The sequence below is a fragment of the Meriones unguiculatus genome, chromosome 17, assembly GCF_030254825.1.
Source record: "Meriones unguiculatus strain TT.TT164.6M chromosome 17, Bangor_MerUng_6.1, whole genome shotgun sequence".
NCBI classification, from domain to species: Eukaryota; Metazoa; Chordata; class Mammalia; order Rodentia; family Muridae; genus Meriones; species Meriones unguiculatus.
In genome coordinates this window covers 6,525,833-6,597,420 of record NC_083364.1, presented here as the reverse complement: position 1 = coordinate 6,597,420, position 71,588 = coordinate 6,525,833, and the positions used below count along the sequence as shown (strand labels likewise).

Genomic DNA, 71,588 nt, shown 5'->3' with positions numbered 1-71,588 from the left:
GCAAGAATGTCTTCCACAGCAAATGGAGAGGACCTGGCACAGGCCAAACTTCCAACATATTCGTGTGACTTTTGAGACATGACTTCAGCTTCTCAGAATAAGAAAGGCCCCAAACTACTAAGCTGTAATCTAAGTTTGCGCCAAGCTATGGAAGCGTCAGAGCAACCTGTTCCTAATGGACTATTTTGTTTACATCTGCTCTTCGAAGGCATACCACTGCTATAACACCATCAGCAAGATGCTGGTTCTTTTGTTCTACTCTCACATTACAACATATCACTCACAAGAAAGAAAAGGATCCAGAGCATTGAAAAGGGCTCCCCATTCTGAACAGAACACCTCTGTCACGAGTTAACCCTGCAGGATTATCACCACAGAAAGCTGGCAAAGTATCCTGGGAGTCAGAGAGCAGCAGGGACACATCTTAATTTGTTTTACAAGCTGCCACCCCCAAGAGTGTAAATAGGGCCTGATAAGAACTATAAGCTTTCCAAATCTCTGATTTATTTGTCCCCTCAGCCCAGCCACCTAAGGCTCTCCGAAAAGCTCAGATTTCTACCCTGGGAATCCCACGTCATGTTTAATTCAGTTGACACAGGCAGACCCTCCTCTTCTAACGGAGGCTTAGAGGCTCCATTTCAAAAGAATCCTTCATATGTTTCATATTTAAATTTATGTAATGAAAACTAGCCAACTTCTGGGACAAATAGCATACCAGCTCTGAAATAGGTTTGTTGGATTTTGTTTTTCGCTCTTCATTGCTTTACCCATTGCACGAGACATGATTTGTTGGACCATGCAGTGTAGAAGCTGAAGAAGCCCTTCAAACTAATTCTCTTGACAGAGGGGATAATTACAAAATGAACCAATTACAGCTGGTTTAGAGGATGACAGTTGAGGCAAGCAGAAACGGGATTTCATTCACCGGGCAGCCAGATCTCCTCAAATAAGCAGATAGATAGCAAGGCTTTCAAACAGACCAGATTGTATCATTCCCAAGCATCCAGGCCTACTACTTGAGGGCAGATGACAAAGGAAGCAGTTACTTTTAAAGAAAAAGAAGTAACGGAGAGACACGGCAGGTTTGTTTGCTGTACCTCAGCGGCTGCCTGCCCCGTAACTCTGGATCTGCTAGGGAAACCACAGGTTCCCAATCCACGGCTCTGCGCTGGTCCCCATGGCCCCAAATATGGCGCTTCAACCCTCTGGCCCTTGTTTTTGTTGCGTTTAAAAAATAAAATTATAGGCGGGATTTGTATAAAATAACAACTAATTTAAAATATATCAATGAAATTAACTTTTTATTTTCTCTGTTGTTGCCTTACGCATCGAGATAAAGCAGCTGGATTTTTGGCCCAGGTTATCCATCAAAAAGAAACGAAAGAAAATACACCTTAAATGGGTTTTGTTGCCAAATTCAGAGGATATCTCAGACGATCTGATTTAAAGTCTAAGCCCCATGGAATTTCACTCTGGGGGCCTCATGGCAAACTTCCAATAGTCTGCGCTGCCAGAGGATAGAGGAAAAGTAGACTGGGGTTTCAAAGCCGAGAGGGCAGGCAGGCCACGCCAGGGATCGATCAGCGAAGGCTACTCTCCACGTGGCTAACGCCCATAACTAGCTCAGCGGCGAAAGGAGTAAGAGCTTATAAGTCTGAACCGAGTAAGAACTTATTAATTTGAGGAATGCTAATTATTTTTGTGGACCAGTGCCAGAGTAGTTAAAACACAGATTTCAGTCGTAGAGGAGGGAGGGGTAAGGGCGAGTGCTTTAGTGGGTGTTTACAAAGCCTTTCTGTGAGGTCTCCATAGCACAGCAGGGCGCCTAACCCCCAGCCCGCACCCCTGAAGCCCCCCACCCCCACCCCCAGCCTTCCTGTGGACCTGCTTTAAACAGTTAGCTGCAGTGTGAGGTATTTTTAACCATCCTTCTTTCCTGACTTCTTTTCCATGTCCTAAAGACAGCATGAACCTGGTGGGTAAAATGCTGGTGGCCTTGAGACTCCTCTATAGTGTTGCCAGACTCTTGCATCTGATTCGTTCTACTCCACTTTGGGTCCTATCTCTCTTCCAAGGACCCTCCCCCGACAGCCTGATCAATGGCCAGCTCTCAGTCCTCATTCTGGCCCTGGTTTGGCATTTATGCTGTTTGACCTGCTCTCCCTCCTGAGTTCTTCTCACAGCCACCTTCTGCCTGGCTATCTCTCACCAGCTGAAGCACAGGAACTTGAGCCTTAACATCTAGACCCACAGATTTCCCTCAGTATGCTTGTTCTTTGCATTCCATGAACGGATTTCATGAGCTCGCTACTCTCACTCACACCATCACCTGAAACCCAGCCTCCTGTCTTTTTTTTTTTATCCTAAACAAATTCAGTTTCACATTTAAATAGTCTTCACTTTTCATTTCAACATGCCTTTATCATAGTTACAGCATAAAGGTTCTATATGCACATATGCCAATTGATATCTCTGCCCTTTTTCTCCATGATACTACACAGACACTGCATTATTACCTCATCACGGCAAATCTTAATGCAGTTTTCCTAAAATCAGTTATTTGAGGACAGCTTTAATGGTGAGGTCTCGATGAACCTTCAAGGCAACAGGGCACACCATAACTGTTCAGAAACTTACAGTTTCAACATTAGAGATGGCTGCCGTGTTGCCCTCAGTTGTTCTAAACAGCACTGGGCAACATTTCCTTGGGCTTCCACGATGTCCTTGGCCACTCAGAAGGCAGAGGCACTGTCAGGAAAACCTTTCACTCAACCTGGCCAGCGCTATCAGCACCGTGAACACAGTATCCCGTCTCTCAAAAGAATCTCCTCCACCCAGAGTCACTCAAAGTCTTCCTTCACCCCAGAACCATACCAGAGAGGCTCAAAAGTTCAAAACTTAGGGCTGTGTCTCAGCTGGTAAAGTGTTCGCGTGCTTGCCTCGCAAACACTAAGCTCTCATCTCCAATTTTCTGTGAAGAAAATGTTGTGATCCAACCCTGCAATCTCACAATGTAGGAAGTGGCAATAGGAGAATCATATGTTTCAGGTCATTGACAGCTACACAAGAATCTGAAACCAGTCTGGGATGCAGGAGACTGGTCTCAATAAAATAAAATAAAATTTAAAAAACTAAACTAAAATAAAAATATTCAAAGCTTGTTCCCTCATTTACCTAGCTTGTGACTTTGGGCCAGTTTCTTTAGCTAAGGCCTCAGTGTCCTTGCCTGTAAATGTTGATAATAACGGTAATCACTATTATCAGGAGAGTCACAGACTGGTATAGGACACATGAGGTTCTCAACCACGCGACTGGTATGTGGAAAACACAGGAGAAGCCTTGGCCTTTATGAGCATTTAGAGTCAAATTTGGACTCTAGCACGTATTCTCAGTGTCATGCCGTTTACACGCCCAGGCCCAGCTCTTGTTTTATGCTTTACTTACTAACATACTTTGGGTTTCCTGCCTGTTTAATGTCTATATCTTTCATCACCTCAAGGAAGTAAACAGTGTAAATTAACAGATCACAGCTCAGTGCTCTGTGCCCCAAAACTCACGTCACCAATCAGAGAAGGTTATGGGCGTTGTAGACTCACCTTTGCGGTGTTGCATAGCCCAGAAAACCTCAGCCCAGCTGAGGTCGGGTGCTGTCTATCTAATACCTCAAAACAAGGCATACATTGAAATAATATATTTTGCTTAAGAGGCCATTTTGAGACAAATTTACCAGAATGAACAATTTTTAATTCCTAACCCACTATTTTAATCTTATGGCTTTAGTTGACATTTATTTTGTTCTGCTTTGAAGAAGATGCTGCAATAGGGTTAGGTTTTCTTATTGAATAACATTTTCATCAAGAAAAATTCTGCTCTTCCCCCGCCCCCCCCCCCACATGCATACATGGTCTTTTTCTCATTGTTTACTTAGACTGGTATCAGAAAACCATATAAGAATGAATGAAAACAAATAGAAACAGGAAGTGACCAAACTACTCCAGGAAGATCAAAAGACTAAGTACATCTTAGGAAAGATACATCTCACACTGTGAAACACAGGGAAGCCACTTGCAACTGTAAGCTTGAGGACCTATAACTATTATTAAAATGTTATAAAATGGCCACTAACAGATAAGCTTCTTGATCAGTTTGAGAAAATATCCAAGGAGATTTTCTAAGTTTTCAGAGAGAAGAAAGGTCCTTTTTCTTTCTTTTTAAATGTTCTTTTGAGATATTTCTAAAGCCTATCCCTTACGGTAGCCATGTACAGCCCCAAGCATCAAACAATATAATTCAAAAGCCAAGTAAAATTGACTTAGTATTGCCATAAAATAGAATTAATAACTTAAAGCCAATATTTCAAGTTTCACCTTGAAGACTCTATGTGTTTTTCTCCCAAGGCAATGCATAGTTTAAAAATCCTAAAATAATCCCCACTCACATAGTCAAGATACAGCTTTACCTTTCTAACTAGTAAATGGGGGTGGAAAGGTTTAAGCCATTGAAGGTTGAATGTACTCTATAAAAAATAATTCAGGAAACTCAGCCAGTCCCCCTATTCAGGTGAGCTGATAAGGCTGCTGTTGATTTAAATTTCTTCCCCCAAGCAGCAATGTTCCTATTTCTTTTTTCATTCATTCATTTTTTTTCAGGAGTTCTTGGTTTCCTTCCTTTTGTTCATTCTGGTATCTCCCCTCTCTGAATTTTACACATACACACACACACAAACACAGAGAGAGAAAAAGAGAGAGAGAGACTCAGATCTTAAACGCACCCAGCTTTTCAGCTTCTACTCATTTTTCTGAAGATAACTGGGCATCTTCAGATGGAGATGTTCAATATTTACCTCTGCTGAGGATACACACCCTAACACAGGAGTGGGAGACTTGCAAAGCAGAGAGAAGTTAGGCAGCTGACCAATCTACTTGTAAGAATGTTACAATCTGGCCAAGAAAACATTTAAGAAAAATCACAGTATTTGTTTAAAGGTTGGTTATCCCTGAGTATTTTAAATTGTGTTTTTTATTATCTGCCTCTTACCCTGTGTGCTAAGCAACCCTGTAAGTGCATTGAAAACAGTAAGTACACTGAGACCCTTCCTGTGGCACTTTGGATGCTCAGTGATCAGGGAGCAGTCTTATTTAAGAAGGATGAGGAGGTGTGGCCTTGTTGGGGGAAGTGTGTCATTTAGGATGGGCTTTTGAGGTTTCAAAAGCCTACACCAGGCCCAGTTTTCTCTCTTTATTCCTGCTGCCTGTGGATCAGGACATAGAACTCTTAGCCCCTCCCCCAGCACCATGTCTGCGTGAGCACTGCCATGCTTTCCACCATGGCAACAAAGGACTAGACCTCCGAAACTGTAAGCCTAAGCCAGCTCCAATTAAGTGTTTTCCTTTATAAGAGTTGCTATGGTCATGGTGTCTCTTTACAGCAACAGTGAATGAGACACACCCATGGTAAAGGCTGCAAACAGCTGCCAAGATGTCGAAGATGATATGGGATTTGAACGCAAGTTTTTATCTGCTTTGACTGCATTTGCCCCTTCCTCTCCATGCTTGATGCAGCCTCTAATTGCTTGGTGCCAAACTGTCATTATTTGCCAAATAAGAGGAGCATGACCCATTCTTTCACAATTTTTATAGTAAAGATACTGTCCAGTTCTCCTTTGTGACTTTTATGACAGAATTTGGGTTTGTTTCTTCTATTTTGTATTTGTTTCACTAAATAGGAATGATGCACAGATCCCTCCCACACCCCAATCCTAGTCTCTAGAACGTGGAGCATACCCTTTGTTTCTTTTACAGAAATAAAAAAGGGATCTATACCAACTTCAAACTAATAATTTCTTTTGCAAAAGCAAAACACATTTTAGAAAATAAAACACTGACATGGAGCAAGAATTTTTGACATGGTCCAGCTCCGCCACTCCTAGGAAAATGCTTGAAGGACTCCTAAGTCAGCATAGCAATTGCACAGTGTGTTTATTGTCCTGGCAGCCATGACTGCTGAGATATGGCGTCAGCGTAGATGAGGTTAAGAATCTGTGCGTTTTATTACAATACCCACACATGACATCATAGCTGCTACTCAGGTTCATATTCACCTTCTCAGTTTTCTTCCTTCTCTTTGGTTCATTTCAAAGCCCACACCCACACACAGGCCTTGGGCAGGCAAGGCCTGCTGGGCACTTAGGCTCATATAGTGTAGATCATGCTTTACAGCTGATAATTAACTGGGAACCAGTCTCTGCCTTGTCTCAAAAATAGCAAGGAACAGACAGCAAGGGTCTCATACACACCAGCTCTCAAGCCACTGTGGATAACCATGCTCTCCCATGTTTCTTCCTGACCCAAGACTGTCCACTCTGCAGCGAGTCCAGTAATCACTGGGCATAGTGTGGTCGAGCAGGACCCGCAGAGTCACCCTGCACACACCACACACAGCTACACACAAGCCACAGGAAGCTGAAAGATTCAGAATAGAAAAATTATTTCACATCCCACCAAACAGCTCTTCATTTTCTGTTGCCAATTGCTGTTGCCTTTTCCCCCACCTCCCACCCCCCACATACCCTGGGAAATGTTCTCTCTCCCGTGAAAATTCAACAGTGAATCATGGAGACCCCACAAGGAGAGAACTGAGCTTCGTGGTGGAGGACACCTGTGAAGAAGGCCACCAGGGCTGTTCTCCTGCAGAGTGGGTCTGCTGGGCACACAGCCATACCCTCCACTAGGCTAGCCATGACCCAGGTTACTGTAAAGCTAATGATTTGCTTTAATCCAACCCAAATAAGAGTAAGCAATGTTTTAAACTTTTAATGAAAAATGTATTCCTACCTTTGACCTGGGCTATTTTTCTTCAAATATTTAAAATTCAAACACACGGTGAGCCTATGGTTTTACTTCAAACCAGAAAAACACCCTCACTGTATTTGATCATCAACCCCCTCGGTTTAATTTTTCAGGCTGGCTTATCATGCATCATACACTGGACTTCTACCAGATGTGATGGTGAAATGCTAGAATTCAGTATTTATTTGTTAACTAGAAAATACATGAAGTCCCAGCTTTGTGGGTCAATGACTTCTGTATCCATTTTTAAGAAACAATGCTGGAGAAGAGTTAAGGGAGAGGTTTTAGCATGGCTTAACGAAACACATTGCCCACAGCTGTGGAGAAGCAGCCATTACTAAAAGTAACTCTTTATACTCCAACTCAGTGACATCATCGCTGCAGTTTAAACAGAACCCAAATGTGGAAAGCAGTTGCTTCCAGATTAAAATCACCCTCCGCCTGATTTTCAAGGTGAGGCAGGAAAGTGTGCGTCTTTGATGCCACTGTCTAAGATACTGTTATAAGGCTTTGCCTCTGTGCTCTCATGAAATGGTCACTCAGACCTACATTGATTTGCTCAGTTTTTTCATTTCAGAACATGCATTTGCACACCTAAGTCCACAGTTCTTGATCAAGTAGGATTTGCTTGGGCTGAGCCATGTCTCAAGGTATTAGTAGGAAGAAACTTTTCCCAGGGTCCAAAGTACCAGTCTCAATTCCTTCGTTTTTCTGAGGCAAGAGTTCTTGCTCTGTGAGGACATTTTCACTGGGTACGGCAGTGAAATATAGTTCCTCCTATAGTTCCAGCGGCCAGAAGGCTAAGACAGGAACTGAGACCTTAGGGTCACTGGGTAGTGAGACTCTGTATCGAAGGAGGAAAAAGGTTTTCTGCTTGAAAATGTGAGATTAAGAGGCGCCTGGTCCTTCTCTCCCCAGTAGCTGTCCTCGATGAGCCTCTGCAGACCGGTGACTCGCCCTGGAAAGCAGGCTGCTGGAGTTGGAAGTAAGGGCGGAATGCCTGCTGTTTTCTCTCTGATATCGATTTGTCTCGCGATAAGCTGAAAGTTACCTCAGTACATTCTCTGTAGGGCAAAATTAACTTTCTGGGTTTTTTTCCTCAGGATAAACCCCAAGATGCTTTTCAACTAATCAGAACGAGATTGCATTTGCCTTTCTTCTTCAAACCCAAAGGTAGAGGTCTGTTTGGATGTGAGGACACGGTTAAGGGAAAGATGGGGTCTGGGCAAGAGCACTCAAAGATTGGCCCACCTTGATTCTCACCAATGCTCCTGTGCTCACCCAGACATCCGCTAAAGACTGGCAGGGCTCTGCGCGTCAGCTGTTCTGCTCAGGCACTGTGTAAAGTTCCGCCAGTTAAAGGAGCAGGCTTCATTCTGGATATGAAGTTACAGAAGAAGACAGGACCAAATGCCACTCCCTTTATTAGATTTCAGTAGAGGACACAGAAACAAACGAACAAAATATAGATCCACACATTTCTTTGTGTGCCGTGGCTTCAGTTAATTCTAATGAAGCAAGGAAAAGTAAGTAGAGAAAGAGCTAGAGGTTGCCTTGGCTCGAGTGGAGGGAGTGGGGGTGAGAGTTTCTGGGAGGTGAACTTTGATCAGGAACCCTAATGAGGAAAGAATGAGGCTAGCGCAAGACTGTGTAGAAATAACAGCCATAGAAACTTTTCCTGGGTAGAAATGACCTTGGTGTATCCTAGAAAAGAAATGAAAGGAAACCAAAGGAGGTTTTGCCACAGGATGGTTGGAGAGGAAGAAAGGTGCCAGGGGAACCTGATAGATCATCACCAAGACTGTGGAATTTGTTCCGAGAGTGAGAAAACCACGGAAGGACCGGATGGGGGCTGCCCCGTAAAAGTTACAGGGATTTCAAGAGGCTTCTCCATTATCTCAGGTGAAAGAGACTGGCTGGGTTTGGGTGGTGAAGGGCAGAGGTGCTGAAACTGGCTGCAATCAGCACACATTTTGAAAGCAGAGCTGAGGGGACTCCCCCACCCCCTGTGAGAGGGGCACAGCAAGCTGTGAAGGAATGGGAAGCATGTGGGTAAGAGTTACAGTATCCCCTTGATCTCCTTTAATCTGCTCTAGCAAGGACTTCAAGAACTATGTTGAAGAGGTATGGAGAGAGTGGACAGCTTTGCCTTATCCATGATTTCAGTGGGAGTGGTTTAAGTTTCTATCCATTTAGTTTGATACTGGCTATAGGCTTGCTGTATATCGCCTTTACTATGTTTAGGTATGTGCCTTGTATCCCTGATCTCTCCAAGACTTTAAACATGAATGGATGTTGGATTTTGTCAAATGCTTTTTTGGCATCTAAGGAGATGATCGTGTGTTTTTTCTTCTTCATTTTGTTTATATGGTGATCACATTGATGGATTTTCCACCCCTGAATGCCTGGGATGAAGATACTCCAACCAAGTACCATGCATGGAGATAACCTAGGACCCCTGCACAGATGTAGTCCATGATAGTTCAGTGCCCAAGTGGGTCCCCTAGTAATGGGAGCAGGGACTGTCTCTGACATGAACTGATTGGCCTGCTCTTTGATCACCTCCCCCTGAGTAGGGAACAGCCTTGCCAGGCCATAGAGGAAGACAATGCAGCCACTCCTGATGAGACCTGATAGACTAGGATCAGAAGGAAGGAGAGGAAGACCTCCCCTATCAGTGGACTTGGAGAAGGGGGAGGAAGGGTGGGAGGGAAATACAGGGGGGGATACAAAGTGAATAAACTGTAATTAGTAAAAATAAAAATAAATAATTTTTTTAAAAAAAGAGAGTTACAGTAAAGGAGGGCTAGAATTTCCACAAGCCTTGAGGCTGGGTGTTCAGGTGTTCACAGGCCTGACTTCCAGGGCACAGGCAACACATCACATCTCTCGAAGAAGCCTGTAACTGTGTCATCTTTACAAACCCTTCAAAGGCTCAAGGAGGCGGGAGCAGAAAGAATGTAAATCCAGAGGATGGGAAACGTGCTGACTTCAGAACATGGGTCATAACAGATGGGGTAACCTGTACTAAACCTGAACAAGATTACACAAGTCAACACTTCACAATGGATGGCGAAAGGACTCATGATCTCCCCCCTTCCCTGGGTTATTGGCTGTTAAATGGTTGCTGTGGGAAGGCGACTGTGATTTTATTCAGTAGTGCAGCCACCAGCAAGTCACTCACGCTCCATTAAATAACCTCCCACACCACTCACTGGAGCAGGTCAACTTAAAGCATGTCCCTCTTTCTCTCCCCTCCTGCACACTCAATACACAAGCAAGGAAGCCTGAATGTAGGGGAGACCTGTTAGAAAGAAGGGTTTCACTAGAAGAGAGAGGATGAAAAAATAATGAGATGTGAAATAAATGACTAAAATTAAATACATAGATGTATAAAATTGTTTACGAATAAAAATCCATAAATAGAAGTGGAACAAGAGCCGCACAAAAAACACAAGTCAGCACACATACAAACACAAACACACATGCCACAAACAGACACACACAGACATACACACCACGTACACACACACATACACAAACACATATACACCACACACACACACACACACACACACACACACACACACACACACACACACACCAGAAAGTGTTGTAGAAACACAGACTGGAATTTCCTGGTGTACATATGTACTTTTAAAATGAGCACCTCTGTTTTCCGTCCACACAGTAGACACATGGATGGAGTGGCTTTGCTGAGATACCTAACACTTTGGGGTTCACTGATTGTACAAATTAGTTTGTACCACAGCCATTTTCTTAGAGTTGTTTACCATGTCAGTATATGACAGAGGATTCTCCTTGTTCATGTAAACATTTTGGAAAGTAATCCTCCACAGTGACTACAGTTAAGATAGAATGGCTGACTGGTGATATAAAGTGAATAAATACATTAATTAATTAAACAAGATTGAATGGCTACCTGTTTTTTTTCTTTCTTTCTTTTCTTCTTAGCATTTATCTACGTTCTTTGATGGATCTGGGTGTGAAGAGAGAAGAGTTTCTCACATTTGAGAGTCACTCATAGAAAGAAACCATAAAAGGAGATGCCATGCCTCAAATTTTCCAAGTGCCTTTACCCTATCTTCAGAATTTTTCAGGGCAGATGGGAGGAGTCAAATGGTGTTTTTGTTTGAGCCACTCCTCCAGCTGATGCTGAGAGCACCCTGATGCCCACTGGAAGAGCTACCATCTGTGAAGACCTTCAGCCTCATCCTGTGCTTTCTGTGCCCTATGGGCTGTAAAGGTTGGAACGCTATTTGGTGCAAGCTATGATGAAAATGAAAGCAGCTTCAAACAGGCACTGCCCCAAACCTTTTATTCCTTTGAACAATGGAGTTTTCAGGAGTTGAAGACTCTTAATCTTGGCTTTAGACAAACAAAAATGTGTCTTACAACTGTAGTGACAAAATAAGGACTGCTTTAGGATATTTGGAGCAAATTTAACCTTTGCACTTTTCTTAAATGCTCTGGAAAAACATTTAAAAAGTGCCCTTGTAGCCACCATCGGGGTGTTCAGGTTGTGGACAACTTGAATGGTTGTTACCATTCTCCTCTTAGATGGAAAAAATATGATTACTAACAAGATGGAGACTTTCTGTGCCCAGTCTAACTCCCAAATAATGGCATGGAGACTTACTAGATTTATCGTTAGCTTGGGCAGCAAAGCAGGGTAATGCTCCAGTTATTCTAACCTGGCAATACTGGCCTGGCCTATGTCCTGCCGTGTGGCCTGTTACCTTTTACTCTTAGTTAGTCGTTGCTTGTCTGGCCGGCAACTACCTCATTTGAGACTCTTCCTTCTCTCTGCCGGAAGTTCTTCCTCCCCATCTTGCCTCAGCTGTTCTCCATTCAGCTCTTTATTTAACTTAACCAGAAGATGATGGAGAACAATTTACAAAATACTAACACAGGTGATGATTCATAAGAATCGCAGTACCAAGGCCTCCCTGTAATCAGATCTCTGCTGGTATGGAGGTCAGCATTTGAGGAACGCAAAGGCCACCTTTACACAGTGCTCTCTAATACTGTCCCAACAGAGAGCCCCACCCTCACCTGAGCTGCCGAGTACTCTCACTGGCATTATAGTGAGCGCTCCAAACCTGCCGGGTACACCCACAACTTTGCAGCAGTCCCTTCCTAAGCATCGTTCTCCGTGCCTAACCAGACTTCAGGGAGACATTCAGCTCCTGCCAATGCCCTTGAAATCTCTGGGGACTGGTCCATTGGTATTTGATGTAATTAATTATTCACATCTCCTTTAATTTCCCACAGTATACTTTCGTCACTACAAATAAGTGTCTCTTTTAAATTCAAATTGTGGAGAGATCCCCTGACTTTCAAAAACATGCCCATGAAGCCTTGAGGAGTGTTGTAGTGGTAGAACATATTTTTAGCAGAGTGGAATACTGAATTTAATCCTAAGGCTAAAACTATCCAAACTACATAATTTATATGCTTCACTTTTAATAACGTATTTTTTAAACATCTGGGAAATTCAATACACTTTCGTATGAAGCCCTTTGGCACATAGATTTGATTAATAGATAAGGGCACATAATATTAGACAATAAAAATAAATTTACAACTTTGAACCCTGTGTGGGTGGGTGTGTCTCTAGCACTTTCTCTGATAGCATTAGAACATGAATATCTGTTTGTATTAGAATTCTAGAAGGCTCAGTGTCATAGTGGCTATATTATGTATTGTAGAAATCATTAGAGTAAAACAAAAAAATGTTAACCGTTCAATTTGAATCAGTTAGCTGATTCCCTTTCTAATGGTGCTGGTTACTGGCTGCTGGTTTGGGTGTTTTATGGTACTGGGATGGAGCCTACAGCCTCGTGCATTAGCATGTGCTGTAGCAAACCAGCTCTACTTCCAGCCCTGGGCTTGAACAACGATAAACTCCTAGTATCACTTAATTATCAATTAGTTAGCGAGAGCCTCCTAATTAAGAGAAGCCTCATAGGTGTTTCCGGGGCAATAGTTTGAAGGACAACCTCAGACAAAATCTGGTTGGGAAACTGAGCGGATTGGAGACTCTTGTTTGTTTTAAAATCTCTCTTTATGCTGCACAGGAATCAGAAAATACAAAGATTAGCACTGTTCCCTGAACCACAGGAGAAGAAATGCTGTTACCACATGCAAAGACTCTCGACAGCTGGAGTGTAACTCTGGCATTATCGTATGGTCTCTCTGGGCTTCTTGGGTCATCACGTGGGTATCATTTATTTTCCTAAGTGTAGCCCACAACAAAATTGTAAAGAAGGAAAGCATCCTTCTCTTCTAGCATTGTTCCCTAACTCTAATAATGCACTGCCTAGCTTCCTAGCCAAGTTTCATTTGTTGAACAGGGATGGTTAAAATTCCCTGACATGTCAGCCGCACTTCTAGAGCTGTGGTGGGCTTATACAGCAGAAGAAACCTTTTGAAAGATAGCGCTGTCCTCAAGTAGGCCTCAAGCCTCATTCTGATACTGAGCCAAGGGCACCAACCTTCCACCTTCACAGGCCAGCCTCTGAAGTGATAAGCCACGCATCTGCACCAGCCATCTTCCCCGACGTTAATGAACGTCAGGAAGAGGGGAGGGGAGGAGGAGCCGCAGTCGCGTTGCCCCACTCCGCTCCACTGCTTCCAGGCTGCCCACTTGAAGGCTCTTCTCTACAGCACCACGGGAGACTTCGGAAACCCACCTCTCCCAACTCTACAGGGAGGGGTGTGGTCTGAGTGTCTCAGGCCATGGTATTCTGAGGCATACCCAGTGAGGAGGCTGTAGGAAAGAAATGGTTTCGTACACACTAGACACTAAGGGAATATGAAGAAGCCAGGTGCGTTGGTAAATATCTGTATGCCCAGCACTGTGACGCTGAGACAGGAGGATCAAAACTCTGAGGCCTGCCTGGGAGAAATAGAAAGACGCTGGCTGAAGGGTCAATAGGGAGACAGTTCAGTGACTGAGCATGTGGATGGCAGGTGCCGCACCGGAGGCCCAGTCCCCAGCACTGCAGCGACAATAATGGTGATGATGAATCGCAGGAGCCTGCAAATGCTACCTTCGAACACGTGAGGACTCTTCCACGCTTGCTCATCTGTACACTGAAAAGAGATAGTCCATCTCCTGATAAGCGGACCAGAAAACAAGTTCTGTTTTGCGAGGTCCTGTTAAAAATAATTGCAATTATTTAAATTACACAGAAAAGATTTTAAAGTATTGCTGGCAAAGCACTTCAGTTTTCCTCTGGGAGTTGGGGTTGGGGCGGGCACAGAAAAGCTCCGAAGACAGAAAACAGCAGGTGAGATGCATTCCTGGAACGGAAAGCATGAATGTCCAGCCCCCACCCCCAAAGCCACTCAAGTCTGAATGAACTGCTGGAAAGGAGAACAGGAGTGCTGGGTGATGGGGTGAGGGAGCAGGCTTGCTCCAGCTTCTTCGTGCTCCGGGCCAGTATCTCAATGGGACACTATGGAAGTTTGTAAGACTTTTAGCTAAAAGGGTTTATGATTTATTACATTATGTATTTTATTTATGTATTTCTCTCTCCCTCTCTGTGTAGGCTAGTATGGAAGTCAGAGGACATCTTGTGGGAGTAGGTTTGTTCCTTCTACTTCATGGATTCCTGGGAATGAACTCAGGTTGTCAGGCCTGTCAGCAGAGGCTTTTACCTGCTGAGCCATCTCAATGGCCTTGCACTAAATTTTATAGGTTTTTGCAGTAGAGTATTTCAACTGCCTTTTTTAGAACAAGATTAACAGTTTAAATCCAAATCAATGCCATCAGAATTTTCTTGATTTTTATTTTAAAATGCTTTCGGTGACAGTGTGTGTCCTCCTGTTTAGGAAGGGAAACTGAGTATGTCATGCAGGGCACTTGATTCTGAGAATGTACAACATAAAGATACCTTAATAGTTAGAATGCCTGGATAAATGTAAAATGTCGAAGAGGATGAAACGGTAAACAAAAGCAGTAAATAAACCACTTCTGTATGCTCTTGTGGTTTGGGAATGCAAATTAATTCTTAGAGTAGTACAGACCAACTGCTCCACCAAGAAGCAGAAGAAAAACGCTTTACAGGGACGTGCCCAGCCCAGGTGCCCGAGAGGCGCTCAGGGGTCCTTTTCAGTAACTATGATTAATGATTCTTTTTTACCTCCTGACATACATCACAGAAAGTTCAGTTCACGCAAAACTTCTTGAAATAGCATAATAGAATCCCTAATAAAATTCATACAGTATGCTACCATAACAATAGCCTTAAGACCTTATGTGAGGTCACAAAATCCCTTTTTAAAAAATTCCCAATTTCAGTATCATTTAACAGCTGAAGAGTCGGTCAGTTCTAGTGACATCATTAGCAAATACTTCCAGCAGCAAACTCTTTACATTCACCTGTCTGCCCTCTCTGAAGAATGACAGACAGCTCGTGATGTAAAGAGGATGGCTGCAGAATGGGGAGCTGCCTCAGTGGTTAGAGAACTGGCTGCTCTTGCAGAGGAACCAGGTTCAGCTCCCAGCATCCCCAGGACAGCGCACAACTGTCTGTAGCGCCAGTTCCAGGGTATCTGATGCCTCCTCTGACCTGTGTGGGCACTACATTCTCATGGTGCACACACGCAGACATAGGCTTCCTTCTTTCCCGTTCTCCCCCTCTTTCTCTCTCTCCCCCTGTATATAATTCATTATCTTATATAATGTATTATTTATAGTGAATATATTACCATGTACGTATTAAAATATATTCTACATTTCAAGGATTCTATATATAATATATATTGTACACATATAACTATATATAATATATATTTATATATATTTATTGGATTGGACTTTATGTGGGACTTGTTAGTTATGAAGTAGCACTGTGTAAGTCAGTACTGTTTTTTTGAGCTGTTTTCTAGAAGAGGAAAGCAGAGTGTGGCGTTATCAGGGCACAGAGAACTACACCCCTTCACCTTCCGACCTCTCCGCTTCCGCTGCAGCCACTCCGGAGACTGGTTTAGGGAGGGCTTTGGAGATGCCCCAGTGAACTCTGAGGACTGATGTTTGCTGGGGGTTAGTGGTAGAGTGAAGGGTCTCTGAATAGAGGAGAAGCTATGCAGCGGGCACACTACCTTTGCCCATCTCCCTAGCCCCAGCTCAGACAGCCAGGAGCACCAGGCAGCACCTGGCTCATTTCCTGGGCACCCACTTTTACCCACAGTATGAGCTTCCTTCAGAGCACATGATCTTCCTAGGCGTTGATTTGAGAAATAAATAAAGTGTAACGCAACATGTATTTAATCTGTCATGAAGTCAACACGCAGATAACAGTGTTTGCTTTTAATTCAGATAACACACACAGTCTTCCAAGTGGAGAAAAACGGATCTCTTTCTTTCTAGACACAGGTATTTGTAAAGCAAGACTCTGCTTTCTGTTTGCAACTGCATTTGTGTGTGCCTGCGTGTGAGGACAAAGAGTGACCAAAGTCTGCTCTCATGCCACAAGGAGGGGGAGGCCCAGCTAGGTCACGGGGCATTTCCTTTTGGCAACACTAGCTGGGACTTTTGCACTTTTCTTTCTCCATTGCCTTATCTTTTCCCCCTTTTCACAGTTCACAGGTACACAAACCGTGTCATTCATTATGATGATAAGGCAAGGACTGAGCAAATCAGCTTCATGCTTGTCCTTGGATGTTAAAACCGACAACCTAGCACCTCTATTACTCCTTATCTCCGAGTCATTGGCCTTGCCAGAACTCAAGATAAGAAAGTCTCTCACTTGCCAGGGGTGTGCATGAGAGAGGGGGATGGAGAGAGAGAGAGCAAGTGAGCTAGTGTGTAGTGGGCTTGCCAACCAAATCACACATTTGCCAGAAGCAAAAGGGAAAAATAAAAACAAAACAAAACAAAAAACCTCAACCTAAAAGAACCATGGATCTTGGGACACCTTAACCACAAAATGGGCGGTGGAAGGCATTTGGAAAACTGTCAGGACTTACAATTCACCAGAGAAAAGTTATAAATGAGAAACTGGTGTGATTGAGGCATTCTTTGCAAGGAAGGCGATTTTCATTTTCAGCTGCTCGGGGACACTGTGGCTCTCAGGAGAAAGAAGTAACCCAACACATCACCTCATTTTCATTGAAATGTTAAGTGACTCCCAGTCAAAATGAATACGACTACCTCATAATAAATCGATCCTTGATGAGACACAACAACTCAAGCAGCCATCAGTGCTGTGTGTATACATAAAAGAATATTAGCCTGACAGGAACAGCAAGCAGTTTGCTAAGCCTGTTTCAGGAGTAAATCTTGGGAAGTTGACATAATTCTTAGTTCATTTTTGGGCCCCTTGAACATAATCCCAAACACTTGATCATTTATGAAGAACAAAGGGTATGTTTCTTACAGTGATTGAGGCTGGAACATGCAAGGTCAAGGTACTTACACCTGGGCGGACTTTCTACTGAATTAGCCCAAAGCAGAGAGAAAAGAGCAAAGGCATGGGAGAGACAGAGAGGGGAAAGGGGCGGGGTGCAAACTCAACTTCACAACAAACCTCTGTAGAGTAGCAAACACACTCCCACTGTGATGGCAGCACTGACCAGGCCCTCTAGAAAAGCAGAGCCAAGACTCTGTGACATAAGCACTCTTTGGGGTTCCCTCTCAACCTTGGCATGTCGGTGATAAATGTTCCAAGCGTACACACTGGCAAACATATCATGGTGCTTTTCTTTCTCTTTTGAGGACTTCTCTTTTCAGTTTGATTTCCTACAGAACACAAAGGAATCCACACAGAGCTGTGGGGAACTATCGTGCAAGTTTGGTGTCTTTAAAAACTCAGTTATGTTACCTAATCAAGTTTTTGTTTTACTTCCAAGTGTAGGATGCAGGGCTGCTTCAGATTGGCCACAGCAGCAGACTATTTGCCTCATGCGGGCTCTGAGAGGGCATGATCTTTGCCAGCTGCAGTTTAATTCTGTAGACTCTGGAGAGGGAATAAGAGCCAGGAAAGAGACAAGAGGCTCTGAGAAAGAAGGGTGCTGCTGTTTCTCCCCTGCTGCTCCTGTTGATGCAGTTTGATGGGAAGAAGTTGGAGATATCCTGAAATGAAAATTGAACTTGCCCCAAGGAACCCAATGACCTTAGCCAGCAGGAAGTAGCCAAAGAGAACTATGCCCTCTCTTCTCACTAACCTTCTTTTTCTCCTACCTGATGTTGGAGTGTTAGAAGGGATTGTGGTGAGGGAGGCAGAGCAATAAGAAACCCAAATAAAATAGATTAAAATAAAGATGTTAACAGGGAACCTTACATCTTATTTTGGTCCTTGTCACCCTAGATAGATATTTATCCAATAGAACTTCTCTCTGGCCTTTGCTTAACTGAAGGTACTGGAGAGTTTGTAGAAATGACTTGCTTTGCATTTCTACGTAGGATAGCCACACTTTCTACTGACTGTATGGCTAAAGGACATACTGAGATGGACAATACTCCAAATCCTTTCCATGCCAAGTCCTCTACTGTCTGTGGTCATGTGACTTTCAGTTCAAGAGTAAGCCACACCTATAAAGCAGCCTTCTCAGGTGTTCGTGCCGCTGCCGGGTTCTCACTGACAAGCACAACAGGACCTATTATAGGCCTGTGAAGCAATCCGTGTGAGACTTTTCCTAGAGAGCCAGAATGGCCCACCCAATCACAGGTAGAGCGTGTCCATCTTGAAGGCTCTGGCTATGTGACTGAATTCAGGACGTTCTGGCTGCAGCAGGTTCCTGATAAAAGGATGAGCACTGCTTTTCCCTCATCCTCCCCCACCGCCCCCTTGCGTTCTTGGGCCACAGAATGGTGCAACAGGAAGGGTCTTCACTAGCTGTGCACGCCTAGTCTTGCCAGCCTTACTTGCTGTCAGTTTCCCGCACCAAGCGTTCTGTTACAGGAGCATGAAATGGACTAAGAGCCCCCTTCCCTCTTTTACAATTGTACTTTTCTAATCTAATTTGATAACATTGCTTTAGTTGTTACCTTTTAAGGATCTTACACATGCTGTCATAAAAATAAGTGTTTCTTCCTGATAGTTAACCAGATAAATATCTGCTTTAATGTTTAATTTAATTGTGTAATTACAAATATAAACCAGCCTGGACCTACTGAGGATTAGGCAGTAACTCTCTGGAACACATACATTCAAAGTAGCACAAGAGGGAGGGGCTGGTGGTCTCCGGAGGAGTCAGAGGCCACACTCGTAGGTATTACAGAAAGGACAGAGTGTGACAGTGACTTATCCGAAAAGCTGATGGAGAGAAGCCTGATTAAAGAAGGCTTTTATTGTATTCACAGCTAGCTGATTACGAAACTCACCCCAGTGAATGCAATAGAGTACGCGGAGATGGGGTGGGGTGAGGTAAACAGGGCTTAGGGGAGCCTGCTCAGGAGAGAACTGGGGTGCCAGATAGGAAGGAGGTGCCTGATCTCAGCGGGAGCAGATGTGTGCTGAGTATGCGTGCTGTCTGAGGAGATGGAGAAAAGCCCATAGCCTGACTGCTGAATCACAGCTCAAAACTGAAGCCCCACAGTCATAACTATTTCTTGTCTGTGCTGCAGGCAGATGGAAAGGGAAGGGGCTATCTTAACCAGCATCTCCAAGGTCCAGTGCTTACACAGGTGACCTGCTACTGTGGAAATCAATGGGCATGGGTGAAAGTCTCACTCCCACGAGCCCTCTCATTCTGCATCATTCCGCTTCAACAGCTCCAGCTACACGCATGTGTGGGCACATAGCATGCCGCAAGCAGCCTATGGAAATGGAGCCCTAAAATTAGTTTATGCCACCCTACAAAATATTGCGTAAGTCTTCAGGGCCTATTTTCCGGGGGGGGGGGGGGCAGCAGAGCATCTCCGAGGTCTCAGTTATTTCCAACACCTTGCTGCCCATACCTGCAGAGTACGCCCAGATCGACTTCACTGGGAGGCTTGGAGTTAGAACATACCCCACAGACAGCCAAGCATGTCTACGTCTGATAGCCTCTTAGATCGAGGCACGTGCGATTTTGTTTGTTCATTTTTAAGGTCTTAGTATATATTTCTGACTGTTTTTATTACTCTTCACTGTTGCTTGGAATCTGTTTGCCAACTTGCGTTTAATAAAACATCACTTCCCACTAACTCCATCCATTCTAAACCAAGCTACCATATTTCAAAAGCCTGTCATCTGTCCATCCCTTCCCCATCCATCCATCCATCCACCCATCCATCCATCCTTCCATCCCCCATCCATCCATCCATCCCTCCCCCATCCATCCATCCATCCCTCCATCCATCTCCCATACATTCCTCCCCCATCCATCCATCCCTCCATCCATCTCCCATACATTCCTCCCCCATCCATCCATCCACCCATCCATCCACCCATCCCTCCCCCATTTATCCCTCCATCCATCCACCCATCCCTCCATCCATCCATCCATCCATCCACCCACCCATCCATCCCTCCCTCCCACCATCCATCCCTCCCTCCCTCCCTCCATCCATCCATCCACCCTTCCATCCATCCATCCGAGACAGGGGTCTCACTGTGTTGTCCTGGCTGCCTCTATCTTCCAGTGCTGGGCTGCCAGGGAAACATATACGTCATATACACATACATATAATTTATGGACATGAAAGACCCCACTGGAACCAATATTAAAACTGCTTTCATCAAGGCACTGTTTCATCCGCGAAGAGTGAAATAATCGACACAGTTCTCTTGCTTGGAATCAAAAGGCCTCCGAAAACCAAAAGTACTTCAACTGTAATCCCTGAAGTTTTCGCCGAGCAGCTCCAGCTTTGAGCAGCGGCCGGCTCAGTCCTTGGCTGGCTCGCTCTCGCCTTGATCTATAGTTCCCAGGACATAGCGGAGACTTCTGGCTGCAGACGCTGGAAAATGTAACTCGGAATTTCCTACAATCTCAGCTCCACTTTCTCCCAGGCGCCGGCCCCCGGGTTGGAGCCTTGTTATTGTCACGTGGCCGAGGGTGCCAGGCGGGCCAATGGGCGCGCGCCCGCCTCCGCGCCCCGCCTCGCCGCTCGGCCGCGCCTGGACTTCGCGCCCCGCCGGCCGCCGCAGGCGGAAAAGTTTCTCCGCGGGCGATCGAGCTCTTGGACGCCGCTCGGGCTGCCCGCCGCCGCCACTGGCCGTCCTCCGCTGCCGGCTCTCCCGCTGCGCGCGGGCATGCGAGGCCTTCGGCGCCGGGACTGAGAGGCGAGGAGCGCGCGGCCGCGATCGGCGTGTCCAGCCTCGCCTGGGAGTCGGTGCTCGTCCAGGCTCGTCGCGGGGCGCGAGGCTGCGGAGCTCCAGGCCGAGCCGGAGGCGGCGGGGCGCGCGGCGATGGGTGCTCCCGGGCTCCCAGCGGCGGCGGCGGCGCTGGGGCTGCTGCTGTGCGCGGGGCTGGGGCGCGCGGGCCCAGCGGGGCGCGGAGGCCACCGGGCGCCCGCGCTGCTCTCGGGCGATGCTGTTCGGCGCCCGTGCCCAGCCGCCTGCCACTGCCTCGGGGACCTGCTGGACTGCAGCCGCCGCCGGCTGGTTCGCCTTCCCGATCCTCTCCCGGCCTGGGTCGCACGGCTGTGAGTATCGGTATCATTCCCGTGGAGTGGAGGGGACCGGCCCGCCAGGGGTGCGGACGCGAGGAGTCCTCCAAGCCTCGGGTCTCGGGCGCAGTGTGCAGCGCTTAGGCCGCTAGTGGACCCCGCGGGGTACTCAGCCTCCGTCTGCATCCGCTCAGGTGGGCTCTTGGCTGGCCGCTCTGAACTTTGGCGGTTTTGAGTTTATGTAGGAAAGTGGCCCAGCCGTAGCTGCTCAGAGGTTAAGGTCCCTGCGGGTGCCCAGTCACTGCATGCGCGCTTCTGACTTGGAACCCCTTGCTGTGGTGCAGACTTTTCTTCTTCCTCTCCGCCTCCTGTGCTTAATTTCACATTAGCAATCCATCAGCCTCCCTCCCAGGCCACTTTGTACTGCGTCTCGGTTCCGGTGAGAAGTTGGGTGCGAAGGCTGATCTGGATAGTCAGAGGGTTTTCAGAGCGGGATCTTTTGCAGTGGCACTCGGGAGGTTTAGGGCAAGCGCTGAGTACTGTTTTGGCGAATTTTAGCTGGAAAGCCTGAAAACCCAAAGTCACTTCCAACTGTGTGGAAGAACACGGAAGAAAATATAATTTACTTGGAAATACGAATCCTTACAAATGTCAGCTCTCCTTATTCTCTCCCAACCTCTAATTTTGTTAAAATTGGAGGGGGTGTTTAAGCCATAAGCAAAAGTTGTGTTTAAAAAAAAAATAGTTGTCCCGTTTAAGAGAACTCAAAGTGCACTTCATACTTAAGATTCTTAAATTTAGGCCTAGCAGAAATTCTCAGCTCTTAAACAATCGTAGGTCCTGAAAACAGTGGCCGAAGCTTCGATCAGGCGGCTGAAGAAGTCGTGTTTTTGAACCAGTGTCCTAACCTAAGTTCTTCCGTCAGTTTATAAACTGTTGACCACCAAACAACACGCTCGTTTTGAAAAGCAGTTTAATAAGGAAATAGAATTAACGAGAATTGGATTGATATTTAATGGCTGATTATGGGATGCCTGATGTAGCAGCTTTTATTACTCGTGAAGGGGGAGATAAAGACTTGAGCCTAAAGCAAGACTTTCAATTAGTTGTGGCTAATTCCATTCAATTGCCTCTTGGAGGAGTGGGGGGTCGTCCTGCTGCATTCATGAAGGCAGAATGGCTCCATTGACAACATATGGAATGGAACATGCGAATGCCTGGAGGTGAACACCCACGGATAACAGGAGAGAGAGAACTAGGATTGTGTTTCTCTGGAGTGCCTTTAAATGCCTACCAACCCTAACTCTATCCTTTCCGGCAGTTTCTCAGGGACAGGGGCCCCGCGGAATGCTGTCAGCACACAGCACTGTGTTTCGGGACTTTAGATGCATTTCAGAAAACTGTGTGGACCTTGATTGGAAGTTGAGTTGAATCAAGGGGAGGGGGGGACTCAATACCTATTTAAACATTCTTAAAGGGAGCTGACCTAATTAGGATTTTGTTTTTCAGATAATTTGGTGGCACACTAAAAACAAATTACAGTTTATTTGGTTAGCACAGTCTTTAATTACATTTCCGCCGGTAGTAAATTGTCTCAATACAAGTCTCCGTTCCTTAAATGTATGTGAAAATCCATCCCACTTGTATAAATAAGCTCCAGGTCTGTTGTCAGAAGCTCTGCTGTGCTAGCTCCTCAAACAGCCTCCCCATTCTTGTACTTTTGTGACTTCTGACCATCCCCTTCTTTAGGTGTCGCCTAACCATGTGGTCTTAACGTCTTTATTGTCAGTGTTTCCTTTGTTTGTTCTTTAAGCTCTAGAGGTCTGTTCTCCACCTCAGAGAAGAGCAAAAGGCAACGTGCAATCGAGTTGCCCCCCCCCCCCCCCGTTATCTGATATATTGCTATAGGAGGTGTGTGTTGCTGCTAGTTAACCTGACATAATTACAAAAGCTCTGAAGTAGATTCCAGGCCAGGGGGCGAGTAGAAAGTATGTGTTGCTCACTACAGCAGTCCTTTCCTTGGGTTACTAAAATAGCTAAAGTTTGTCTTTGGGATAGTTTAGAGAAAGTTCAGGAAATTATGCTGTGTGTCTTTTGCTTCCTTTGTTGAATTTGCAAGTTAGGAATGTGTGTGTGTGTGTGTGGGGGGGGTATATGTGTGTGTGTGTTTCCCAATTTACCCCAGTTGTTCTTTATTGCCTTAGGAGAGCCTTATGTGGAAAGCTGAATAGTTGGGGCCAAACAATAATAACGCTCTGCTGCCTTCCGCTTTCAGAAGGAACCTGCAGTTCTTTAATGAAAGTGGCTGTTAGAGAAGTAACTGCTGGAGCCTGACTCAGGAGAGCTTTGTGTGTGCCTCTCCAGAGCTCTCTGCGAACTTGGTGTGTGCCTCTCCAGAGCTCTCTGAGAGCTTTGTGTGTGCCTCTCCAGAGCTCTCTGCGAACTTGGTGTGTGCCTCTCCAGAGCTCTCTGAGAGCTTTGTGTGTGCCTCTCCAGAGCTCTCTGAGAACTTGGTGTGTGCCTCTCCAGAGCTCTCTGAGAACTTGGTGTGTGCCTCTCCAGAGCTCTCTGAGAACTTGGTGTGTGCCTCTCCAGAGCTCTCTGAGAGCTTTGTGTGTGCCTCTCCAGAGCTCTCTGAGAACTTGGTGTGTGCCTCTCCAGAGCTCTGACGCTAGAGACGGGGGCTTGTGAAAATAGGTTATTTAGCCAAAGGCGGGAAATTGCTTGATTGCCAGCAGGAACCTCGAGTGTTATTATTTTTTAGCTGGAATTTCAGATGATTTATCTTATCACATAGAAAAGTTTGAGCTCTTCATAGGGCTGAGGTGAAAGTCCAAAAGGTGGTGTGACTTCTTTGGTGTCGGCCTGTTATGAATCTTCTGGAACCCAACAGTTGGGGGTGGGAAGGGAATAATAGTCCTGTGGAATACGGTTTCCACAGCTGTTTCTCTATATTTTCCAGACCCAAACTCAAGCATAGCAGGCTGATTTACGAGTCGCTTTGGATCAGTGTTTTGAAATTGCTACAGCCTGCCTTTTTTGTTTTTTCGGTTTCCAGATTTCTGCTGAGTTAGCAGCTTGGCAGGCCCCTGTGGGATTGATTAAGAAGCTTTGCTGTATTTGTATTTTCAAATTTGAGATGGAAGTCAGATTTCCAAATGCTTAAAAAGAAGAAAACAATAGCTAGAACCAAATGTTGCAAAAATCAATAATTTTAGCATATGCTCATTGGCTTGATAAAATGCAGAGTGACCCTACCATATACAGGGGGGCAAAAGCCACACCTTCGCCCAGTGGCTTCTGGAGAGTTAGCACCTCACCAACTTTCCCATATGTTGACCTTATCATAGCAAGTCTTTAAAAAAAAAAAGTTTCCTGGGAAGGTGCTTTTTCATGGAACTTCAGATAATGATGAATCTACCCTCCTTATTGAACGGTTTCTGTCCAAGGTTCAAGACAACACAGGCATTGTATCTCCCAAATCTCTCTTTAGCGCTCCAACCATAAAAACAGTATAGGAGAGATGCAGGAAAATATGGCATCCTCTAAAAGGAAGGCAATTATTTCTGAAATGTATATTACTTTAAATCTAAATTTAGGTAAATTAAAAGTTCCATGGCTTTAAGTATTTAGCAGTAAAAGTCACTTAAGTGCTTTTTTTCCCTCCCACATATAGTGTGGCTTTAATAGTGTACAGAGCTCAGGATGGAAGCATTTGCACTAAGATCTGTATGGCTGCCAGCGCCTGCTGGAGGACATGAAACCAGTGTGCCTAGAACATGCACTGGGCTGAAGGCTGGTTCCCTTTTGTTGGGGGGAATCTCATCCCATTACTCATTGGAAAACTTTGAGCACTCAAATCTCATTTCTCCCAGGATCTCTGTGAAATAAACCTTCCAGGGAACAGAGAGCAGGTCTTAGCTTTTCTTTTCTTTCTTTTAATTTAAAAGAAAATCAGCTGTATTAAATGTAAATAGCAGATTGGTCCCCCTGTGCTTTCAAACACAGGAAACAATGGCTGGGGGGGGGGGCTCAGCATTCTTGAGTTAAGTAGGTCCAAATGACTCTTCTGTAGAGTGAGGCTAAAGTCCCAGGTGGAGGACTCTTTGCTCCCTGTGTTTTAAACCATGCGGGCAGTCTGCGTCTGTCTGGGGTGCTAAAGCACACAGGTTTTGTTTGACTGCTAACGTGAGTCGTTGGGCTCATGGCTTCCTTGATGAACTCCAGATGGACTTGGGCTGGCCTGTGAGGGAAAGTGTCTGGCTCCAGTCAGCGTGGTGAGCGTGCACAGCAGTGGTTGTAATTGCAGGATTTTTATAGTTTCAAACTGAGCCAATTTTTTTTTCCTCCTTCATGTTATAACTCCACCAGAACAAATCTACTCATGTCTGTTACTGTCTGGTAGGTCTTTAAGCAAACGGAGCTTGAATAAAATCTTTGCAAGTTGTTTTTTGTTGTTTTTTTTTTTTTGTTGTTGTTGTTGTTTTTTAACTTTGTTTTAAGGTGAAATACATCAATCAGGGCTTACTCTCAAAACAAGAAGTTTGGAGAATGACAGAATCTTTAATTTTGAATTGTCAACTAAACAAGAAGTAACACTTTCTCTGGGTCTGTGAGTTCGGTTTTTCTGTTGCTTGTGGGAGCACATTCTCGTGTATGTAACGTGACTCATGCTTGTCAGCAGCTAACTTCAGTTTTCTAAAACCTTGGTTCTTTAAAAAGCTTCGTTTTAAACACTGAAGAATTAGCTTAGGACCAGCTTGCCTCTTGCAGAGGGGAGCTTCCAGCCACAGGCTTGATCCTGCCTTCCAGAGGCTGTTTCGCCCATTTCATCCTCATTATAGTACTTTGGCTGCCTGTAGACAGGATGTCTAAACGTTTGTTGTCCCTCGTTTAAAATCTTGATGCAGGGTAGACCTAGACTGTCCCAGCCCAGAACACTGATCCACCTGACTTTTGACTGAGCCTTTTGGTTAAAAGCGCATTCCTTTCAGCCACTAAGATCTGTTCACCGGCTGTTTGTGGCATTTGACCTGCATTTTTAGGTGCTCAGTGGTATATCCTTTTGAGCATTCAGGGATGTGGGTGTGCCTGAGCACACCCACACAGGAATCCAGCCCCTTAACACAGAGAGGCAAACACACACCCACGGATGGCAACCTGCTCTCTCTGACTGCAGTAAAGACATTGGGACTTAATTCTGTGATAATAAACTATTTCTTCCCAGTACGTGTTTCAGTAACCCGCCTAATTAGACACTTTTCATAGTCTGTGATGTCATTGTGTGAAGCTGGGAGTGGGGAGATGAGAGGCTGAAGCAAACTACAGTTCACAAAGATCTGTTCACCGTGTGCCAAAATGTCTCTCTTAAAATGCTTGTGGGCTTCAAGTATTTCAGTCTGCCAGTCTCTTAAACTAACTTTGTCCTCAAAGTTTGTCGTTTCGAGTTTGGCATTTGGTTGCCATTTAATTTGTGGACAGAATGGTCCAATTATTTCTCTGCTTGTCACTGGTGTTAAGAGAGAGAATTCAAAACCTCTGCCTAGTTGGTCATTAAGTGATATTAGTGACATTTAAGAAACTACTTGAAATATTACTTTTGTTTTCTTACAGGGACCTGAGTCACAACAGATTATCTTTTATCCAGACAAGTTCCCTGGACCACCTTCAAAGCCTTCGAGAAGTGTGAGTTCTACTTATTTTCTTTTTGAGGGTTGCATAAAATATTTCTCCCTTGGTGCTGGGCATGGTGGTACATGCCTGTAATCCCAGAACCCTGGAAGGCAGAGTCAGGTGGATCTCTGTGAGTTTGAGGCCAGCCTGATCTACAATGTGAGTTCAGGATAGCCAAGACTACACAGAGAAACCCTGTCTTGGAAAAAAAAAAAAGAACTTCCTTGGAACTTTTAACTGGGTGATGCCTTTGAATTTCCAATGGCCTAATTAGCCTCTCCTGTTCTTTTGGCTTCACAGGAAGCTGAACAACAATGAACTGGAGAGCATTCCAAACCTGGGACCAGTCTCTGGGAAGGTTACACAGCTCTCCCTGTAAGTTAACGTCAGCACCATTCCCATGCATGTTCTGTAAGAGCAGCACGTGTCGTCTACAGGGCTTCTTAGAGTTGCAACCCATTGGGTGGCCACGTCAGATATCTATGTCATAATTTGTAACACTAGCAAAATTACAGTTGTGAAGTATCAGCATAATAATTTTCCCTTTGAGGGGAAGTCAGCACAACATGAGGAACTGTACTGAAGCGTCACAGCATTAGGACTGTTCCCAAGGTATAATAAAGAAGGCCAAGAGGCCTAATGTAAAGATAGATTAACTTGTTTCCACTTACAATTCTCAAGTATGTATGTATGTATGTATGCATGATGGCATGCGTGTATGTATTTTGGTGTGGGGATGGAACCCAGCTCTTGTTTGCTAGACAATCCATTAAACTACATCCCCCTCAAACATCCTATGTTCCAGCAGGTTTAACAAACACACTCTACACCCTACTGCTTTTGCTACCGTGGTCTCTGGGATTCAAAGAAGATACTTTAAACTTTGATTATAATCTGTTGGCTAGAACTTAAATTCTGGCATTGCTAGTGGTTGGTATAGGAACTGCTATGGTGCATTATGATCGTGTTTGTACAGAATGATCAGACTTACTGTGTGAGAATGGGAGTTGGCCATATGCCATGGAGGCATCATCCTTTTTTTAGGCTATGTGTATATGTGGATTTGTACACATGTGAGTACAGGTGCCCTTAGAGTCCAAAAGAGAGCACTAGATCCCCTGGCTCTGTTATCAGCTGCTGGAGGTAGGTGTTGGGAATTGAATGAGGGTCCAATCAAAAGCAGAATCTGCTCTTAACACAAGCCATCTCACATTAGCTCTTAAGTATGGCTCCGGGTATGGGGTCAGGGTTAGAAACTCCAACTGAAAATGACAACTTAGGCAGTTAAATCAGTAAGTGAAGTCAAAATGTTAGTTTGCAAAGTTTTCAGATACAATTAAAATCATGTCAGTTTTTTTTCTGTATTTTCAGTGTGTTTAAAGAATGCTTATATTGATGTATTTGAGACCAACTTTGGGGCCATCTTGTTCTTGCAATATTTAAAAGTAGCATTTCATATGTTCCAGCAGGTTTAATTTCTAAAATTAAGCCATTCCCATTTTGATCTGAGCAATTAAATATTTTACTTGTCTCTAAAGCTAAAACATATTCATTAAACAGCTTGATAAAACCCACCATTGTTCCTTTTTTTTCTAGTAAGGGTGTGGGGAGGGTTGAAGTTATATAGTAAATTTCAGGCAAGCTGGTCAATTAATTAAAGTGATCACTCTCCAATTGCTTACATCTGGTGATTTATAGCGGTTTGTTTTTACTGAAGGCCCAGGTCAGCCAAGTCACCCTGCAGCCGCCCTGTCTGCTTTCTTCTGTTTGAATAAGAGCTAAGTGGCATTTGATACTGTGGTTTCTCCACAGATCAGAACCAGAGACGAATGAAAGAAAAGGCTCTTGGTATTTATCAAATAAACACTGAATTAAAAAAAATGAAAGTTTTCATATTAGTATTAATACCTATTTTCTTCGTGTTTTATTGGCATCTGAGCGGAAGGTGTCTTTGTAGCATTGCGAGTTATTTTTGACTGACCAAGACAGCTCTTCAAAATTTCTCTTTACCCTGGCGTCTTTGTGCTCTGTTTTGGCAGATTCTATCAACATGCTTAAGAGCCCAGCACAGTGGCGGCTGAGGGTCTGCAGGGTGGATTTTGCTCTGGGTACAGTGGCTCATACTCTGCAGTGTGGCATGGCAGAGCGTCGAAAGCCTAAGAGCAGGCAAGGAAGTTATGAAATTCTCTTAAACAGCAACGATCACACCTCTGAATGCTGCCACTTGTAGCTGGAAAGCTAAAGGCTGGAACGATGCAGGGAAAGTTATGAATTTACCACGTGCTGTTTCTGTATGTGTTTGGCTTTAGTGAATCTGTGTGTCAAATTAGCCTCAATAATCTTACCTCCTTTCCCTTTCATCTGTCCCAGGACATCTGGGCAGTCACTCTTTTGTTCCTCTCACGTAATGAGAGGCCCAATTATTGCTGAGCTTAGGAGGCCTCTGTGGGTGGTGATTTATGTGAGGAGCTGCTAGGCAGTATGGAGGGTGAAAACTAGTTTTTATGCCCATGAGAAGTCTTGAGAATTTTACCTCTCTGGTGGTTTCTTTTCTACAAAGTTTTTATTTTCTCCTGAGGGCACTTCTGAATATTGGAAGATATAGTTATTTCTAAAGCATCAGTATCTTCTGTATCAGAGTGTGTAGAAAGAACATTTTCCTTTATAGAGAGGCCCTTCAAAGTAATCTCAGCTAAATATCATTGCTTTTAACCACATTTCTGAAATTGCATAAAAACAAAACAAACAGGAGGTGACCCAGTTTTGATACTTCTTTAACACGGTGTTTTAATTGCATTTTTCAAAGTAATTTCTAAAACTGTGACCTTTATTACCAGGGCTTTTTGCTTTTGTTATTAGAAATCATTTGGAATAAAACATTTTTTTCTGGGCTATTTATAGGCTCTAAAACAAACAAAAAAAATTAGTTGGAGTCTTGTTAGGGCATATCTAAAGATCTCACGTATTTATATGAGATCATATTTGTGATTATATAATGTATATACACAGATATATTTCTACTGTGTATATTGTATATTGTGAGAACACAGATTTGTACCCCAGCTTCATGCTGTTCTTCTCTGTACTGCTGGACCCTCCCATGTGGAGTAGCTGGCTTCAGCGATGACTGCCTGGTCAGATGTCTGCCTCTGCCTGCAGTTGTCACAGACTAGAGCTAACACTGGCTCACATGGCATCCCATGTCCAAAGACGAACGCAGACAGACTCTTCTGAAGCCTGGTAAAACAGGAGTGACCTGGAATGCTGGCTGGAGAGCCACTGCTCGTCTGCTTAACAAAGCTTATCTCTGACACAATAACAGATCTTTTAGGATTTGAAAGACCAGCCGGGCATCTTGGAGCACACCTTTAATCCCAGCACTTGGGGAGGCAGGGGCAGGTGGATCTCCATTCTCTATGAGTTCAAGGCCAGCCTGGTCTACAAAGTGAGCCCAGGACAGCCAAGGCTACACAGAGAAATCCTGTCTCAAAAAAATAAAAAATAAAAAATAAAAAAATCGGAAGAGCTCAGTGATGTGCAGGGCAAGGCTGTATGTGTGTGTTTGTGTATGTTTCTTTTATTTGTTGATTTTTTTTTTCCTTTCTCAAAACATTGCATAGCTGTGGTAGGATAGGTTGGTTAGTTTGGTTTGGTTTTTGGTCATGGAATAATCCTCTGGATGAGTACATCTGAAAGTAAAAGTGATGAGTGCTTGTCTCTGCTTTATGTGGTGTGGCATGACTTATCCAGGTTCCACGCCCTTCTGAAATCTGAAATGTGACTTAGGGCAGTTTGATTTGTGAAACATGGTAGGTACATGCTCAGCTCTTGGTCTTGATACTGTCTGACTTGTAGACATTTGCAAAGCTCAAATCAAGTGGTCCAGGATTCATTAAGGTCTCTCTCATCTACAGTGCGAGGTCCACCACAGTAGCAGGCCCAGCCCATCTACAGCTCATCTGTGTGTGTGTGTGTGTGTGTGTGTGTGTGTGTGTGTGTGTATGTGTGTGTGTGTGTGTGTGTGTGTGTGTATGTGTGTGTGTGTGTGTTTGTACGTGCTGTATGTGATTCCCAGAGTCAGTGTGGGGACTTGTGGAGAGAAGGCAGGGAGAGCCTGTTACACAGGAGGTGATGGGCGGAGGGGGAGACAGTTCCTTCATCTAGAGTACAGTGAATACTTGTTATATGCCAGCCTCTGTTCTAGGAAGGAGCCCACAAACTGCCTGTTATGGTGGAACTTCATTCTACTGAGGAGCCATCTTCAAAAGGAAAGGTGGCTTTGGCTCCTGATAAAGGTGTGACTATTGAGCCCTGGCAGCTATCCTTTGATGTGGTCAGGCAAGGCCAATATTGATAGAGTCCTACTATGTGTCAGGTTACGGTTCTCCAGGGTCAGAGGTCAGCAAAACAAACAGAAATCCTTACCACATAGCAGGAATGTCTCACCTTGGAGAAGAGGAAATACAGTGGCTAAGAGTTGCTTAAAGAGAGGGGAAGACCCTGGAGAGAAAAGCATGGAAGACAGTCTGGGGCGTGGGCGTGGCCAAAGAAGGCTGGGCAGTTTCAAGGGGAAGGGCAGTGAGACTGGGAAGTGGTACTTGCTTCGGAGCCTGAGGATCAAGTTCCTTTCTCACAGCCCATACGGTAGAGGAAGAGAACTGACTCCCACAAATTTTCCTGTGACTTTCAAGAGTGTACTGAGGTTCTCTGTGGCACCCCCTCTCCAGAGTAAAGAAATAATAACGTAAAGCAGTGATAGCGAGCAAAGGGTTCACTGAGATGAGACTTTGGCCTCACATTTTATGCTGGAGACTGGAGCTCATCCCTAAGCTTGCTGTGCCCAGCTTGCCTTGTCCATCTAGCTGTTCCCCAGTTATCAAATAAGTTCCTTTCTGCTGCTCTCTGTGTTTGGTTGCTGAGTGTCCTACTGCAGGGATACAGCATAGAATTAGCCTAATTAACATGTGAATTAGGGAATATTTATGGAAAGCCATGTGCACCAGAATAATTCAGGCAGTTCTTGTATACACATAGTCTAAACCTATGGCTGAATATTTATAGCATTCAACTATGCATACTTGGTAAAGTAATAATAATAAATTATAGCAATAGCAATGACACTAATTAAAAAGACCAAATTAAAAAGAATAAGAGAAGCAATTTAAGTAGCTCAGGATTCATTATCTGACTCTGCAGTGAGAGCCTGTCACAGAGTACGTCAGCAGTGGAACTCCATGGCCCCCTTCTCTTCCGCCTTTGTAAGTCACCCAGAATGACGCTGGTGTTCAGAAACACAGGTCTTTCATGGTGAGCGTGCCTTTCGCTTTGTGAAGTGCTTTATCAAGTCCCTCGTGAAAAGTGGCAGCAGAGACATGACAGACAGACATCAGACACACACACACAAAATTGAACTGTCTCACTCTGAAAAAACAAAACACAACAAAACAAAAACTAGCAGTGTTGGATTCCTAGGGCGGGGATGGAGACTGTGCCAAAGTCCTCAGCCGTGTGTAAGGCTGGTGACAGATGCTTGTCCCCACCGCTGTCCCCTGACCTACTGTGAGTAATGCGCCCTTCCAGCCCATCTTCTGTCCCTTTGTAGCTGAGATGTGTAGGAGGCACAGAAAGGCCTAAGAGTCACACCCTTCCCTTGGTGTGGGGTCTTAGGCCTCAGAGACAAAACCCAGCACTGTGTGGCAGGATGGTGGTCCGTGAAGGGGTCGGGAGCTTCCGGTTCTGTGGACTGCTTGGAAGGGTGATACCCAGTCTCTGCTGGGCCTGTAACAGAACACCTGAAGACAAGGAAGGGAGTGCAGGAGATGTGTTGGTGGCCAGGAAGCAGTGACGGGAGGCCTCTGCACTGGAGGGTTTTCTGCTTCCCCTTTATTCCATGGCATGACATGATGCCTTTATGACCAGGTTCTCCTCCATAGTTCATCCTGCCTGCGAACATCCTCTCAGGAGCTGCCAGAGGGCTTTGTCACTAGCCTCCTGGCACTTAAAGCTTCAGTCAAGTTGACTAACACTTTCTAGTATGAAGACTTTTTTTTTTTTAATTTCAGTTTTGAAACTCTTACAGATTTAGGGTGTGAGCTCCAGTGTCCTTTGTCACATCTCACAGAAGCGTAGGACTCAGACCTGTGTCTCAGTCCTTCCAGCAGCCTAGGGCAGTCCTGTTCGTGCCGAGAGGAGAGCATTCCTCACGGAGCCCTCTGGAGAAGAGACTAAGTCTGGGATCTGGGACCCAGGTTTGTGTCTGGCTCACGGTAACGGCCTGTCTGACCTTAGGCAGACTTAATTAATTCTTCTTTGTGTATCTGTACAAACAATCAGCGATGTCTGCCCATCTCTCCTCTGTTCCGGCAGGGATCAAATGGCATTCCACACTTGAAAGGGCTTAAGGATCTCCAGCATTCACAGCTGCAGCAGTTGCCATGTGCTGTGGGCTTAGCTTAGGGGCATAGGCCTAGGGCAGAAGGCCAATGTGGATTCTTAAACACGAGGGTCACGGGAGAAAGGTGGAAATTTAGAACTATCTTGGCAGCAGTAGATGAGGGAGAGAGAATGTGTTTTATATTTAGAGTGAATTAACAGGAAAACTCAATCTCTCTTTCAATGGTCAAGAAATAAAGCACAACATGATAGTAGTAAGTCAGCATTTGTACCCAATTTTGTATTTATGGGATGAATTTTGACCCTAATAACCAAGTCAGTCATTTGCTAAGAGACAGAGAGCAAAGAAAAAGAAGGCCTGAGGTGTGTTCTCCAGTGGCTGTAACAGTGGACAAAATATCTGGTAAAGGCCATGTCCAGGGGGAGCGGGTATCCCAGGCTTTGACTGCAGAGACTGCTACCTGGACAGAAAATTAACACCAGGGAGAAGATGTGGCTAAGCTGGTAGGATGAGCTCATGGAGGTTCTTCCTCTTTGGCTGGTTTGGAAGGAGTCAAGGACAAGCTCTTAACTTTTTTTTTTTTTTTAAGCAGCAGAATGAAAGGATATAGTGCGCAACCAACCTTCTCCCCGTGTGTGTGTGTGTGTGTGTGTGTGTGTGTGTGTGTGTGTGTCTGTCTGTCTGTCTGTCTGTCTGTCTGTCTGTCTCCCTGTCTCCCTATCCCTCTGTCTCCATTTTAGATAGTCAACATATTGCTCCTTTCCGGAATCGAGCATCGTGTGGCTGAGAGCACCAGCAGTTGCAACAGACATGTCATGCACAGATCATAGAGTTGTTCTTTATTCTGAGTCCTGGGTATGTCAGAGCCACATAAGGAGGGTGTTTGTCTGTAAGAATGACACAAGCCTTGTGTAGGGTTGGAGCAAAATAATCAAAGAGGAATGAGATTAACGTATAGATTGTCTCCAATTTACAGTGTTTCAACTCAGTATTTAGGCTGGATCAGGTTTTAAGAGCGATAATAATCCTGCTTCCTGTTTTCAGTACATATAGAAAGTTACACGAGACACTGCCTAGCTGTAAATAGGTTTTTTGTTAAAAGGTTTTGCATGTCTATAGGTGAATATATATTTGAGCGTGTTTAGTGTTTAAGATAGGTTTACCCTTAGCTTGGATGGCCAGTAGATTGGGTTTGCATTTTTAACTTATGAATTTTTAACTTAATTTTCTACACATGATGTTTTTGCTGGAATGTCATCATATTTTAAGTCTGGAGAAATATATGTTTTGTTATTTATATAGTGAATACAACCCATATTAATTATATAGTTCTATTGCATTTCAAAAATCAGACTCCTGGATTAGTTTGGAATTCCTTTTAGGTACCCTTACTTGGTTGTATGATACTGAGTTTATCTGAAGAATTCATCAAGCTTAATTTATAGATTTTAAATATGGTATTAGTGATTTTAGTTGGTTTGTCACTCAGAAATTAAGTTACAAATGGGAAAGCAAGCATTATGAAAATTCAAGTAGTAACATACCTGAATAATTATATAGCTAGGTGGTAAAAGCATAAATAGTTGTTTTAACCAAAACCTTCGTAAGTCAATATTTGAAAAGAGGTCACCAGTTTGTCATATTAATTAAGAAACTGGAAGATCAATGTTAGCCAAAAGTAAAACATAGATTTCTAAGGGGGATCGACAAGCTTGGTTTTGATTAAGTAGGCACAGAGCTTGCCAGGGCCTACCCATATCTGGCTGTGGAGGAGGCGATGGAATTTGACCAACTTAGCTGCAAAATTCTTCCCCAAGCAAGCACATGCTGTCCTTCTGACAGATGAATGCATGTCTTCCTACATGCAGAGTCCTGCTTTAGGGGCCCTACCCTCCTCCAGGGATGGAACCCAGATACGGTTGTGTCCCACAAAATATGCACATAAGCATCGTCATGCCTTACTCAGTATTCTTTTATTGGACCTTAAGGTGTCTATACATAGCTTGCACATGAAAGGATTTACTCTGCATGGAGCTGTATCTGGGCCACATTGGGAGCTTACCGTCACACTGACTCATTAAACTAGCCTGTGGAATACAGACTTACCATGTTTTCAGTTCTCTGCTTAGAATGACTGAGTTTGAAATCTCTATTTGTCATCGTCATGGCTCTTAAGAGCTTGCAGTGTTTTTACATGGCTCCTTAGACAGAAGCAGAATCTTATCTAGATGCTTAGTGCTCTGCAACCTTTCTTCAAGCGGGGGTGTCTCTAGAGTCATTCCTTGGGTCCAGGGATGAGACCATGTTGTTGCTTCCTAGGAATCCTTATGTTTGCTTTATGCTGGATAGCGAGGTCGCTTGTTCTCCGCTCTTCTGTGCCTCAGTTTAGGCTTTGCTCCTATCTGATTTTGTTTGTTTGAACAGTTGGTTGATTTGTAGGTTTGTTTGAGATGGGATCTCACCATACAGTCTTGGCTGCACTGGAATTCGCTATGTAGACCAGCCTAGCCAAGAACTCGGAGATCTGTCTGCTTCTGCTTCCTGTTCCACCATTTTGAAGTGTGTCTGAAAACGTATTTTCTTCTAGTAGTATTTGTGATTTGAAAATTTTCTTTTTCTCTTCAAAATGGAACCTGCCCAAACTGATATCATTTCTATTTTTATGCCCACTAGGACATGCCTGCATGACAGTGTTTGGCACACTCATTAATGTTTGTTGGGTGGATAAAGCATGGATGGATGGCTTGTCCTAGTTAATCACACAGTCAGGCTTTCTGTTCCTCCTTCTGTTAAAGTTTGTTTTTACTTATTAGACTTATTTTTTTCTCCTCCTTCAAAACAAGAGATTTGACAGAAGTAATCTTGTGGGCCATCTTCCCCCAGTGGTCTTTCTTGAAGCCCCTAAAATCGACTTCCATTCCCTTGAGTCTGTCCTGCCTGAGTGGGGCACAAGCTTCTGTGCTATCAGAGCGGCCTCATGCCCGCCCTCTTCCCTGCTTTGGGCTGGCCATTTCAAGTGCTGCTTTGAAGCACTGAGACGGCTCCTAGCAGGAAGCCGCTCTATGCCAAGGGAAGCTTGCTCTGCCAAGACAGAAGAAACAGAGTTCCAGCCAGTTAGCGTTCCATGATCGGGGTGGCAAGACCCAACACGCGCCTGTATTCTGGTCTAGTTACTTTTGTCTCTTCCTTTGCTTACCTAAGCTTCTCCAATGGCTTCTGAAGGCCAGAGGTTCAGGACTCTCCGTTTGGTGGAGAACAAAACAGTGAGACAGTGTTGTAATCAACAGTGCCTCTTCTTTCTTCTGATGAGAGTTGCTTAAACACTAAACTCAAAACATGAAAGAGCAGGCAATTATAAATACAAACACCTCCTTTTTAGCGCTTAATCCCACCTGCCGGGCTGTCTCCTTCCCTTGTTGTGTAGCTTCAGCTGGAAGATAGAGCACTCTGTTGAGTAAGATTTTAAGGGAATTGTCACACTTCAGGAGATCAGATGGCAAAATTCTTCCAGGATGAAAAAGTGCTTACAGATTTGGACACGAAGTCAGTTCATTGAATGAGTCTGTCTTTTTTCGTACCACATCATATAATAGTCAAAGAGAATTTTCAAAGAATTTGAAACAGTTTTATATGTTATATAACTGTTGTAAGAAGAGTCATTTTCTACTATGGAAAAAAAGAGTTCCTGAAAGCCATCTTTAGATCTCTCCATGAAGCATGTTAGGGGCAGAAGCTCATTCTGGTGAGCTCCCTTTCCAGAGAGACCAGTGCTATGGCTGTAATTGCTAGAACTTACCTCTCTATGGTGGGGAAACAGACAGTGTGGGTACTGTATACTTTTAAACATAAGTTTGTTTGTTTATTTGTTTGTTTTGCATAAGGCCTTCTACCCATCTTTTGTCATTCTGTTATTGCTGTTGTCACAGGGTCTCACTCTGTAGGCCTAGCTCCCTCTTGGTTCTTCTTCCTCAGCTTCTCAGTGCTGGACTTCAGGCTTGCCCTGCCATTCATGACTCCTTCCATCTCTAGTCTTAAATTCTCACGCTCCTTTCTAGCGTGACTTACAGGCTCAATGTTAGTGAGTACACACAACAGTAGTGACCCTACATGTAGGATCACAGTGACCACATTTCAGAGGGGCCAGTAGGACCAAGATGCTCCGTGATGTTCCCTGCCTGTTGCTCTATGAACCAAACCAGAAAATAAAGTAGAATGAACTTACCCTGGTGTACAGATGCACAATTAATCCCTTTGTGACTTCTGGTTATTTACTTGTGGTTTTGAACATTGGTGCTCTCTTGCTTTTATTATTAAGTGACAGTTCCTTGTGTAGGCCAATAAAACAGTTTACACTTATTGGAGAAGCAGAGCTAGCGGTAAATATTTTGCTCACTGTTAAGGAGAATGTAAATGTGGTGTTACTGATTGAGTTCCTGCAGAAGGTGTGTGTTAAGTGGGTTGCTGGGCTCATTCATTTCGTTCTGTTCTCTCGTAGCCACCAAAAATGAAAGGAATAAAGCAAAGACAAAGAACAGAAAACACACAATGTAAATACCAGCAAGAATGAAGAGAAGATAGCAGGCCAAATGAAAACCCCATAAAAAGTTTGCAAGCATTGGGCAAATCATAAACTTAAGTAGGGAGAAAGTGGAGAAGATCCCCTAAAGGGAAAGCTGCTGTGAGTGTGAAAGTGTGTGTGTGTGACAGAGAGAGAGAGAGAGAGAGAGAGAGAGAGAGAGAGAGAGAGCCTGTGTGTGTGCACACACGTGCAGATGCTACAGATCCTCAGCTTATTTCAGGAATTCAAAGTCTGTAAAAGTGGAGGTGTCCCATACTACTGAAAAAATTAGCAAAAACTTTCTTATAAGAAGTAACCTGACCTCCACGTTCTCATTCCACACTCATAGCCCAGAGACTGACCTGCATCTGACACACGAGATTGCAAGTTCATTTTTAAGACAGCTTGAGCAGAGTCTTTGGAGTTTGGGCGGGATAGAGGGCTTTGCCTATGAGTCAGGGAAACTGAGTCAAGCATTAATGCCAAGGTTCCACCCTCTCCTACCATTTTATTTCAGTTGCTTTCTCAGGATCTAGCCTTAGCCTAGACCCTGAGGATTTGCAAGGAGAACCTCCCCTGGGGGCCACCATCGTTCAAGCTAGCTCCTCTGTCACCTCTGTGGACATTTATCATTCAGCAACCTGTCTACCTGAAGTAGACAGCTTTAGTCAGCCTAGGTTCCCCATTTTCTTTATGAGACAGGTTCTCAGGTGGCCCTGGATGCCCTCGCTAGAAATCAGAGGATGACCATGAACTTAGGATCCTCCCGCTTTCTTCTCCTAAAAACTGGGTTAAAGGCAGCTAGCACTATGCTTCCTGTGCGTGGTCCTGGAGATCACATCTGGAGCTGTGTACTTGCAAAGCACGAATTCCACAACCCCGCCACAGCTACACCCTAATCCCTTTCAGTTGTGTTTTGTTTTGTTTAGTTTTGTTGCTTTGTCTGGTCTGGTTTTACTGAATGGCTTTTGAACTCGATATCTTCCTGCCTCAGCCTCCTGAATTCTGGGATTTCACGTGTATTTTTTATAAAATATGAGTGAGTATCTGCTGATTTTGAAATTCAGAGTTTGAAGCAAATGGAAACAAGGGATTTGGAGAGACTAGATGGAGAAACAGATCTGATTTCTTTGGGGACCAAAGATGAGCTGCTCAAACCACAAAAATCAAAGAGCCCAGTGAAAACATATACACAGGAAATATTCAGGAAGTTGAAAATGCAAATACTCACCAAGCTGTAAAATTGAAGTTCAGAATTCAGAAAGAGTCACTTTAATAAAGAAATAAATGTGCTGGGAGAAAGTTGAAAAGTTCTCCCAGGGCAAAGGAATGGAGAAAAGGACAGGACAGGGTGAGTAATGGGAGCAGTGCCCTAGGAGGCAGGTTCTCTGTGAGTTCAATTCCACCAGAAGACACTGGTAGAGGTTGACAGAAAGTGGTTATCACGGGAAAAGACAGTGTGAGAACCGAGAAACAACATAGTTCTCTTCAAAGGGCATACTGAGTGCCAGCACAGTGAAAAAGACAAAAGGCTTCCAGTGCATGGCTGTGAAACTTCAACGGGGGACTGTGACAAGAGGCTCGGAGAGGAGGAAAACTTGAATGCAGGCCTCTCAGGATGATCGACATGCAGCGGGTCATTGCTGAGAACTTGGTGGAAACACACAGGTCCTTCCTCTGCACACACGCTGACTAGAACCCCCGAGGTGTGGTGCTCTGCAGTCCTGCCTTAGGAGTGCTGTCTTCCAGCTCGATGTTGGCTCAGGTTTGAGCAACACTGAGGTGAAGGGTTGCAACAGCACGTGGCTTCTCAACCTCCATCTGCAAGGACTGGACCTTCTGAGCCTTTTTGTCTGAACACCATGCCCACCCAGATTGCCAGACTCTCAGCATCATTTTCAGACAGGCAGAAGCCGATGGGGGGTGAGGCCCAAGAAAATGGGAGAATAAATGGAGACCAGTAAGAATCAGATACAGGGACACATTATAAAAGTCTCTCTGCGCCCAGCACAATGCTAGGACATGCTGTGATTATTCCCTGGAGCTTCCAGCAAATCTGCTTATTGGTTGTGCACCATCATCCAAATCTTGACTCCCAGCTGGTGATGGCTGGGTGTGAGATCTTTCTATTCCATTTCTGTCTGGCTTCAGCTGGTGCAGCAAAGCAAGACGTTGAAGCAGGAAGAAATTAAAGTCCTGCAGGCACCACAGTTTGAATTATTATATCAAAGAGCCTTAACTTTGGACAAGTTGCTCCGTGTAACTAGTCAGCTAGTGTTTGCTTTTCTGCCCTCCTGGGAAGCTCGGGAGGAGTGTACCATTTTCTGGTGCACCAAGGCATCATGGATCGTCCTTCCCATGAATGCCCAAAGCATGTGTGTGGACATGAGAGGACAACCTGGGGACTGGAGATCCATGGTGTGAATTCTAGAATTCAAAGTCACGTTGTCAGGCCTGGCAGCAAGTGCTTTCTCCTGCTGAGTCATCTCTCAGGACCCAGAGGGTTAAAGTTTTACTGTCAAGGCATCATTGGCTTTGTTATACACAAGTCATTTCACATTAAAATGGGTTTTCAGCAGCTTCTGAACTTCATCCTCCTCTTTGAGAATGTGTTGTCAATTTCTGTTTACAGAGGACCAACTTGAAACTTATACGTGGCATGAACAGGCTTTTGATCCACGTTTTGTTTTCCATTTGAACGTGTCTTAAAACTGGCAGACATGCATAGCCCTGATGATTGTGTAGCTGCTGTTACCCAAAAGCTCATTACCCTTCCTGTCCACCTGGCTTTAGCTGAGACACTCTGAAACTCTCCTCCTCGCTGCATGGGTCCCTCGCTGGTTAGCACCGTCAGCTCATCAAGAATCTGGCTTCCTTCTGAAGCCTCCACTTTTGGCTTTTACTCAGTGGCACCATGATAGTGGGCCGGCCTACACATGCGTGTTCCCGAAGTGAAACTTCCTCATTATCCTGTTTGCAGAGGTGAGCAGAGGCTGCTGTTTATTTTATTGAGAAGACACAGGTTTCACCCGAAAACCTTTCTTTTAAAAGAAGTCTGATACTATGGGGAGTTGGTTGATTCAGCCAAAATAGTTTTCAAGATGGCTTAAGGAAACTTTTTCTTTTGGGGGAGGTGTTGGGGGGATCTGTGTGTGTGTGTTGGAAATAAGTCTCCTTCAGTGTGTGTGTACAATGTTGCATTTTTGTTAATAACTTGTGATTTCTTTATATATGGTGCTGAGCTGGTTGCTTGTAAGTTTATATAGAGGTCAGTATCTCTCTATGGCCAGGGCGGATTATGCCAGGCCATACAGTTAATGTGCTTGCATGGTGGTGAGTGCATGGAATGACCACAATTCAGAAGTTGTTGGTGACAGCAGAAGAACAGAACGGGAGCGTTATAAGAGGGGTAACATCCAAGTCGAGGGGCCTCTGCAGTATCTAAACCATAGACTCCCACCCTCTGGAAAGGAGAGTGCCTCCTGCACATAGCATCCTTACATAGCCAGGACGGCATGCCCAGACACATCATGCCTGCCTTTGAGCTGCCTTTCATCTGGCTCAATAGGTAGGACACAGTTGAAATGATTGGCAGACGTTTCTTACTTCAGAAAGAACAAGACCTTGATTGGATCAGGAATTCCAGGGTGGGGAAAAAAATGGAAACAAACAAATAAACAAACAAACAAAAATAACCTTTCTACTCCTGTTCCTCATGAATAGAAGCTACTCCATCTGAAAGTCCTTTTTCTCACCCTGGAAGTAAATTATCACCATTTTATTCCACTTTACAGTGTGTGAGTGTTTTTGAGACACTGTACATTCTGGAGATCACAGCAAGTTGAAAGTAGAAGCAGTTGGCATCATGTCTAGCGGCTGTCCTAGCCTGTGCTCTGTTCCGCTTAGTGATTCCCCCCAGGATTACAGTCAGAGTTCCGTGTGCTCAGTATCTATCAAAGGAACACATTCCTCGTAGGTGGAGATTGTGTACTCAGCCATTTTCCGAGAAGCTGCAGATGGGTTGAAGTGTTGGTATCGGTGTTTTCGTCTGTAATACTTCATACCTGCTGAAGAAGGTGGAGCCCATGCCTTAGAAAGGAACCCACATCCAACATGAAAGATGAAAGTAACAGACTGAATGGAAACTCCTCTAGAGTTAAACCCAAGACCAGAGCTATTGAGGGGGGGCCCAGCTGTGTGCAGGAGAGACCATGCCCTGGCTGCTCTCTGGAAGCCAGAAGAAGGGTGGTGCATGACCCGCAAACATCACATCCAAGCAGGTCATTGCATGGCAGCACAGTGTCATCCTCTGTCTTCACTGGTTTAGAAGCCTCCCACCTGGTGCCCTCCCCTTCCGCTAGTTTCTGTCACCTGCTCCCTGCCAGAGTGTCCATTGCATATGGCACCGGTAATGATGTCACCACAGCACTCCGAAGCCTCAGGCCTGTCCTCACAGGTGAACACGATAGGAAAGTCATTGCTTGACATGATGCCCAGGGTCTGACTAGACATACTCTCGTCTTGGCTACCTTACTCTTTTTGTTGGTTCAGGATTTGTTATTTTTATTTATGTACATTTGCATATGTGTGTAGGGATGTCACATGTATGCAGGTGCCCTCAGGGTAGCTGTTGGATCTATGGCCTCCAGTTACAGGTGACTGTGACCCCCTCGCTGTGGGGTGCTTGTATCTGAACTCTGATCCTCTGGGTGAGTAACAAGTGCTCTTAACCTGTCCCTAGTCCCTGTCTTTAGTCCCAGCTAACTCACTCTTGGACGTCAAGCTTTCTGTCTGTAGCTGTGAACACTGTATCCCAGCCAGCCAAGCACACTTCCATTTCCTTGAGAAGACACTCTGCTTCGTTCTTCTTTCCTTTTGGAGAGCTGACATGCAGCCGCACTGGCCTGTCCTCCAATGGCCAGGCCAGCTCTGCCTCCCTGGAGGCTTGCCAGTGATTTCATTGCTGAACTTTGCCGGCCCTTTTATGCCCTTGAGGTGGCAGATCCCTGTACTTTCACTGATGCCCCTTCCTTCCTTCTCACAGCACCAACCCTGCTACCAAATCCTGTTTGTCTGTTGTTCTCTCCCTCCCCGTTCCCTGCTAGACTTGAGACTCAAGGGAAGTCAAGGGCATCTTAATCTTGTTCAGCAAGGTCTTTCTCCAGCATTCTTAAAATAAATATCATCAGAGAAAATTGGTATGCCGTATTTGCCTCCACATTTTATGGTATTTGGCAAAGTTGACTGAAAGATGACATTGGCGACAAAATGAAGCCATTATTTTTGGACCTCAGAAGCCAAGGTTGGAATACGTGGGACTCCTGTTTTTCCCATGGCTTCTTTGGAAGCTGGAAGGAAGCAGCTGTCCTCTGCTCCCCACCAGCCATGCCCCGAAGGTCTGTTTGTCTTGAAGAAACTAATTATAAGTCACCTCAGCAATGAGACCGTGGAACTCTCTGTACCATCAACAAACAGAAAACCAAATATTCCTAGTCTCCGATGGGTTTGTGCAGGGCTTGAACGCCCTCCAGGCCTTGTTATTTCGGCAGTGGAAAGACGCCCTGTGCATGTAACCTCAGTGATGGATGAGGAATTTGGTTTTAATCAGGCACTGCACACTTTCTGCCCCAGCATGAATTGGCTGTGGTGCCTGTGAATGTGTTGATGAATTTTGGCGTTTATCCATATTTGGAGAAAAGCTAAAGTTATAACTGAATTGGATCTTTGTGTTCAGCAAGTGGCTGTTTAGGACCCAATCGCTGAAATGCATTTATTTTGAGAGTTTCAGGTGATAAGAGGTTTCTTTTTTTTTTCTTCATTTAAAAAAAAATATAGTTACTTCTCTCTTTTTAAAACCCTCTTTCATAAAATAAAGTAACTTTTTTATTTGTTTTTGTTTTAGACTGGTACCTATCAGGTGGTAATTTGCCAGTTAGTCTAAGGTAATAAGAAACTTGAATTTGGATTCGATTCAGTTCCATTAGGGCAGATTTAAATTTTTGTGATACAGGGGCTATTATCCTGGTGGTTATAAGGGATTTTTGTGCTGGGCATTGGGGCTGACAAAGACCACAGTGTACACGAGCCATCTAGAACGGAGCGCTTTCACACTGCAATTTAGGAGCTGTGCAGTTCAGGAAATTGCTGGATTTGGCTGGACCATACTTTTACTGCAAGGAAAATTTTATTCGTCACTCAAGTAATTGGCAGTTTTAATACCTTGTTCATAATTACCTTATAAACAAATGAATATATAAACTGAAGATTGTATGGCTTGTTATCTAACTTGTAACTCTATTGGACCAGCAAGAGAGACACCTTGTGGGCCTCTTTTTTCCTACCTTGAAAAACTAATTTGCTTCATTTATTTAAAAAAAAAAAAAACTAATAATAACAAACTCAAACACTACAGCTATTGTTTTCTTTTTGTTGTTGAAAAACACTGTTTAAGTTTCGTAGTTTAGCCCCAGACACCTTGGGCCCAAACCAGGTGCAGACTTGAAGGGCGATGTGAGACAGACAGGGAGGGTCTGGACATTTCAGGGCTTCGGGGCAGCTGGTGAGAAGGCATCCTGGTGATAGAAACATTGGGCTATGTATTTAAGAGAAAATTTCTGTACCCCAAATTGTGGTTTTGTTCAGCCCCTTTACCCTGACCCCAAGGTCTCTTGGCTTGGCTTGGAGTGCCTCCATCTCCGGACCTAGAAATTGACTAATTGTCCTAGTTGCATTAGCCTGTACCTCACAGCTAGATCAAGGAGTTTGTACTCTGGCAAAACCAGATGTGGGAAGTGCTCAAAATCAGAGGTCATGGCTGACTTGACTCTAAACAAAGTCTGTAAGGCTTTATGGAAATCCAAGGGGCTTTGTAATCTGTGACTCGTATGTAGAACTGCTGCTTTTGTTCCTTGTTTATTTATTTTTCTCCTATAACCTCAGCTCTAAGGTGTGCACCGGCAGCTTGTTACCCTGTGTAGGAAAAGGTGATTTGGGTCTTACAGATCAAACAGATAGTGCCCCTTAAAAGGAACAGAGTGTGGGTTCTGACTGCACTTTGAGAAGCTTTGCTGCTGTGCTGTTTAGAGCCCGTGTCGCTCTAAACAGTAAGCAGTAAGGGGAGACCCTTACTGCTTGTGTGGAGACAGTAGCAACCTTCTAATGGTAGTGGATGCTGAGCACACAGATCCCAGATGCCTGTCCTGTCCAGAAGAGTGCAGGCATGGATTGAAAGGGCCCCTGGCTCCCGCTGTGATGACGGGTCAGTGGGCCACTTGGCTTTCCCTATCTGTTTGAAAATTAAAGTTGAACTTTTTTTTTTTGGTCAAGGGTAAGAAGTAGCAGATCTTTCTGAAGGATCGTGCATAGTGAGAATTTAATTGGCAGAATCTCACTGTGTGTGTTTGTAAAAAGAAACCTGGGCTTGACTGGGGGAGCAACCCAGACTTACAATGTGAAGTGGTTCAGAAGTGGTTGGACTGGTTATGCAAAAAAGCCCTGGTTTCACAATTTCAGATTACCTCTCACATTTGTAAGAGAGAAATTATTCTGTGGTTGAGTGACATAATCTATGAAGCTTGTTTAGTGCAGTGCTTAACACCTACTATGTGCTCGCCATTATTTCTGGTTTCATCACCTTCCAGCACAGTTCTGCTTCTAAGGAGTTTACAGTATGGCAGAGGCCTGTGCTATGCATGCTGTAATGAGATGCAGTGAAAGATTTGGGGGCCCATATAAGAAAGCCACCTAACCTGAGTGAAGTGACGTCTCTGAGTTATTAATAAAAGCTTAACCCAAAGCACTATGAAAGTGCAGCCTTTTGTCAGCTACATACATATGTGAGGGCTATTTTCTGAGTAAGGAGAACACACATGCCAAATATAGTTTCTAATTTCCCTCTGAAGAGTTACTGCAAACTATAGAAGCACTGGCATGATGTGGGTGTGAGATGCAGAGCCGGGTGTGCAGTGTTCAGATCCTGTGGCTACAGTACCTGTGTCTGTTTGTAAGAGTTTGACTGGGCATCCTCCCTCCCCCATTTGAAATGCAGTAGAGTGATGGTGTGAGTGTTCCTCTCATTACATGCTGTCAGGACCATTGGCTACTATTCTCTTGAAATATAGATACTGTAATAAAGGAACACTTTCTTGTTTGAGACACAGTTTTCTTATGTAGCACAGGCTGGCTCAGTACTTCTGCCTCTGCCTCCTGAGGGCTGACATTAGAATTGTGTGCCTCCATGCTGAGTGACATGTACTCGTGTGTGTGTGTGTGTGTGTGTGTGTGAGAGAGAGAGAGAGAGAGAGAGAGAGAGAGAGAGAGAGAGAGAATGAGAGAGTGTGTGTGTAGCTACATTGTATTTAAAGAGCTTTATGTAGCCAATGACTCCTCTTGGTCCACTTTGGTTTGCTGTCAGGACTGATCATGTCAAGTATGTGCTAATCTACCTGTCTCTAGAGATAGTTCAGGTGGTGGCTCTTCTGGGATACATTTGTAACATAGAAAGAGAATGTAGCTCATTCTCTGTTGTTCAAGCCTCTGGCAACTTAGTAACTTATCGCAGAAAAGGGGATCTTTCTAGCCAGGCACTGAAGCAAGCACAGGGTGATGAGTATTGGAAGCTGATTGTCACTGTGGTGTGAGAATGCTCCTAAGAAAAAGAATCCAGTTAGGAATCAAGAAGAAATAACCGTAGCTGGATAAAGGTGCCTGGTGTATAAGCCTACCTAGCTGACTGGGATCCCTAGGTCCCATAAAAACATACCAAAATGGAAGTAGAGAGAAAACTTGACACCACAAAGTTCTCTTCTGACCTCTACATGTGTAGCCCTCTCCCACAACAGTAATAAATACAGTAAGTTTAAACATGTGTGTGTCTATAAGTAATACATTTATAGGTTATATTAGATAATATGTATTTTATATATAAAGAATGGGGAATGAGGGCAGTGTAGCTTGGTGGGCCCACTCAGTGCGAGACATTTCATATACTAAATCTCATAAAACAAGAAGAAAAATTATCTGAAAAGAAATGGATCAGTCGGTTGTGTGTAAAAGCTTGACAGTTAGACGTGCCCACCGCCCTGGAGGAACACTCTGCGCTCTGGTGTGACCTCAGAGAACACGTGGCCACGGGGCTTGTTCAGATCGGCTAGGTTCTTACACCTCTGAAGAACAAGTCAGGAAGAGGCAGCTCTTGCTCCTCTCCCTTTGGTCTGCACTGCTGACCCGTTGCCCGGGCTTTGTCTTAATTGTAGGGCTGGGAACAGCATTGATGAAATCCTCCCCGAGCAGCTGGAAGCCTTTCAGTCCCTTGAGGCTTTGGACCTGAGCAACAACAATATTTCAGAACTTAGAGCTGCATTTCCACCCTTACAACTCAAGTATCTGTGAGTATAAGTTACCAAGGCCTCTCACCCACAGTGAGAATATTATAACAGGGGAGGAGGGCCTTCAAGATAGAGCAAACTCGGTTTTACTGCTGTTGGATTAAAATGCAACTTTCTTATTGACTTGAAATTGGCAATAAGCCTAAACACATACAATCTTCTTTCTTACAATTTTGTATCACAAAAAGCCCTAAACTAGATCATTGCCTATTTATTAATAACAAATTCCACACAAGTGTGTGTGTGTGGAATATATATATATATATATATACACACACATTTATATATACATCTACATGTATATGTAACATGTTTGTTGCCTTCAAAGATCGGTCAGTGTTTCCTCTCTGTATATTAGCTATTTTACTCTCTGCTGTCACTCAGTTCCTGACAAGAAGTTATTGAAGGGATGGGGCTTATTTTCACTGACAGTTTGAGGGTTCGCTTCATCATGCCAGGGAAGGCGTGATGGAAGAAGTAGCAGGCAGCCCTGTCACTTCCTGTGGTCAGGAAGTCAGGCCAGATTATAGACTCCAAGTCCTACCCTCTGTGCTCTGCTTCCTCTAGCTAGGCCCCACCTCCCAAAGGTTCATGTTCTAACTCAGGAGCCTGCACTGGACATTTTATATTAAAACTACAGTGAGTGAATCTTTTCATTTTTACTATTATTTTTCCTGGTACTGGATATGGAACTCAGGGTTTCTTCACACGTACCCAGTAAGCACTCTGCCAGAGAGCCGTATCCCAGCCCATAGGCGTGAACTTTAATTTGTTCTCAGGGACCTCAGTATTCACAAATTTAAGTGACCACTGATAGTCAGTTTCTCTGGAGGGTCGCTGCTGTGGGGAGGTTGGAAGCACTTTAACCTTCCCCAGAAACCCGAGCAAGCCTCTGACCTTCAAACTCTTCAACAGGTTTATCAACAGCAACCGGGTTGTGTCTATGGAACCAGGGTATTTTGACAGTTTGGGGAGCACACTCCTGGTGCTAAAGCTGAACAGGAACCGAATCTCGTCCATCCCCGCCAAGATGTTCCGACTGCCTCAGCTGCAGCACCTGTAAGTGAACGTGCCCTCCGATACCAGGTTCTCCTCTCTAAACCTTTGGTGTCTGTATTCCAAGGCTCCCAGCATGCCAGGAGGAGGTTGGAGGCAAGCAGGCGACTGCCTTCCCTTTAATGAAAGAGTGGTGGGGTCTCCAGACTGGGAGGAGGCCTCCCCATTACCTCCTGCCAGCTGCAGGCTGACAAGACATGCTAGACGCGTGCTGAAGGAGCAAACCGTGTGATCACTGAGCCGCCCCTTCGCAAGGTGCCATTGTGAACCCAGGAAAGCCTGGGAGGAGAACACAACCACTCCAGGACGCGTTGATAGCCTCAGTGGCCGGAAAGAACTGTCTTGTTAAGAATGGCAAACTGGTTTGTGAACAGGCTCCCGCAATGGCACTTTTCAGCCTTGGCTGTACTTACGGAGACCTGGGGAGCTTTTCAAATCCCCAGTGCCCAGGCTGCATCCTAGACTGATTATACTCAAACCTCTGGGGCTACAGTTCCAGTTCCGGCTTGGGAAACTTTTAAAGCTCTCTCGGTGGTTGTAGTGTTTACCAGACATGGAGAGCTGCAGTGTGCAGGAAAGTGTCAAACTAAAATTAACCGGGATCGAAGGCAACCAGCTTCAAGTACGTGTGGAGTGGGCTTTCCTGGCCACTCTGAGCAGACGCCCTGCGTTCCTGGGATGGGTAGCCCTCTGTATCAGTTTGTTTGCTACTACCTCGAGTGGACAACAGTTTAGAAATGAAAACCTAATGTAGTCTCATGCGTTTTACACAGACACTCACCCCCTGTAATAAACTGAAGGAAAAAAAAATGAAATTCTTGTCGATAAAATGTCTGGGAAGTTTAAAGTGTTCTGTGTAGTTTAGCACTGACTGGGTTAGGTATGCTGTAGTATATGACACATTTTATTGTGCCAGCTTTGGAATTCAACTGTCATATTAACACCCATTGTAACACCCAATGTAGTGAACTGAACCGAAACAAGATCAAGAGTGTGGATGGACTCACGTTCCAAGGGCTTGGTGCCCTGAAGTCTCTGAAAATGCAAAGAAATGGAGTAACGAAGCTCATGGATGGCGCTTTCTGGGGGCTGAGCAACATGGAGATCCTGTAAGTGTGGCTTGTCACAGTTCCCACTCAGATAGGGTGACCCCAGAGCACTCTGTGGACGCTTGGGTAGCTCTTATTTGAAAAGCCTCATTACATCCTCATCCTGTACAGTAATAGTTATAATTTACTCAGTTGTGTTTCAGAGGAACTAAGAGTTTAGAGCATAAATCTTTTCCTGGTGTCCTTATATATCAAAGGCAAGTGTCTAGGCACATTAAGACTGTGGCATAAACTGCAGCCAGCCATGCATGCCTTTGAAGAGATGGGATTGTGAACTCCGGACCCCACCTTTGTACCTCAATGTACTTGTAGGCAGCTGGACCATAACAACCTAACCGAGATTACCAAAGGCTGGCTCTATGGCTTGCTGACGCTGCGGGAGCTTCATCTGAGCCAGAATGCCATCAGCAGGATCAGCCCAGATGCCTGGGAGTTCTGCCAGAAACTCAGTGTGCTGTAAGTTGCCTTCTAGTCTCAGGTTTGAGAGCGGGAATGCTGCTGGAGCCTGAGTTTCTTACTGCTGATCTGTGAAATTCTCGTAACAAAGTTGCCAAGGCGACAGCAACTTTCCTGTGTGCCCTTGTCGCTGTGTTTTTGGCTGAGATAAGTTGGAGCCAACTCAGTTCTGTGGCACATTGACAAAGTAGTCATTGTTTCGTGGACTATTTATTTAATTTTAATTACTGGGATTAGAAGTACTGTTTACCTGGAGACTGTCAGGGCAGCATGTTAAAACGGGATTATTTTAGTTACATGTATTACCTCACTTTTGGAAAACAGATTATTGTGCTGAATGAAAAGCTAAAAGCTTTGTTTTTCTTGTTGTTGTTCTTTGCAGAGACCTAACTTTCAACCACTTATCAAGGCTAGACGATTCCAGCTTCCTTGGCCTAAGCCTACTAAATGCCCTCCACATTGGGAACAACAAAGTCAGCTACATTGCTGATTGTGCCTTCCGGGGGCTTTCCAGCTTAAAGACTTTGTAAGTTACACATTTTGCTCTTGGTACACGAGCCTAATTGGTTCCTAAATGTGCCCACTTTTCCCCCAGCAGATTTCCTTTGTTGTTGAGGAAATGTGTACAGCCTCCAAAGTGGGGTCTTAATCTTTCCCAGAGTAGCTTGATTAGAATAGACCCATTTTGTCCATGTGTGCTTCTTAAAGGGATTTTAAAGAGGACACTGCGCAGACTGCCCGGTGATTGCAGTTTCCCTTTTTAGGTCCACTATTTTTTTTTTCTTTATAAAATAGAGATTAAAAGTAACCCAGAACATAAAGGCCTATAGGAAGGACCTTAAGGGAAGGTTGTTTATTCTTCTGGTTACCCACACCTGATTTCTGTCCGAAAGAAGAAAAGTATTGAACTAACTGACCTTTCGAAAACCTCTCCGGCGTTAATTCACGGCTGTGCAGTGGGCGTCACCCGCACTGTTTCCTCTCAACCATTACAGAGTGGAAAGACAGGCTGCATGCTTTGACACAAGTCTGTTTACGTGATGGGAACTTGGTTTTAATATTTAATGTACTTTTCAGGTTATTCAAGACTTCATAGTTTAGGCATCTTCGTCGAAGACCTAACAGAGCCAGACTTACTGTCTTGGTTTGGGAGAAAATTTTTAGATGTTGAGTGCAGAGTTTGGGATGGGAGGGGCACCTTGGAGAACGGAGTTTCTTATTCTGGAGTGGGTGAAGAAGGTGGGGGGTGGGGATTACAAGGACTTTGTTACAAACGACACACCTGAATGGTGACCCGATATCTCTGAAAAGTATCTCTGAAGAGAATATTGTGTTTCCCTTAGAGATCTGAAGAACAATGAAATTTCATGGACCATCGAAGACATGAATGGGGCATTCTCAGGGCTGGACAAACTGAGGCGTCTGTGAGTATAGTTTGTGTCCTCTGTGTCTTGAATTGAACTTAGATCTATAGCTGACGTTATGGAAAGTTAGAAGCAGACATGTCATCTGTTTGTACCCGTGGCCTTTCCTCTAAGTATGTGCTCTTGTCCATGATGTGTACACATTAGTTAGCTTTTCTTCCTTGGAGGAAAGGAAGTAAATTCTCTCCCAGAATTTGTCTATTTTGACATCTTGAACACTGTTTTGACCGTTACCCATTAGGAGTGGCCGATGTGTGGCAGTGAGCATGCATACACCAGCCTTCAGGAGGCCTCACGCTTCCTATAGTTATGAGTTCTCCAGTGAAACAGTCCATCAGTCACGCTGCACCGGGTCCAGAACAGATGCAGACACTCTGTATTTCACCATGAGATGGTCCTGTAGACTGTTCTGTATTCAGTAAGCGAGGAAGGGCACAGAGAAGAGGGGAGAAGCCCCTCCGAGGGGCGGCGCTGTCCTCAGGGAACTCAGGCAGCACCTGTGTTTGCTGAGCGTGTTGATTACTCTTCCATTGCTTCGATAAAATAGGACCAAAAGCAGCTGAAGAGTTTATTCCAGCTCAAAGTTCTAGACAGATAGATGTTCACAGTGGTAGGGAAGGCTTGTTGGCAGACACAGAAAGCTAGAGACCATGCCTCTGCCACACACACAGGAAACAGTGTGCGTAAACCCTCAGGGCCCAACCCCAGTGACGTACTTTCTCCAGCAAGGCTTCATATCCTACAAGGTCTGTAGCAATCCTGCGGGCCAGGGACCACACACGTGCTCGTGGGGCATTTCCCGTGCAAGCTTCCGCACATGTCTGCTTGGAAACCCACGTTGAATGGTGCTGCTGAACAAGATACCAGGAGTCCAGGATTTCAAGTTACAATGTTTAATTGAAAAAAAACAGTTTTGTTCACAAATGAGAATGATCCTTTCTTATAAGAGTTCTGCTCCTAAGATGGCTTCTTAAAACTAACTACAATGTGATTGTACCCCCTTCCTAACCCCAGAATACTCCAGGGAAACCGGATCCGGTCGATTACCAAAAAGGCCTTCACTGGTTTGGACGCGCTGGAACACCTGTGAGTAGCTGGAATTCAGTTCCCCTAAGGGTGGTCCAGAGGGTTTCTGTTTTGAAACCATTGTGCCAACATTCTCTCCACACGAGAAAGCCCATTTATATATATGCCTGCCTTCTATGAGCCTTGCTTCCTATTTTTGTTCAGTAGCTTACCTTTGCCCGTGTGCTCGTTTCCAATATGGGCTGAAGGTGTGTGTGTGTGTGTGTGTGTGTCTGTCCCCATTTTGTACCTACCAAGAATGGTGTTCAGTAGCTGCTATTATCATCTTAATAAGTTAAATAGAATCCCTGAAGATTCTGTTATGTTGAGGTGAATTTTAAAGATCAAGAAGATGTCCTTGACAGTGACATGGTAGAGATTTGAGGGTGGACAGCAGTATCTGAAGAGCCTTTGTTGTTGATATAAGAAGCATAGCCTAGCCCTCTGTTGCTCTCTTCCAGCCGCACACATCAGTTGGTCAGGCTTCCTCCGACTCCACAGAGAGCCCATACACCTTTGCCCTTGACTCCTCAGCCCATGCCCTGTGTTGGGAACCTTTGGCACACATTTCTGAAATGAGATTTCCGGGTGGAGGGTTTTCAGCTACTAAGAGAAGACATTTAACATTATGACAGTTGGCCCAGCCACTGTTAGTGCATGCTTCACATTTGCACGGTCAAATCACGATATAGTTTAGAGTGTGTTTGCTCTATTGAGGAATGTCTGTAGCCAAAAGTTTTCCTGTGTTAGCATGGGCATATTTTATTCTTTGTATGCACATTTGGGTTGTACCTCCCTGGAACTGTGATGTTGGGTGTTGTCTGTCTGTGAGTGACCTTGTCGGCATCTCCACTGTCCCAGTTGTTCTGAGATGGCCCTGGACTGTTGGCTCCACAGACAGTACAGCACTGCGAAAGTGCAGAATGCGTCTGCAAAGCTGAGTGCTGCAAAGTCAAGCCAGAATAGCTGTTATTGAAACAGATTATTTTCGAAGGAAAACTAGCCAAAGCATTTGTCAACTGGCCCATTCCATTTCTGGGAAAGTGGAATTAGTGGATCAGCAGAGTATTAACCTCTGCTTCAATTTTCTTTAACCTTCCCTGACTCTCCCAGACTCTTTCCCTACCCAAGTCTGTCACTTTCCTTCTTTGTTTTCTCTTGCTACTGCTTGTCTCAATCAAAATCCCCTTTGTATGCTGTGAGCTCTTGGGTGGGGGGGATGTAACCATTGTGGCTGGTAGTTTAATTCAAACTGCTTTAAAATACTAGTTAAAAATAGAGCCAACACAGAATATCCTCTCATTTCATGGATGTCCTGCCTGGAGCACTGTTTACTTTAATGAATACAGTCTCCTCTGAACATTGCTGTCTTTGCAATGGTGAGCTGCGTGTGACAGAATTAGTCTGGAGCAGAGAATAATGGACTCAACAGGCTCCTTCCCCTTTCACGCCAAGTTACATAGTGAAGCCATCTTTCACTGGGCTGCGTTAGGGATATCTGCTATAATGGATGTCTAAATCACTTGACACAACACGTACCGCAGACAGTGGGCTATGAGACGCTTTCTGAAATGTGCAATCTGGAAGCATTAGGTTGTACACTTGATTAATAGCAAATTTGAATAATGAGAAATGGAGTAATGCAACAGGTGGATGAGCCCAAGCCCCAAGGAGTCAACACCCTGGGAGTGTTGGCAGGAATGACCCTCTTACCCCAGAACCAAACCCATCTTTGGGTTCCTTGGTCAGAGCTCTGTGAGGGCTTCCTCTGCAGTTGTCCTATTCAAACATTTCAACATGGAGCATTTGCTTGTTGAGTGGGGGTGGGTAGTGGGGTGTGGCCCAGACCTTAACCACATGCGCTGGTCATAGTTCACGCTGATGTGTTTGGCTTGGCTTTTTTCCAGGGACCTGAGTGACAATGCAATCATGTCTCTGCAAAGCAACGCTTTTTCCCAAATGAAGAAACTTCAGCAACTGTAAGTTTTCCCTTTTCCTCCCAGTTTCAAATAAATGCAGACAGGGAAAATCGTGTGATGTGTCATCTACAAAAAGTAGCTAAAAAAGTAGCTAGCACATTCTTAACATTATTAAGGTTTATACCAGGAACCAAGGGGAGCAGGCCACTTGTTCCCTTGGTTGCAACTGGAATTTCTTTTTCTTTCTGTTTTGAATTTTCAGCCTAAATTTGTGGGACCATATATAGTATGGTTCCTAAATATAGTTCTCATTTTCTGTTACTTAGGAATTTTGATGTACTGGCACTTCTTCCTCAGTAGGACAGTAAGAGGAAGAAAGACTGAGGCCCCTTCTAGCTCAATTTCCTTTACTTTTAGGTGGACAATAGAATATTTATAACATCGTGCATTTGGTTTCCAAATTCCTCCCTTGGTTAATATTTCTTAAGTTTGACTAAGTTTTAGAAAGCTGCATTTCCTACAAAACAAATTGAATGTAATTCCTCTCCTCAGGCATTTAAACACATCCAGCCTTTTGTGCGATTGCCAGCTAAAATGGCTCCCACAGTGGGTGGCAGAGAACAACTTTCAGAGCTTCGTAAATGCCAGTTGTGCCCACCCTCAGCTGCTGAAAGGCAGGAGTATTTTCACTGTCAGCCCAGATGGCTTTGTGTGCGGTGAGTAAAAGCATCGTCCTTGATTTTTATTAATTCTTTTCTTCCACTCATTTGTCCAAATGATGGTTTTGAAGAGATTTGTGTTCTCTTAATAAGCTTTTCATTTGTGCTGAGGTAGACGTGGATCTGTAGTTTTCTGCTTGCTGATGTTTTATGGATGTTGGTAGAGTTTTCATATTTGTTTTAGCATCAGCATATTTGGTGGTGGGAATGGAACCGGATCTTGGAAGAGCAGAGTCGACCCAGCTCTTCCCCTCCAGTTCCCTTCCCTGGCCTTCCTCTGCACCTGGGCTGTGGAGACCCTCACTGGTTTTGGGAGCTGGTTCTATAAATGCCGTATTTACAGTTGTCTGTGGTGATAGTATGGTGAGGCTTGCTTTCATGAATTCACTGCATATTATTTTCAGAGACCTTGGGAAAGTTATAGTTCCTGGTGGTAGCTTTCAAAGATGGCCCTGAACCTGGGGGTTGCAATTTTTTTCTGTGTCAGTGGAAATCACACCTGGTGTCTTGTAGGTACTGAGCAAGAGCTCTGCCATTGAGTGGTACCACCAGTTCCCACCCATTACTCTTCTGTTTGTTTTTTATTTTTGAGGTGGGATCTCACTGAATTGTTCAGGGTAGCCTTGAATTCACCCACTCTAGAGTACAGCCTCCTAAGTAGGTGGGGTCACAGCTCTAAGCTGGCAGTCCAGAGAACTAGAAAGTTTCTTAACTGCCTTTTGCCCTTTCTCTAAAAAAAAAAAAAAAAAAGAAAAAAAAATCAGTGTTCTGAGCTGGGACGCCTGCAACCCAGCATTCTGGGAGGCAGAGGCAGGAGGATCTCTATGAGTTTGAGGCCAGCAGGACGCAGAGAAAGCCTGTGGCAAAAAACAAAACAAAATAAAACAAACCAACAAAAAATCAGTGTTCTGTCTTTTAAAAATTACTATCACAAATTCTCTATATATGTATAATTATTTTTCACAAATCCATACATATTTATAAATATATATATGTATATTTCTTCACACATTATACCTTCTCTGCCCTTTTTCCCCTCCTTCCAAGAATCCAGCTCCCACTCTCTTGTCTTTTTGGTGGCTCCTGCGTTTCATCAGTGTTGTCTTCATGAGCAGGGGTGGGTGACTATTTACCTGTGAAAGGGCAGGGCTTTCTATCTAAGTCACTCCCCCTCCTGGCAACCATTAACTGCTTATAGCTCTCAAGGAGGGGTGGAGCCAGCAGTAAACTCCTGCTCCCCTAACATGAACTGTGTGGTACTTTTGGGCACTTTGCTTTCTGCTCTTTAACTCTGGGTTTTTGAGAGGCGTGTAGGAAAAATAAATAAGTAGCCAGGAAGCTGGGGCTGCTGAGCCATTAACTGTTGGTGGGTAAAGCATTAGGAGAAATGGCAAGTTGAATTCCTTGCAAATGATTTTAAAGGGCATTGTCTGAGCAACCAAGAATCTCAGTACCTGACACCCCCAGAACCCCACAGCTACTTAGGAATGGACCATGGTTAAAAACACAGGCTCCATCTCTAATACAGTTCCATCATGTACTCCAGACTGCTCCTTACTCTTCGCTGCCAGGGAAGCTTTTCCAAAAATAAATGTGTATGGAAAACACAAAATTAAAATTTGCTTAAATTTCAGCAGATGTGAGAAGATACTGCAGACCCACATTTTATACTGGCCTTTAAGCCTGACTAAACACTGCTTTGCATATAAGTAATATTGTGTATATGCTGTCATATATATCATTTATTTGTTTGTTTCTAGTTTTCTTTCTTTCTTTCTTTTATACAGGGTTTCTCTGTGTAGCCTTGGCTGTCCTGGAACTTACTGTATAGACCAGGCTGGGCTCAAACTCACAGAGATCCACCTGCTTTCTGCTTCCCTTGTGCTGGGACTAGAGGAGTGCATTACCATGCATGAATTTATATACTACTATATTATATTATACATTATCACATACTATAGTTATATATATATAAAATAATTATATGTCATTATGTATTACATATTATATATAATTATATATATTTATATTAGGTTGCAGGATTTAATGGTGTCAGCAGTTTTTTGGAAGTAAAATCCTGATGTAGGTTTTGGATCCAGTCAAGCTTTTGGCATTATCCCATAAGCTCCTTCTTCCTCGCACTTTTTATCTCCTGGCTCTCTAGCCCGGGTGTGCGAACTCCCTGGTGCTGTGGGACAAAAACATAGGCACCATCCACAGTGCTCGTCTGTTTGTCTGTCTGTCTGTTTGTTTTTCCTTCTGTGTTGTGAATCAGAACACTGCTTTATGGAATGGAGATTTCAAAGAATCACACAGAAGAAACTGTCCTATTCCAACAACCCACGGCCAGAGGGTAGGAAGCTGGCAGCGGAGCCATGGTGGTCAGAGCCCTGAAAGCTTGTATTTTCAGATTAGCCATTATCCAAAAGTCCATGTGGGGAGATCTGTAGTTTCAAGGTTGATTTAGACCATCTCTGAGAAACTGGAGTTCAGAAAAGGTATCTCTTCCGAAAAGTAACAGAGAACTAAAACTGACCCTGTAGAATGAGAGACTTGCCCAGTGCTAATTATAATGTAGCGCTGGCGGGCTGTGCAGCGGCGTGATTGATGGACTGGCCCGCCTCGGGCCCAGTCACCGTGCCAGCTTGCACGTGCTTTTTCATTTGCTTCGGTTTATTTTTGGCCTTTCTGCTCATTCTATCTGTTTGCTCTTTGTTGATCACTGTTTACTGTGTGTGGGAGCCTGTTGTCTCTGTTGTGGAGTATGTCTCTGCAGGTGTCCACAGGGCCGGAAGAGGAACACCAGGAACTGGGGTTACAGTTAGGAGGTGCTGGGAATCAACCCCAGGTCCTCTGCAGGAACGCGTGGGCTCTACAGCTGGTTGTTGATGTCCTGATGATGTGGGTTAGGATTGTTTGCCACTGATGTTTGATGGAGAGCTGCGGCAAAAGGTTGCAGTTCTTGGCAACCACATTCAAAGATTGCCTGGGAGCCTGGAATATTTTAATCAGCCTCTCTTTGCTTCCTTAAAAAAATGTTCTTGCTGGGTGGCACACACCTTTAATCCCAGCAGTGTAGAGGCGTAGGCAGGAGGATCCCTGTGAGATTGAAGCCAGCCTACTCTACTGAATGAGGACAACCAGAGCCAAATAATGAGACCCTGTTTAGAAAAATAAATATGTATGTGTGTGTGTATATGTGTATATATGTATATAATGTATATATGTGTGTATATATAATGTATATATATGTGTATTATACACAAAATGCATATATAACTGATATATGATATATGTACATATATTCTTGTGTTTAATGGTAATCAATAGGGTAATCCTACATGTGCACGGGATATCCTGTGGCAGTTCAGTACATGAAGATGCGCTGAGAGCAGACCAGGCTGGCTGGTGGGCCTGTCACCTCACACTTAAATCGCTTCCTTGTGCTGGCAATCCGGCAGATTCTCGGCAGGCTCCTCTGGAATAATCACTTAATTGCTGTCAGCCGGTGTGAGCCTGCTGCATCACTCAGTTTTAAATATGCTCTAATTTCCCTTGTGACTTCTTAACTGCTCTTCTTCTGCTTACACAAAACGCCAGGCACATGGCACAAGCTTTTATGATCATTTCAAGGTAACACTTTTCTCCATCATTATGATGGAGCCTTTGTCTGCACTGGACAGACTTCTCCCAGGCTGTCACCGGACCCTGGGACAGCTGGCCTGTCTGTGAGACATAGGCAGGCTGAGCCTGTGCCGCCCTCTGCTTTGTTTCCTGGTGTTGGCATTTGAGCAGTGGTATAGGCTCAGGCCTTCATGCCATTTTGTTTCCTTCTCTCCACTTTCAACAGATGATTTTCCCAAACCCCAGATCACAGTCCAGCCAGAAACACAGTCAGCAATAAAAGGCTCCAATGTGAGTTTTACCTGCTTGGCTGCCAGCAGTAGCGACTCCCCGATGACTTTCGCTTGGAAGAAAGACAACGAACTACTTCAGGACGCTGAAATGGAGAACTACGCGCACCTCCGGGCGCAGGGAGGAGAGGTGATGGAGTACACCACCATTCTGCGGCTGCGCAGCGTGGAGTTTGCCAGCGAGGGGAAATACCAGTGCGTCATCTCCAACCACTTCGGCTCATCGTACTCCGTCAAAGCCAAGCTCACTGTGAACAGTGCGTAACCCACAGCATCAGGGACAGCAGCAGAGCCTGTCCGCAGCCCTTTCTCTCCCTCTCTCCCGCCCTCTGCTTTCTTTCTCACAGTCTCCCACCTAGCTCTTTCCCATCTCTCACCGCACACAGTCACTGTTCTCGATTATTGGGATATTGGTTTCACCTCACTAAATGTTCAGGTTGAACAAGAATTAAGATGAAACAGACACTTGTTCTCTCAGGGGCACTGTTATGTGAAGGGCCACAGAGTGGTTATTTAAAGCCTTTAACTGAGCTCTGGGTGTGAATCCTGCCACTCTTGATACATATTTACGTGACTCTCAGCACGTGACTTAACCATCTTTCCTGTATCTTTCAATAAGAGATGGAGCTGGAGAGACAGCTCATCAGTTAAGAGCACTGACTGCTCTTCCAGAGGACCCGGGTTTGATTCCCAGCACTCACATAGCAGCTCACGGCTGTCTCTAACACCCTCTTACAGACAGGTGTGCAGGCAGAACAACAAAGCACATAAAAAACAAAGAGATACCGAGTGCCAGGGCCTAGAAGAGTCATGATTTGTAGATAAGATAATGTGTCTGTCAGTGGCTTGCTGGAGGACCTTGGAATTGGGGTTGTGCTCAGTAATCACATTCATAGCAGCCACTGTTAGTAAGCATTTGCACGGCAGGCATACAATCCTACAGTTATATCCTAAGACTGTAGCCTGGATGCTGGCCATTCTGTCATTTTAACTGTTAATGTCTGCCTGGTAGAACATTTAGGTTATGATTAGTTAATGAATTCATTCAGTAAGCAATTGCCAAGGCCTGACACATAGGAGAATTGAGAGTGTAGATCGGGATAAAGTCACAAAATGTTAGGTCCTGCAGGACTGGGGAAAAACGTTGAAGTGCATGGTCACAGTACAGAGAGATTTATTGATTATTTTTCCTCAAGATCTCACACTCAATTATTGAGAAAACTAAAATGTGGCCAAAGAATGCCAGGAGCATCTTCCACTGGAAGATCTTGTGACCCTTGTGTCATTGTGACTCCATCACACCTGGGTCCCTGTAACCCCGAGCAAGCTCTTTCATTTCTCCAGCTCAAGTTTAGTTTCTCTGTCTTTGAGTTAGGAAGAACCCCACCCTGCCTGGGCCAGCCATCTCTGTGAGCACCCAGCAAGAGAAGCAGTGTCACAGCTGCATCAATTTGTGATTTCAGTGCTGCCGTCATTTACCAAGACTCCCATGGACCTCACCATCCGAGCTGGGGCCATGGCCCGTCTGGAGTGTGCTGCCGTGGGACACCCTGCCCCACAGATAGCCTGGCAGAAAGATGGAGGCACAGACTTCCCAGCCGCCCGGGAGAGACGGATGCATGTGATGCCTGAGGATGATGTCTTCTTCATAGTGGACGTGAAGATCGAGGACATCGGGGTGTACAGCTGCATGGCACAGAACAGTGCAGGGAGCATCTCTGCCAATGCAACCCTGACAGTGCTAGGTGAGGTGATTTCTCAGGATCCCGAGTCCCTGCTGGGTGCCCCAGCTCACCCAGAGACCTGCCATGCTAGAAGCTGCTGGGGATGGGTGGCTGGTGGAGGAGGAACTGGGGTGGGGTCAAGGAGACAGGGGTGAGGGTTGGGGCAGGGAGGGAGCTAGATAAAGACCCAGAGAGCTCTGCCTTCAAAAACCCAAACAGCCACTGGCTAGCTCTGAATCCACATTCAGGTCTGTGGTCAGGGAGGTGACCCCTTCACTCCAGGTGTGATCTCCAGTGCTGTCCTTGTGCACAAGGATTAATCACGACCATTGGTCATCTCAGTGTCGTTAAGGATGTGTAAGAAAGCATCTATAGCTAGATAGGGATGACCCCGTCATCTCTTTGCTCTGCCTCCTATGTCTCTGTGGAAGTCCTCATTCTTCTCGCCTGTTTGTCAGATTGGGAACAAGTACATGATTCGTGTGTCTTTGAGTGAGTTACAATAACCTACCAAGATGCCAGGTAACAGAAGCAGGCCCAGGGTCTTCATACAGACCTAGTTTTCTGGCATGAAAAATTTAATTTTAAAAGAGTAATTGTGGGGCTGGAGAGATGGCTCAGTAGTTAAGAGTGTATGCTGTTTCAGAGGACATGAGTTGGGGTCCAGCACCCACAAGGGACAGTTCTCACCTGTCATCCACTCCAGCTCCAGGGAGCCCGCCCTCACTGGACAAGCACCTCTCATGCACCTTCTCACACAGACACATGCATATAATACACATAAGTAAACACAATAAAGAAAAACAAAAAAAGCGTTTGAGACGCATCCACACAGTCTTCTGCGTGAAATTATTTTTACACAATTTCTAGACTTTTAAAAATGTTCTATCTTCCTACTACCAGTTAACTAACCTTTGCACAACTGAGGGAGGATCGCACCCTTAACTGGTCGGATGGTTGACATGGTCCGAGGTGGCCGTGTCTGGGGCCCTTGAATATGCTCACCCTGTGAGTGGTAGCAGTATACGATTTAAATAAATTCACCTGCTAGGTCTTTCGCAGAACCCAGTTTTCACTTCAGAAACTGAAACCTTGCGCTTTCAGAGACACCGTCATTTTTGCGGCCTCTGTTGGACAGAACAGTCACCAGGGGAGAAACGGCCGTCCTGCAGTGCATCGCGGGCGGGAGCCCGCCCCCCAGGCTCAACTGGACGAAGGACGACAGCCCACTGGTGGTGACAGAGAGGCACTTCTTCGCAGCCGGCAATCAGCTGCTGATCATTGTGGACTCGGACGTCAGCGACGCCGGCAGGTACACGTGTGAGATGTCCAACACCCTCGGCACGGAGCGAGGCCACGTTCGCCTCAGCGTGATTCCCTCTCCTACCTGCGACTCGCCGCACATGACCGCCCCCTCGCTAGATGACGACGGCTGGGCCACCGTGGGCGTCGTCATCATAGCCGTGGTTTGCTGTGTGGTGGGCACGTCCCTCGTGTGGGTGGTCATCATATACCACACCAGGCGGAGGAACGAAGACTGCAGCGTGACCAACACAGGTGTGTAAACACGAGCTCGGCCCCAAACGTACCGGTCGTGTATTTGTGGTTTCGCGGGCATTCCCTGCTAGAATGTGGCTCCCAGTCTGAGCCTGTCTCAGAGGGGTGACTCACTGGCTGCAGGCTGCAGGAGTATGCTTAGCTAAAAATTACACGCCAGCCTGATATAATGTCGATGCACAAAGATTAATCTTTGTATTAAAACCTAATCAGGATAGAGGGAAATTGCCCTTCTCCGTGATGAGCAGAGGGATGCCGGCGCCAGCTGAGTTGACTCACTCTCAGAGAGCAGCAGTGCTCTGTGTCTGTGTACACACACACACACACACACACACACACACGCGCGCGCGCGCGCGCGCGCGCCCACAGCACTTTGTGTGTATATAGGGTTGGCTGCAAATTCTGCTGCTGATGAAGTGGCACGTGACCAAGGGCCTGGATTCATGTTTTTGAGTCATGATTGATTGAACATGTGCTTTTGAAATTTGGGCAGGGGTGCATTTCCTGGGTAATGACGCCAACATTAACTAGTGTCCCAGAGCTGAAAAGCCATCACGTGCAGTTCCTGCTTTTCCCAGAGGGGTTGCTAGCGGAGCCAGAGCAGCCTGTGCTGTGCCGCCTGCGCAGAGGCGGTGGGGCAGGACTGTTGATGGAATGCATTTGCTTCCTTACAGACGAGACCAACCTGCCAGCCGATATCCCCAGTTACCTCTCCTCTCAGGGAACATTGGCTGACCGACAGGATGGGTATGTCTCCTCAGAAAGCGGGAGTCACCATCAGTTCATCACTTCCTCAGGAGGCGGGTTTTTCTTGCCACAACATGATGGAGCTGGTGAGTGTCTGAGATGTCCGTGTTGTTCTGAAGTCACAGGGGAGTCCTGCCTGTAATAGTCATTTGTAGAACTTGATAACAGTGCTGAGGACCTGGCCCAAGGTTATTAGCAAAGCTACAATTTTCTGTCCCCTTCTCCCTCCTTTTCCCCTCCTCTTCCCCTCCCTTTTCCCTTCTTCCCCTTCCCTTCTCTCCCCTCTCTTTCCTTTCCCTTCCCCACCCTCCCCTCCCCATTCCTCTCTTCCTTATCCTCTTCCCTTCTCTCCCTTTCCCTTCCTCTCCTCTCCCTCTTCTTTCCCCTCCCTCTCCTCCCCATTCCTCTCTTCCTTATCCTCTTCCCTTATCTCCCTTTCCCTTCCCTCTCCTCTCCCTCTTCTTTCTCCTCCCTCTCCTCCCCTTTCTTTTTCTCCCCTTCCTCTTCCCTCCCCATCTGCTTTTCCAGAATGGATGTAAAAGTATCATTAAAGTTTTATTAAAGACTGAATGCTTTGGACAAACAGTAAGGAACTCTCAGAGAAAGAGGATCACCCCTCTGAGTAGGCATAGGATCCTTTTATAGCTGCTAAGGGAATAAATTTCAAACAAGAAAGAAAAATAAAAAAATAAAAATAAACCAAAAAATCAAAACCAATGCAAGTAAAACTTTAAAATCAGAACAAAGAAATTGAAGAAAATTGAGAGCATGGGAAGACCTCCCGTGAACATGGATCAGAAGAATTAATATTGAGAAAATTGCTATACTATCAGAAGGAATCTACAAATTCATGGCAATCCCCCAAAATTCCAATGTCAGTGTCCTGGAGAGATAGCTCAGCTGTTAAGAGTACTTATTCCTATGGAGGACTTGGCTTGGATCCCAGTGGCTCAGAAGTGCCTGTAATTCCAGCTCCAGAGGGATCTGATCTTTTATTTTTACACACACACACACACACACACATACACACACACACACACTTTATATCCTTTCTTAAACTCTCTTGAAAAGCACCTTTTTATGCTAAAAGAAAAAAAAAAGATAGCAAATTAGGTCAAACGCAGTTTCTGTGCAGATTGTCGTATTTTCTTCATGTAAGTGTTCTTTGGTGCTGCATGTTCCCCATTGACATTTCTTGAATAGTGTCGGAGGCCAGATAGTTTACAGACCACAGCAGGAAGCTGATGTGACCTCTATTGTAGGTGCCTTATGTATCTGACAGTAACTGTGGAGGAGGTATGATGTGGGAGTCTCCCTGCCCAGACCCATTCCTGATGTCGGCTGGCCACTGAAGCCCTTCCCAGATAGCTGGTTTCCAGTCAAGACAGAGAACTGAGTACCTGGTGCTCGGCACATGCCAAGGACTCTGCATGTGACACATTTCTGGGGCTATCCTCAGCATTTTATCCTTTGCCACAAGTCTTTACTGAGTATTTGTATTTGTTCCATACCAGACTGCACAGTTAGAAAGGAAGATGCTTGTTCTCAGTTCAGAGTTTAGTCATGGGTGAGACAAATACTTAGAGGACAGAAAGGAAGGAAAGATGGAAGGAAGGAAGGAAGGAAGGAAGGAAGGAAGGAAGGAAGGAAGGAAGGAGAGAAGGAAGGAAAGAAAGAAAGGAAGGAAGCAAACAAGCAAACAGGTAGACAGACCAGCTATATAGTGCTTGGCAAAACCGTAAGAACAGGTAGAGACAGAAGATCCAAGCATGAAGTGAGTGTGAATGTTGGCAAGGAGCAGAGATCCAGCCTTTGTCCAGCATAATGAAGCTAATTAGAAACACATGAGTAAGAGCATTGTTAGGGGACAGAAGTGCTAGAGAAGAGTCAAGAGAAGCTCCAGGGCCTCCAAACACCGCTGCACTGGGCTCCTCTCTCAGACACACAGCATCCATCCCCTGTCTCCATGGCAACTCCAACAGGACCCTATGTAGTCCTCCCACAGCCATGTGCATTGCTTACTGCCATATCATTCCATGTTGTCTGATTGAACTGCCCTGAGATGGTTTGGTTTGGTTTTTGAGTCATCTTTGAGGTAGGACACTAAGAGGTTTCTAGCCAAATGTCACTCCATGGTTCTAGTCAGTTGTGACATTTTATGGGAAAGCAACATTCCCAAGAGGTCATACCATGGCTGTAGGCATAGATCCATTTCCCTTAAAACACAAATAGGATTTGTGGCTTGGTGGATCCCGATGAAGCATTTATAGTCTCCTCCCAAGGTTAGCTTCATTTTAAGCCCAAATGCATGGGGCTCAAGAAATTGGAAAAATTCCATGCATGTGTACATGTTTTCATTTTTTATCACATTCTAGCCAAGTTTTCTTCCATAAATATGGAAAATGCAGAGTCAGGAAGAATGCTGAATGGCATTTGATACAACTGGTTTGTGTTTTAAAGGGGCCTGCCATCTTGACAACAGCAGTGAGGCTGATGTGGAAGCTACCCCTGATCCCTTCCTATGCCCATTTGTGGGTTCCACAGGCCCAATGTACTTGAAGGGGAATGTTTACGGACCAGATCCATTTGAGGTTTATCTTCCAGGTATGGTTTTCTTGCTCTAGCACAGTTTTGTTTCCTGTAACCTCTTCTCAGCATGCTAACTGTATGCCTTTCTTTTGCGCATCCGTACTTGAAAAGGTTGCAGCTCTGACCCAAGGATAGCTTTAATGGACCACTATGAGCCTAGCTACGTGAAGAAGGACTGCTTCCCATGTGCTCACCCCTCAGAGGAACCCTGTGAACGTAGCCTCAATAGCATCCCATGGCCACACCCGAGAAAGCTCATGAACTCCACCTACTCCCAGAATGAGGGACCTGCGATTCAGACTGTATGTCTACACAAGTCCTCTTTGGATTTTAGTACAAGTCTGGAACCAGGATCAGTTGCTTCAAGCAACTCTTTCATGGGTAAGTTTTTCCAGCTGGGAATTACTTTACTTCTCCGACTCACACTCAAAGCTCTGGACACTGGTTTCCTTCCTAATGTCACTGCAATAACCTCTGAGACGCAGACGTTTCTAAAATGCACTCAGGTGGGTCTTGCGCGTTGGTATGTATTTAATCTGTACCTGAGCCCGGGAGTTTTCTGGATTATGCTGTGTGTGTGTGGCATGGAGGAGTCAAGAGTTTGGGAAATAACTTAGGAGCTGAGCTTGTCAGCCATGTGGAAAAAGAGGTTTTGGGTCCTGGCAGCCTGAGGGGTGGAGCTGTATACTCGGCATGGTTGTGGTTTCGTATGTCTGGCGACTTCTAACTGAACTCGCAGTGGAAACTGGGACAGTGGCATCCTACCTAGTCTAGCCCCAGACAAGAGGGAGCCTATCTTCAGCAGGAGGCCCACGGCGCCTGCAGCATACCTCAATGGGCTCAGACAGCAGCTAGCCCCACGGACGGAGTATGAGGGTTTTGGTCTCATGTGTGGGAACAGTTGGAGGGAAGAGCAGGGAGTGGGCGTTCTTTCTGCTGAGAGAAGCACTCTGGGAAGGCAAGCCTCAACCTGCTGTGGCCGTTTTTGTGTTCTTGGTTTGTTTCTCAAGGAGGATTCCAAACCATTTTTACTTAAGTGTTTAAGAAATTTTACCCTTTGTCCCAGTATGATTATTTATATACCTTCCTGAAGGGGAAAAGTATGTTTTGTAGAAGTAGGGAGGGAATTTTAGATAATCGGATGATGTTTTGCTGCCGTTGAAGAAAGGGCAGGACAAGAGGCTGATGAAAGACTGTTGGCTGTATTCAGGCAGAACTGATTCTGTGTTGCGAAATGGCCCTTCTCGGAGAATCGTGGCCTCACACATTTTCAAGCAGAAGGTCCGGGAGCACTTTTCAGGTGACAGGCTTCAGGAGCTTCGTGAAGAGATGAAAATGATGCATTTCTTTGGTGGCTTTAAATAAGCAGGTGTGCAGGTGTTCTGTCAGTAGTCTCTTCACAGCCCTGACCTACACCTGCTTAGGGACTTAGGGAATGCTGATCCGTGTTAATGGAAACATGCTTTCCCCTTTCAGTGTCCATTTACCTGCTAGCAAAAGGGCCCAAGCACTCAGCAGGGTTTTCTTTTCTTCCAGGTACTTTTGGAAAACCTCTGAGGAGGCCGCACCTGGATGCTTTCTCAAGCTTTGCACAACCATCAGACAGTCAGCCAAGACCCTTTCACGGGAAGTTCTCCACACCCGGGTTGGACTCTGAGTCAGAGGAAGATGAGAAACAAAGGACAGATTTTCAGGAAGAAAATCACAGGTGTACTTACCAACAGACGTTGGGCACTCACAGGACTCCAGACTGCCAGCCTTGTGACGTGGACACATAGACTGGACGGGGCTGCAGCGAAGCTCCCACATACTACCTCACCTGGGCTTCTATTTAAAAGAGACAGAACCCTATGTTTTTAAATGGACCTACATGGTTTTAAAAGGAAAAAAAAATGCTTTATTTATATAGATGAACCAAAATTACAAAAAAAGTTATAAAAATTTTATACTGGGAATAACTTTCATATAAAAAGGTGTTTTTAAAAGTATTTTATAACTTTGTTTTATATGAAAAATATCTTATGTAAATTAATGGTATAAATCCATGACTATTTTATGTATTTTTATAAAGCCAGATTTCTTTTTATTGAGAACGAGTACTGAAGCCTTTTACATAATCCCGTCTTATACCTTTTTTGAATAGAGGTCACTTCGTTCTATTTTGCACATTACATTTAATAAAATGTGTCATTTGGTGCCAAGCCCCATTTATACAATAATAGAGTTTACTGTTTTCAATGCATTTTAGACCTAATTCATTCCTATTCTCCCGTCTCAAATGAATTAAAGTTATATTTAGCATATTAAAGTACAGCCAAAGGGCCCATCCACCTCTCCTCCCTGGATTGCTATGTTAACAGACTGACATCGCCTTCACAGCCAAGCATGCTACATGAGAGCGTATTCCTAACTTCACTCACAGAGGGAGATCTGTTGCTGCAGTCTGGTCACACTGTAGCTTAAAAGATTCCACAGTCCGTGTTTCCTTGAGGATGCTTGTGCCTTTGTGGTCTAGTGCCTAATATCTGTCCCAGGAGTTCCCTATCCACCATGCTGTGTTATAGCTAGAGGGCTCTTTTTTTATTAATTATTTTTATTTTTATTAATTACACTTTATTCACCCCTGTACCTCCCTCCCTCCTCCCCTCCCAATCCCATCCTCCCGTGTCCCTCTCCCAGTCCACTGAAAAGGGAGGTCCTCCTCCCCCTCCCTCTGACCTCAGTCTATCAGGTCTCATCAGGAGTAGCTGCATTGTCTTCTTCTGTGGCCTGCTAAGGCTGCTCCCCCCTCGGGGTGGGGGGTGATCAAAGAGCAGGCTAATCAGTTCATGTCAGAGACAGTCCCTGTTCTCATTACTGTGGAACCCACTTAGATACTGAACTGCCATGGGCTACCTCTGTGCAGGGGTTCCAGGCCATCTCCATGAGTGGTCCTTGGCTGGAATATCAGTCTCAGAAACGACCCCTGGGCCCAGACTTTTTGGATCTGTTGCTCTCCTTGTGGAGCTCCTGTCCTCTCCAGATCTTACTATCTCCTACTTCTTTTATAAGATTCCCTGTACTCTGCCCAAAGTTTGGCTATGAGTCTCAACATCTGCCTCAATACCCTGCAGGACAGAGCCTTTCAGAGGCCCTGTTTTCTCCCTCTTCAGATGTCCATCCTCTTTGCCTTTCTGAATGGGGATTGAGCATCTTAGCTAGAGTCCTCCTTCCTGACTAGCTTCCTTCGTTGCACAGATTTTAGTATGTTTATCCTATATTGTATGTCTAGTATCCACTTATGAGTGAGTGTATACCCTGTGTGTCTTTCTGCTTCTGGGATATTAGAGGACTCTTGATTGCATGCCTCTGAGCTGGAGGTGAGTTTTCATCCGCAGGTGCTGTGGGATGCCATCCCACTCTTTGCCCTGCTTCCTGGCCTTCACTGGCTGTGATGGGCACGTGCTTGGCTATGTGGTTGGACTTTCCACAGTGCTGTGAAGGTATTGTGATGGTTTTTTTTTTTTTTTATGAGTATGTTTTCCTAACTTCATCATCCCAGCTCTACTTGGTTGAAATTTAAGGCATTGAACCTGTTATTCCAACATCCATAGTCATTTAGGACGTTTGTTGTAAACAGTACTGAGGGAGAACGTTTCATGCACACATAAATGAGCACATGACTTTCCACACCGTATGACATGGCTTCAAGCAATAGAAGAGATAAACTTCTACATTTGAAGACTGGTGATAAAAGCAGACATTTGTTCTTGGGAAACTCTCGTTTAAGTGTGTCATTTAAAGAAAACACTCTGGCCCAAGATAAATTACCGTGACAAGAGTTAGTGTGGCATACTAAATTTAAAAATTCAAAACTTGAGGGTGTGGATTTCAGCCACTTGCAGTTTTTGAAGGAAGCTGAAAACAGCAGATAGAAAAACTGAATCTTCTAAGGGAACATGCTGGGGTTAGGGTTTGCCTGCTCTGTGTCTTTCTCTGATGAGAGCTAGGGGCCCAAACCTGCATCACAGGAAGTTTTCCCTTTTTATTTAGACTCTGGAGTCAAAGACAGGAAGCGTATTCCTCCTTAGACAGCCAGGGACTTGGAAAAGTGACTCTGCATGCTTTGAAATCTTTCAGTGAATTTGTCTACACTCTTACCTAAGGTACTACAAGAAAGTTACTTTTTTTATAACTTTAACAGGAAAGTTTAGGTCAGCACCTTAACCTGAAACACTAGATTCCAGGGCTGAAAAGGTGGTTCAGCCACAAAGAACCCTTGCTGATCTCACAGAGGGCCTTGGTTCAGCTCTGATCACCCACATGGTGGCTCACAACTGTCTGTAACTCCAGTGCTGGGGGATTTCTGCCAGCCTCCTCTGGTGCTGTAGGCACCAGGTACACACATGTTTATAGGCAAACTCTCACACACACACACACACAAATCTTAACTAAAGGAAACACTGGATACATCAACATGATTTTACCATGCTGGGTGGTCAAACTTGTGGGTCAGACATAAATCTCACGTGTCTAGAAAATTATGGGACCTCAGTTTCTATGATATCAGCAAGAAAAGTATATATACTGTGTTGATACATCATATAGAATGAACAACAAATATGTAGACATTAAATTCTTCTAAAATAACAAAGGAAAGATGTGTAGATAATGTTTTAAGTCACTTCGTCTGTTCACTTTATTTTATTTTTTTTAATGTTGGGGATTGAACCCAGTGCCCCAAGCAAGTATGTCATCACTGAGCTACACTTTCAACCTAAGATTTGGTTTATTTTTAAGTAAAAGACTTAACTTTGAGCACAGCTTTCTTGTTTTCTGAAAAGAAATCACGCCTCATACAAACATATCTTAATAGATGTTCATAGAACACCATTGACACTAAAGATTGTTATGTCTAATTTTGATCTGCTTAAGATCTTGGAATAGCCCTTAGTGTAATAAGCATCCCTGATTTCATACACGGGTTTCATTGCCCCATACCTTCTGGGTATTGTGTGGGAAATGGTGTGTAGCAGTGTTATAACACATGTGCTGTGCTGTGATTTTTCAGAAGACTGAGAACTGAATTGCAGACTGCTCTCTCTGTCTTCCCTGATCATGGGATCCACAATGATTAGACTTGTGCAATAGGATAATTTGGAGCTTGTGCTTTTAATTTAAGACAACATTGAATAACACAATGTTCAGTCCCTCCAAACAGAGAAAGTCTTCAAAGAGGACTGTTCCCTCGTGAATTAAATAATTTCAGTTCTCCAGAAATATGTAGTTACCAGGCCTTCTCTTTATTCATAGGCCTTTCTTAAACCTGTGTAACACCTGAGTATGGCAAAAGGGTCTGAGAAATTTTAAATGTGGCCTAAAAACAGGCCAGAGACAGTTCAGTTGGTAGAGTCCTTTAACAGATAAGTGCATTCACAGAATTCTCCCATATCTGCAGTCATTTGGCTTTTTTCTTTAAGAAATTTGATACTGAATAGAGTATTCTTTTTATTTTAAAAAGTTTTATCTTTACATAGTTAATTAAATTCATCTTTATTGTAAAACTTTCATGTTTATTTTCTTTCCTACTCACTTCACTAATACCAAGGATCTGAATGCCTGATCCTATATACCATATCATATATTAGATACCAATGAATGAAGAAAAAGTTCAACCAGTAGTCATGCAGCTTTTTATTGCATTTATATTATTAAACATTTTCAGAATAAAAATTCCCAAAGGTTACAAGTTCTTACACTTTCTCTATAATTGTTTTCTTTTTATATGTCTTTATTGGGCTTTATGAGTGAGTGTTTACTTTAACAAGCTTAAAGTCTTAGGTCCAGTTTGAATACATCTAATATCATCATGAGGTTATTATCATGGTTTTCATGAAGTTGGTTTATT

At 44.7% G+C, this 71,588-nt stretch overlaps 1 protein-coding gene across 1 annotated transcript; it reads left to right on the top strand.

Annotated features, from left to right (window-relative positions):
• Positions 1-20,943: 20,943 nt before the first annotated feature.
• Positions 20,944-67,920, top strand: Lrig3 (leucine rich repeats and immunoglobulin like domains 3). The gene is made up of 19 exons (XM_021657866.2): positions 20,944-21,447; positions 27,025-27,096; positions 27,385-27,459; positions 47,291-47,422; positions 48,338-48,481; positions 49,444-49,587; positions 49,900-50,043; positions 50,426-50,569; positions 51,387-51,467; positions 52,482-52,553; positions 54,440-54,511; positions 55,004-55,167; positions 59,021-59,341; positions 60,548-60,829; positions 61,913-62,365; positions 63,040-63,198; positions 65,573-65,716; positions 65,813-66,082; positions 67,238-67,920. The coding sequence occupies exons 1-19, from the start codon at positions 21,212-21,214 to the stop codon at positions 67,477-67,479; spliced, it is 3,351 nt and encodes a 1,116-aa protein (XP_021513541.1). The 5' UTR covers positions 20,944-21,211; the 3' UTR covers positions 67,480-67,920.
• The last annotated feature ends 3,668 nt before the right edge of the window (positions 67,921-71,588 follow it).

Excerpts from the sequence above, each read along its gene's own strand:
- Lrig3 (XM_021657866.2), top strand. The coding sequence starts at position 21,212 with ATGGGTGCTCCCGGGCTCCCAGCGGCGGCGGCGGCGCTGGGGCTGCTG. Across the intron at positions 54,512-55,003 it reads ATGAAGAAACTTCAGCAACT|GCATTTAAACACATCCAGCC; the intron begins GTAAGTTTTCCC and ends TCCTCTCCTCAG. Across the intron at positions 66,083-67,237 it reads TTCAAGCAACTCTTTCATGG|GTACTTTTGGAAAACCTCTG; the intron begins GTAAGTTTTTCC and ends CTTTTCTTCCAG.